General features: G+C 36.5%; 1 protein-coding gene across 1 annotated transcript; it reads left to right on the top strand.

The window, feature by feature from the left end:
- Positions 1 to 29,528: 29,528 nt before the first annotated feature.
- Positions 29,529 to 30,759, top strand: LOC141630945 (putative protein phosphatase 2C 9). The gene is made up of 3 exons (XM_074443678.1): positions 29,529 to 29,796; positions 30,300 to 30,379; positions 30,733 to 30,759. The coding sequence occupies exons 1-3, from the start codon at positions 29,529 to 29,531 to the stop codon at positions 30,757 to 30,759; spliced, it is 375 nt and encodes a 124-aa protein (XP_074299779.1).
- The last annotated feature ends 41,330 nt before the right edge of the window (positions 30,760 to 72,089 follow it).

The following is a 72,089-nucleotide window of genomic DNA, read 5'->3' as shown; positions in this document are numbered from 1 at the left end:
CAAGCAGAATCCGAGCATCCCAAGGAAAGACGCCCGTCTTCCCCTGCAATTCAAAATTTTTCGGGTTTTTTATAAACCCCATCCCTCATTCATTTCTTCATTTCTTCATTCAAAACACTACCCATAAACCCCAAAACTCAAAACCCTCATCCTCTCCATCACAAAAACAAGATTTCCTCAACCACATTCATCAAAATCAAATCAAACCATCCTTCTAACAAAAAGTAATCACTCCTCTTTCAACAAAAATCAAACCAAGCACCAAAATCTTCAACCTTTGAGTCGATTTTTGAAATTATAAAGGCAAAGCCTTTCACCTTAAAATCGATTTGGGTATACTTGGAAATTGAAGATTTTCACTCTTTTCTTGGTTAAATCATCAATGGCAAGGACAAAAGGAGCAACAAAGGCACCTAAGGCAAAGGCACTATCAACAAGACAAAAGAGTCTTCAAGCAAAGAAAGCCTCATTGGTTATGGTGGTAGCTAGCTCAAACTTGGAAGTGCAACAACAACAACCTCCCTTGGAAGCAACAACATCAACAACTCTGGAAGTTGCTCAACTTTCGAACTATCCGGAGGTAATTTTCATCTCTAACTCCCATAGGGAAACATTTACCAAGTATGCTAGAAAATCCTTTTTATCCACCAAGTTTATTTGTGAAGATACCTTGGATAAGTTGTGTGTCCTTGAGCAAACTAAAGCCTTCTTTGAAGCCATGGGGTTGGGAAAATTGTTTGCAACAAAAGAATTGACATACCCCTCCCTTACCTTAGAATTCTTGAGTTCTTTGAAAGTTACTAAGGTAGAGACAATGGAAAACATCGAGTTCCGCCTAGCTAATGTGAGTAGGCACATCACCTTTGAAGAATTGGGTAAAGCATTGGGTCTTAGCGATTCACATAGTTATTTCAAGAATCCCGGAAAGTATGACCCCGCTCCTCTTTGGGAGGCGATTTCCGGAAGGAAATTTTAGAACTATCATGCTAGTAGCACTCTATTAGTCCACCATCCGGGCATTAGAGTTTGGCATAAGGTCATAGGGAATACCATCATTGCAAGAAAAGACACCAACCACTTTACCAAGCTCGATTGTGTTCTTCTTGAGTCGGCCTTAAATATTGGAAGGGAATTCACCAAGCATTTCAATTCTCTATGGCTTTTGGTGGATATATGGCTAAATGTTGATTGTGGGAAGCAAGGCACCACCGTTATTGTAAATGGAGGTTTAGTCACTCTTTTGGCTAAGTACTTTGATCCGAATTTCAACAAGGATAGCAAGTATGTGGCGAAAAAGAGGGGTCATCTCATTGATATGGATGCTATGATTAACAAGTACAAGCGGGTTACCCATAACCCTCTTGACACCAAGTATGGGTGGCTCACCAATGAGGCTAGATCTTTTACTTTGCCTTCTAAGATTTATCGTTTGAGTGTCCATCGGACCAACTACCTCCTTCCCCTCTCAAAAGAAGCCGAATACATTATCCGACAACAAAGGGATGAAGTTGAAATGCCCTCCTCTTCCATTGTCACACCACCCTATCCTTTCAAGTATCAAGAGTTCAAACCCAAAGGTGTTGAAGCAAGCAGAGATTATATGACTCTACATATGCAAGAGATGCACAAGCAAGCTTTTACGGATCGGGAAGATGCTTACTTAGCCCAATATCCACCCCTCCTCCATTTAGCTAGGCAAGGACTACTTGATCCTTCATGTCCTTTGCCTAGTTGGGCGGATAGGGAAGTCTTCTTTCCGAGTGCATCTAGGGGTGAGATTCCGGGTGACGATGAGGTTGTCGGTGATGAGGTTGTTGATAGCATTGATGAAGAGGCTAGTGAAGAAGAAGAAAAGGATGATGAACAAAGTGAACAAGAAAGTGAAGAGGGAAGTGGTGATGAGTCCACTTCTATTGAGGAAGATGATGATAATGATGATATGGTGGAAGACTAGCAAGCTTTGGAGGCTCCTACCCTCTTGAGGTTTGCTTACTTCTTTCTTTGTTTTATTTACTTTTTCTTGATCATGGTTGGTTGAGTCCTAGCAACATAGAGGACTAACACCTCGGCCCCATTGAGGTGTTCTTATTTCATTGTTCCCACCTTTTGAAAATCCAAAATGACAAATTTAGTTTCATGCATTGCATCTTGTGTACATGAACTACTCCAACTTTAGGACATTAGAAATAATGTCTAACTCGGTTTGGGGAAGTACATGCATACGCAACGGGAGGTAATCTAAATTACGCTCTCCCTCATAAACAAAAAAACCATGCATCATGTAGTGTAGCTTAGTGTAGCTTGCATTTAGAGTAGAATTCATGCATCATGCTTGCACGATTTCCCATCATTTTGGCCATTGAGGACAATGCACATATTAGTGTGGGGATGGGGAATTCTAACTTAACTTTTATTCAAAAATCCAAAAAAATTGAAAAACCATAAAAATTGAAAAATTGAAAAACCAAAAACAAGTTCATTTCCTTTGTACCGTAGTCATGTATATATTGTGTTTGTTTTATCCTTGTTCACATTGATCGACTACGCCACATCCGAGACATGAGGATATTGAAGACCGCATGGTATGATCTTTCCAATCTCCTTTTTCCTCTTTATGTTAATGACTATGTGGCTTTATTTTGATTGATGCGGTATAACAATGTGAACTTAGGACTTGCACTTAGTTTATATGTAATATTAGTTGGTAGAATCATTTGCATTAGGATGTTTATATGGTAGTTGCATCATGGCATGTAGTTTGCATGTTAGAAAAATTTTACGAAACCGTCTACTTGGGAAGCTTGACAAGTGTATATAGGCCCTAGTAGATGCTTTTTCTTCTTAAGACTTTGCTAGTTAGAATACTTGTAAAATACCCTAGGATGTGTCATGCTAGTATCCTTTGACCCATGGATTAAGGCCTAGTCAAGAGTACCTTGTGGTGTGATAACTCCTTGGCTACCGTTTATTCCAAGGTGACCCTTGAAACCATGCATCCATCCATCATCCATGTTCTACCACATTTTTGTCATCAAAGGGAATGGGCACAAAAAGAAATCAATTTGAGTTCAATGAAATGAAAAGTGAAAGAACGTTTGCAAAAATGCATCAAATGAAAACAGGAGCAAAAATAGAACTCCTAAAGCTTCAAATATAAGCCACCCTCACTACATATGGGGTGACTTTGAAAATGTTCAAATAGAAATGCAAAGAAAAGTTGAAAGTTGTCAAGTGTTGAAATGCCAAAAATCAAAAAGAAATGGCAAAGAAAGTGTTCTCAAATGTCAAATGCCACAAGAAATTGGGGGGAAAAACAAAAACAAAAGCAAACTCCCAAAGTGAAACTCAAATATCTATTGATCCCTTTATCCATCGTATCAATTTTGTGCATGGTAGAGAGGGAACGACCCTTCTTCTTGTTTAGGCAAGAGGGGGAATTCCGCGATCCTCCAGTGTTTATAACACCATAGGGAGTCTATTCTTGACAAAAGCATTTTACGATTGAGGACAAAGGTACCCTAGCTTGACACAATTTGGAGGTGATTTATTGGTATCCTTCTAGGCTTAGTAGTTTGAAGAAATTGCATCTATGAAGGAGTGTGTACCCTTGAATTGCTTCCCTTGTAGATAATTTCCGCCACTTAGATGAGGAAAGTGGCTATTCTTTTGTAGATGCATCCATTACTTGATCTTGTGTGCTTAATGTTTGGATGTGTCGCCATTTTGGCAAGACCCACCTTGCCTTGCAAGAAGGCATCCTACCTCATGGTTGTCTTGTTGTGAGTTGAAGGGGCGGAGTGAGACCCGCTAATTGTCTCATATCGGCTATGTTATTAGGTTAGTTTAAATAATGGTCCTAGTCTTTGTCACCTCTTTACTCGGGACGAGCAAAGGTTCGGTTTTGGGATATTTGATGTGACCATAATTAGAGCACATTTAGTCTCCAAATTAGCTTTGTTCCCATGCTTTTTAGTGCATATTTGGGTCATTTATTGTCTTTAGTTCTTTGTTTTGCATATTCTTTGAGGTTTTGATCCCTTGGTAGGAAAGGAGTGCAAACCTTGCATTTTCATGGCAAAATGAGGCTAAATTGATTGAATTCAATAACCAAGCATCAAGGAGAGACACGATTAGAAGGCCTTTGTACATACTATAGTAGATGGGCAATGATGACAAAAGATCCTTGCATCCCCGAGGAAATCCCCAAGGATTCTATGAAGAAGAAGGAACAAAAGAAGAAGAAACGAGACTGCACAGCAATCCGTGCGTCTTCCCCAAAAGACGCCCGTCTCCACCACCACAATCCGTGCGTCTTCTCCCCAAGACGCCCGGGCAAAAGACCCAGAAGACGCCCGTCTTCACTCTAAGACGCCCGAGCAGAGACCGCCAAATCCGCCCGTCCCGTGCTAAAGACGCCCGGATTCTCAGGCAGACCCATTTCGTCTTCTTCAAGCTTCAAGGAAGGATGCACATCTTTTTCTAGAGACCGGAGTCTTTCCAAAAAGACCGGCGTTTCCTTAAGTAGGGACTTAATCGTCATTTAATCCCTTAGTTAACCCTAATTCATCCACCTAATTCCCACTATAAATACCCCATTAGTCTAATTAGAAGAGCATGTTCTTCTTAGCAATCTTTAGTGTAGTTAATATCAATCAAATCTCTTTAATCTTGTAATCAACAATTAATCAAGTTTTGATACAAGTTTTATTTCCTTAATCTCTCTCTTGTTCATCCTTTATTTTGGGTAATTGAAGATTATTTGGGTTATTATTGGGAGATTGACAACCTCTCAATCAAGTATCAAGTACTTCTTTTATTCTTTGCTTTATTATTGGAATCATTAGTAGGTATAATTCTCTTAATCCCTCTTTAATTATTGTTATTCACTTTTATTTATTCATCATGTTTCACTTTGTAGGTATGATTGACAACCTTGCTAGCATGTTCAACATGATAATGAGTGAGTAGTTCCTTAGCTAGGGTTAATGGGTAATTAGGGGAAACCAACATGGGGAATGATTCATGCTTAAATTAATATGCTTTCATAGTTTATTTGCTTGCTTGTTGTGATCTCAACTCATGCACATGTTATGTTTGATGAAATGTGAGCCTATGAATCCTTGCATTTTTTTACCCATCACCTATCTTTTCAATGAGACTTGTAAGAAATAAACCAACTCGAGTCTCATTAGACCATGCATGTTGTTGAGTAGGGAAGACTAAGTCGACTTATTGGTGTTGTACAATCTAATCGATTCAGCTCCGGGACCCAAACTTTCCTAGGATTGTAAGATATAAACGAACTCGATCCATCACAACAATAATTGCTTGCTTATAATTTGAGAACATGTTCGTATGATCAATTACCATGAATCCCCTATGACCCCATGACACCCTAGTGCTTTTTATCAATTGTTTACATCCCTTGTAATTCATCTTGCTTGTTTACTTTCATTGCTATTTAGTTTAGTGATCTTCTACATCAAACCTTAATTGTGACACCCCTAAGACACCACTAGTTGCAATAGAAATCTCATATCAATTCCCGTCCCTTGGGATCCGACCTTTACTTGCCTCTTTACTACTTGTAGAGTTGTTTGTGAAGACATAAATTGTGTTTTGGTCTAGGTGATCCTAACGACAAGTAACCGAAAGATTTAGTAAAAATATCCCAACCAATAATGATGTGTCTTTTGCATAAAACAAGAACAACACCCTACCCTATACTTTGATAAGATAAAAAGGGGTGTCTTGAGAAGAAAAATGTGTTCCCTATATACCCCATGAAACCGGCACACCCCTCTCCCCTAATTAGATTATGAGTTCTCTTTTTCATAATCCAAGGGTGTGCTTACCTCTCTTATTTTTCTCCCTTCCTTCTCACATAAAATTCTTTTATGTATATTTTGTTCTAGATCTAATGTACTCTCTAAAAATACTATAGTAGTAATGAACATAATATTAGATCCACATAAATATAAATTATAAGTAATTTATAAAATGATTAGATGAGTCTAATATGGGTATATGAACCTAACACTAATTTATATTGATCGTCACAGCTATATTATTAGCATGGTTTTTAGAGATTAGTTCATATAATATTTATACTTATATGATGAAGGGAGTTAAGGTGTGTTTGGATTAAGTGATTTGGAGGGAAAGGGAGGGGATGTAATACCCGTCCTTTTAGGGGCCCGTTGACCGACGTTGACCAATTTTAGGGGCAGGTAATAGCCCTTAGTGATACGTGCCAGAGTTACCTTATGCCTTGATTGCCTTTAGAAACGAGTGGTACTCGATAGATTAGAGGTTACTCGATCGAGTAGCTTGGGCACTCGATCGAGTAGGGGCCACTCGATCGAGTACGTTAGTTACTCGATCGAGTAGCGTCTTTCCAGCGAGGGTTTATAGTTATGTTTTGTTAAAACCGCAAATCATTTCCGCCTCTTTCCATAAACCTATATGTCGTCTCTTCCTCTTCTCTTCACCATAGATCATCCCATGGGAGCCTTTAAGGATGCTTGTGCCATAGGAGTGAATTGCTTGAGTCGGGTAGCGGTCTCTTTGCCAGATTTCTACGAGTAGGTATGTCGTCATCATCATCTTTGTCATTGTATTTTCAGTTAGGGTTAGAATGGTAGTGATAGAGGATTATATAGTATATTTAGGCGTTGCTTGATTGATGGATGTTGCGTGTGCGGACGTGGAATCGCTACAGTCGCGCAAAGGTAGGTTCGCCTACTTAGTTTCTGTTTGTTGTCTAGTGTGTCGGTCGTTGTTATACCTTTGCTGTGATCTTTTGGTTCAGTGTTATGGTAATCGGTTGGTGTATACTGTTTCGTTGGTTGTTGTTGTGATGCAGCTGTCTGTGATTCGTTGTCTCTGGTTCTTGAGGTGCGTCCTCGGCTGAGTGGAGTCACTTGCGGGAGTGGCTTCACGCCCTAGTTTTGCCCTCCGTCACTTGCGTCCTCGGCACATTAATGGGACAGGGTTATCGCTTGGTATGATGAGCGGGGCTTAGGTGGGAACGCCTGCGGCCCCCCACTGGAAGGGCTGGTCCAGTGGACAGTCAGTGATGGAGTTTGGTTGGAGTGGTTGTGACTGTGTGTGTATTTGGTTGTGTTTGTAATATGTTGATAGTTGATTGTTGTGTCTTGCCTCAGTTACTGACCTTGTGTGGTTTGTCTTGTTTTACTTGTTGTGTCTGCCGTGATCCCTTATGGTGAGCAGTCCGTCTTAGCAGGTGCTGTCTTGGATGCTAGATGGAGTCCTTGTTGGGATGAGTCCTCACGAGTAATGACAAGAGTAGTATATAGTTGATGAGTTGTATCTTTCATCTGGTAGTTTAGCTGTAACACTTGTAAAATAACTGTAATTGTTCTTTTATCGACTTTTGATGATTACTTACCTCGGGCAACCGAGATGGTGATGCCCTTATATGTTGAGGAAGGTCTAGTTAAGGCTCCTCGGTATATGGGGGTGTCACAAAGTGGTATCAGAGCGACGATTTTGGAACCTGTAACAAAAGAATCTAATGAACGTAGCGAGTCTAATAAAATGAACCTGGTGTATGAATATTGGGAGCCCCAGCTAATGCTAGATTTTGGGTGAGTAGGCGCCCTCATTTCAAAATCTTGGCCCCATTGTGCTTAAGCCAGTCACAGGGTATGGGAATGTGGAGTCGGCAAATATGTGCCTAATGTGTATGGTGATTATAGTAGAATTGATTGTGGTTGAGTCTCTGTTGAAGTTAGTATGTGCATAATAGTTATGTTAGAATAATATATGGTAAAGTTCCTAATGGAGCTAATAGTTGTGTGTGATACTAATGAGAAACGTGAAGGGTTTTGTGCGATAGAAGTGTGTGTGTGTAAAAAGGGTAGAAACGTGTTATAAGATATGAAATGTGGTGATGGATGTGTTTGCTTCAAGATGTTCGTAATGGTATTCCCTATGAGTATCTCTAAGTTTCATAATGATAATAATGATGATAGTTAAAGGGTTGTAGAATTGTAATGAGAATTATCAGAATAGTAATGGATGCATATAATATATGAATGGTTGAAAGCTTCCGCATGTGACGTGATTAAATTGAGTAGACTAGTTGTTTGTGCTAAAGCATAGTCACATTGCTAAGTAGACTTGGATGATACATGGATTTTCAATGCGATTTTAAGTTTGTTAGCGACGTTGTAGACAAAGGTTTAGATATGAAATAACGCGCTATGTGCATACATGAATGATTTAATAGTGTGATAAACTATGATGTGCGAAGTTCGTTATAGGATAATATGGTATGAATTTTAGATGGTGAAACCGTTGCGATACATTTGAGTAGTAATAGTATAATGTGAACGAATATGATAACCTGTGACGACTTCCGAATTTGGTTTGGAGTCGACACGTGATGTTGTTTTGCAGGAATCTTCAGTTAATCTCGTAAATTCCTACCGCGTACCCAACCTTACTTGACCGAGAATGAGTGCCTACTAGACCGAGTTTGTAGGAATTTCCTACGGTCACTCGATCAAATAGCGCCTACTCGATTGAGTATAAGGCACTCGATCGAGTACCCTACATACTCGATCAAGTAAGCTACAGTACCGGCAATTTCACGGGTTCATAAACCCCTTTTCTTTACTCTTTCTTCTTATTCTTCCTCACAACCTCGTAAACCCTAACCCCTATATCTCTCTCAAGCTCTTGAATTCTTGTGTTTGTGGTTATCTAATTGGTGATTTTCCTTGCTTTTATTTGTTCTTTCACTTCCTGTTTGATTAAGGTATGAATTTCCTTCCTATTTTAATGCTTTTCATCAATTAGGAACAATTAGGATGATAGAAAAATCAGAAAAATTGATTTATATGTGAGAAAATTTGCTTATAATTATTGTAATATGATCTAGATGCTTCCCTTTTATGATTGTTGATGTTTATAATATAAAAATCGAATAGCAATTTCATATAGTAGTGACCGAAATTCTTAGGGTTTGATAATTTGGAGTGATTTTTGATTGATTAATACATGAAAAAGGGGTAAAATTGAGTAATATATGTTGTTTATACCATGTGGGGAATTGATTTTTGTGATTTTTTACCTCAAAATTTGTCTTAAAACTCCATCTTAAAAGTGCCTCAAATTGAAATTCGTCTCATATGATTGGAAATTCGTGTTGTACATGGACGTATTTTGAAGATTTGAGTCCTAAAAATTGTAGTAGTTGAGTTAATTCATGTTAATTATGATAAAATTTTCACAGCTGTAAAGATCGTCTGAGCTATAAGAATTTGAAATCTTACTTGTAAATTGGGAAATTGTTGGTGATAGTGTGTACTTAGATGGTTCTTTCATGATTTAATATGTGTATCTTTGCATATTTTGGTGCATATGTGTTGGTGTACTTAAATGGTAGGTTGAAACAGATGCCGAGACTAAACTTAGGGACCAGACAAAGTAAGAGGGGTAGGGCTGCCCAGCTCGAAGTTGGGGAGGGTAGTGGACTGGTGGTACCAGCTGTACCAGAGTATCCGTCTGTGGTCTTTGTAGACTATGCACAACGGGAGAGGTTTGTAGCCTTACAAACCCGAAAGATGAGACTGACTCGCTGTGTGGACACCACTCAATCTTTTAGAGGACCTGGGGATTGAGACGGATGTCCGTCATATATTCGAGACTTTGGGGTTCACTGAGCTATACCGTTTACGGAAGCATTCCTATGCTTTTCTGACCTTAGAGTTCATGAGCTCGTTTAAGTACGAGCCGGCTGAGCAGACGGTGCAATTCCGTCTTATGAACACCAGTTTTGTTTTAACCATGGACCTGTTCGCTTCCCACCTTGGTTTGGCTAAGCCACCCAAGGGATCTCTCCGTGACATTCCAGCTGAGTGCGGAGGTTGCCGCCTTATGCCATGCATTACCGGGAAGTCAGCTCCCACCGCTAGTAGCATGTTGATTAATGACGTACAACATGTTACCTTGAGGATCTTTCTACGTGCCGTGTCACGCCTTCTCTATGAGAGGTCAGATATGAGTAAGTTAAACTCCCAGGAGTTGTTGCTTTTGATGGCTTACGGCAACCTCGAGAGGACCGAGAGGGTGACCTTTAATTCTCCCGCCATGGTTTGTGCCAGTCTTGCCTTGATGGCCTCTTCTAGTACTAGATTCCTGAGTTGTGGTGCTATTGCCACCCGGTTAGCTGAAAAGCTAACTTCTTTTGAGGCTTCCTCCGAGTACGTCGCCTTAGCGACCCCGGTGCCTACCATGGACAGAGATTACTTCCTCGACCTGAAATGGTTGAGAACCTTAGAGGATGGTAGTCTAACCTGGAGGGTGTGGGGTATGAGCTGGATAAAGATACCAGCTCCTGAGAACCTCCCACCGACTGAGCCTTTAGCTGCGGCAGTGGTATCTGCCGATTCTGAAAAGGGGGAGGATGAGGATGCACCTCCGGCGAGACATACGTACTTCATCGACCAGGGGATCCTTCAGGTTATGCCCGAGCCGAGGAAGGGGGAGAATGTGAGAGCTGCGGAGGACAGACCCAGGATAGGGAGAGGACCACGCCGTGTGAGGGAGAGGATGGCTGAGACCCAACCACAGCCGGCAGCACCACCATAACACCCATTTCTTGATACCCCAGAGACGCGTGCGAGCTACCTAGCAGATAGAGTGTCCTCTATCCTGATGCTCCAAAACATGCACGAGATGGCATATACTCAGGGTATTGGGACCGCAGGACCGCATCTAGTTTGGTGGAGAGGAATGGGAGACCACAGCGGGGTTTTCCACTCCTACGGGGTGGACATGTCCATATGGGGAGCACCTCAGTCTTATCCTTACGACTGTTTTATTCCATGGTACGTGAGTCCAGAGGTTGGAGCAGGGGATGATGCGGGCCTTAGGACTTCAGGTGCTGGCACCTCAGGTGGTGACGGAGCTGGGGATGAGGTCATGGATGAGTCCAGAGGTTGGAGCAGGGGATGATACTCCTTTCTTTCTCTTTTGATTATGATTGTTGGTTGTGTCGGATAGTAGTTTATTTCATTTCGTACTTGTTATATTCGGTTTGTATTGGTGGCCATAAGGCCGTACTTTCTTTTCCTAGAGTTGTAGCAGGATTTATGGTCAGGTTATCATCCCGACTCGCGGTTATGCGATAGTGTATATATTTATTTTGTGTTGTGTCAGGAAATTTTGGAGTAGCATTTGACCTGTGGCCACTAGACCGAGTGCCCCTCACTCGATCGAGTGGCTGCAGGTGTGACAATTAAAGAGTATTCTGATCTCTAGCTACTCGATCGATTAGCCAAGACCCTCGATCGAGTAGGGTCAGATCGATCGAGTACCCAGTACACTTGATCTAGTAGCGCTCCTACAGGGACCTTCCGAGAATTAAATGGTTTGAATGTTTATATCTTTGCATGTTTCGACTTTAGCATAGTTGTGACGGTTAGTAACATGTTTGGGTCGTTAATTTGGTATGTTTAGGGGTCGTGCTTGGCTTATGAATGATGATTTATGGCGAATAGTGAGAATATTAGTTGGTTCTTATTGCATTCATATACATCCTCAACGCTTACATGTACACCTAACTTATTTCGTATCGAAAACACTCGTTATTTATTTCACAGAATTCGCATATTTTCATTATATACAAATGAGTACATACATGTCTTCATGATTGTTGTTAATCATTCTCGTAAAGTAGCAGATATATCTATAAGTTGATGTTTGTGGTAATTAGCGAGTGATATCGACAAGGTAAAATATGTGTTGGGTAGGTGACAAGAAAATAATTCAGTGCTGAACTTCGGGGACGAAATTCCTTTTTAGAGGGGAAGAGTAATGTCGCAAAAGAAAAAGGCCGAAATTATAATAATTTTGTTATTTGTTTGTAATATTTCCTATTGTCTTTGTTATATTTCTAGCATGAAGTTATAACTGTTTAATCGTTTTGATGAGTAATTTATAAGTTTAAGTAAAGGTTGAGTAAATCGCTATGAAAAGATAATCATAAAGAGATAAGTATGTCAGGAACAGTAGCGAAGTGGCGCAACTTTGAATCATGCATTGTAACTAGATCGTTGCGTGACATGTTTTGTGTTGGTAGTTGTTGACTAGTGAAAGTATAGCCTCGTAGTTACGTGTCTGTAGAGCTCGGCGTAGTAGTATGGTCGTTGGTCGTGTTGGTGCATGTTATGAATTTGGTAATTAAAGTTGTGGTTCGTAGAAGTTTGTGTATATGGTGTTGGACAGTTGATGCTGATGACATAGTGGGATAGTGCTTCTAGAGAATAGCGGACCTATGTTGGGAGAACGGTTAGGTCGGCATTGGTTTCTTGTCTTGTGGTTGGGGGAGGATGAGTTGAACTTCGGGGCCAAAGTTCTTTTTAAGGGGGCAAGACTGTAATACCCGTCCTTTTAGGGGCCCGTTGACAGACGTTGACCGACTTTGGGGGCAGGTAATAGCCCTTAGTGATACGTGCCAGAGTTACCTTATGCCTTGATTGCCATTAGAAACGAGTGATACTCGATAGAGTAGAGGTTACTCGATCGAGTAGCGTCTTTCGAGCGAGGGTTTATAGTCGTGTTTTGTTAAAACCGCAAATCATTTCAGCCTCTTTTCCTAAACCTAGAAGTCGTCTCTTCCTCTTCTCTTCACCATAGATCATCCCATGGGAGCCTTTAAGGATGCTTGCGCCATAAGAGTGAATTGCTTGAGTCGGGTAGCGATCTCTTTGCCAGATTTCTACGAGTAGGTATGTCGTCATCATCATCTTTGTCATTGTGTTTTCAGTTAGGGTTAGAATGGTAGTGATAGGGGATTGTATTGTATGTTTAGGTGTTGCTTGATTGATGGGTGTTGCGTGTGTGGACGTGGAATCGCTGCAGTCGCGCAAAGGTAGGTTCGCCTACTCAGTTTCTGTTGGTTCTCTAGTGTGTCGGTCGTTGTTATACCTTTGTTGTGATCTTGTGGTTGAGTGTTATGGTAATCGGTTGGTGTATACTATTTCGTTGGTTGTTGTTGTGATGCAGCTGTCTGTGATTGTTTCTCTCTGGTTCTCGAGGTACGTCCTCGGCTGAGTAGAGTCACTTGCGGGAGTGGCTTCACGCCCTAGTTTCGCCCTCCGTGGAACCCGCCACGAGAGGAGATCTGCACATTAATGGGACAGGGTTATCGCTCGGTATGATGAGCGGGTCTTAGGTGGGAATGGCTGCGGTCCCCCACTGGCAGGGCTGGTCTAGTGGACAGTCGGTGACGGAGTTTGGTTGCATGTGATTGTGTGTGTGTGTTTGGGTGTGTTTGTAATATGTTGATAGTTGATTGTTATGTATTGCCTCAGTTACTGACCTTGTGTGGTTTGTCTTGTTTGTCGTGTTGTGTCTGCCGTGATTCCTTATGGTGAGCAGTCTGTCTTAGCAGGTGTTGTCTTGGATGCTAGATGGAGTCCTGGTTGAGATGAGTCCTCACGAGTAATGACAGAAGTAGTATATAGTTGATGAGTTGTATCTTTCATCTGGTGGTTTAGCTGTAACACTTGTAAAATAACTGTAATTGTTCTTTTATCGAGTTTTGATGATTACTTACCTCGGGCAACCGAGATGGTGATGCCCTTATATGCTGAGGAAGGTCTAGTTAAGGCTCCTCGGTATATGGGGGTGTCACAGGGGAGGGAATTGGAAGGATGAGAAATCCATTGTTTGGTTGGCAAAATGATGGTAAAGGGATTTAGAGGGGAGGGAAAATGGATGCCTTCGTTTCCCTCCTACAAAGCAAATTATTTCCTCACCAATAACATAGGCAAGATTTGGAGGAAAAATTACCTCATCCATTCTCCCTCCCATCCCCTTTTCTTCCTTCCCCTTCTCTTCCTTCCCCTTCCCTCCTTCCCCCTCCCCTCCCCTTGCCTCCAATTTTTCTATCCAAACAAGGCCTTAGTATTCTGGTGAGTTGGTTTATTTTCTAAGGAGTAGGTTCGCTTTTGGGGTGTAAGAGTGGTTGTTTCATGTAAGCCGGGGGATAGGAGTAGTGTATCCGTGGGTTGGAGGTGGGTGTTTGAAGGGATAATGAGGTTGGTTCTGTTAGTTGGGATGTGGTTAATAAAGTGGTAAGGATGAAAAGAATAAAAACAAAAGCATACGTGTGAAACGAGGGTAGAAGCATATTATATTACTAATAAGGAATGCTGCCTCATGTGTAACTAGATATATAGATTTCTTTTGTGGCATGTTTAATAATTTTTTTACGGGATACGGAAATGGGATTCGAGGGTGAGAATTAGTTTTCTATCGAGGAGGTTTATAATCTAACAGGTAAGGTCGCTTTTGGGGGTTGAGCCGGTGTTTCTTGTAAGCTATGTGTAGGAGCAGAGGTAGAGGTGGTTGTTTTAAGGGGTAATGGGGTTGATTTCGTTAATTAGGGTGGTTACTTACGTGATAAGGGTTAGTAAGGTGGAACTAAGTTGACTTTGAGAAGGGTGATTATGAGATCATCATTTTATTAATAAGCTACCACTTGCTAAAAAAAGTCAAACATCTATCAAATGTCAAGAACTTACTGAATGAGGAGTATTTTATAAAATTGAAAAACAAACACTTACCATCAATCACAAATTAATAACATCTGGAGTATCATATTAAATGCATGCATATTAGCCATTTATCATGCTTTAGATACAAACATAAAAAGATAGAAGACGTGTACATATTGTAGGTAACACATGAAATTTTAAGTGAATTAAAATAAAAATGAATTGTCATTTTTGTTATATTTTAACAATTAAACCTCTCAAAACTACTATCTAATGGAAAAAAAATGTGTCGGTGTCAATTAGTTTAGCTATTCAAATCACATGTTTAAGCAAAATGATTGTTAATCAAATTATATTGGCATTAAAATTGTCCTACAACCCCCTCTACACAATAAAGGCTAAAACATTCTTACATTATATACTTAGGCTTTGACCAATTATTTTATAGTCCATGCAACGCACGGACAACAAATTAATGTATAGTATATATGTGCACAACATTTTATATTTCATACATAATATTTTACAAGATTGAGTTTATGAGTCGGAAATTAGTTAAATAGGCGAATGGTGCGATTTGGGCCGAGATGGGACCGAGTTGCCGAGTGGGTCAATAGCTTTTATAAGCCATGATTATATATATATATATATATATATATATATAGAGGAAGGATCAACTAAGGCCATTTATATATTTGAGTCCATAAGTCTTATTGTGAGCCATTGGATGGAGGGAGATGAATGGCCAAGATCAACCTCCAAAAGTGTGTTTATGGACTAATATCACTCATTCTCTCCTCCTTCACTAATCTTTCTAATTAATCACTAATTCACTATAACTTCTTTTCCTCTCATCCACTTTTCTCACATATCACACAACTCATCTTCTCTCTAAAACCCCAAAAAATAAAAACCCAAAAAATCCAAATAAATAAAAAACCCAAAACCCAAATAAATAAATAAAACCCAAAAAATCCAATTAAATCAAAAAACCCAAAAAATCCAATTAAATAAAAAAACCCAAATAAATCATTCATTCTTCTCTTCCTCATTCACCACCACCCACCACTATCCCACCCGACACCAACTCACCACCCACCACCGCCGCCACCACACCGCCGCCACCACACCGCCGCCACCTTTTTTTTTTTTTTTTTTTTTCGCCTGGTTTTTTTTATTAATTTTTTTTTTCGTTTGGTGTTTATTTTCATGTTTTGAGTTGTTTTTTCCATTCATTTTTTGTTGTTGTCTTTTATTTTCTTTTATTTTGTTACTTCTCGTTTTTTATTCATTTTCTCAAATCTCTTCTTGTTATACTTTTTTTTAAGATTTCGGGTTTTAAATCTCGTTTTTTTTTATGAGATACTTTTTTTTCATCTAAGATCTTCTAAAATATTTTTCATAAAATTTGTTGTTTTAATCTTAGCCATATAAAAATTCTTATAATTTGTTGATTTTAATCTTATAATTGACTAAAGTTATACAAAAATGGACTAAAGTTATACAAAAAAAGTATGAAGTTATACAAAAATTGACTAAAGTTATACAAAGAATGGACTAAAGTTATACAAAAATGGACTAAAGTTATACAAAAATGAACCAAAGTTATACAAAAATGAACCAAAGTTATACAAATATGGGCTAAAGTTATACAAATAAGGACTAAAGTTATACAAAAATGGACCAAAGTTATACAAAAATGAACCAAAGTTATACAAAAATGGACTAAAGTTATACAAACATGAACCAAAGTTATACAAAAATAGACCAAAGTTATACAAAAAAAGACTAAAGTTATACAAAAATTGGACTAAAGTTATACAAAAAATTGGACTAAAGTTATACGAAAATGAACCAAAGTTATACAAAAATGAACCAAAATTATACAAAAATGAACCAAAGTTATACAAAAATGGACTAAAGTTATACAAATATGGATTAAAGTTATACAAATATGGACTAACTTTAGTCCATTTTTGTATAACTTTTGTTCATTTTTGTATAACTTTGGTTCATTTTTTTATAACTTTGGTTCATTTTTGTATAACTTTAGTCCAATTTTTTGTATAACTTTAGTCCATTTTTTGTATAACTTTGGTGCATTTTTGTATAACTTTGGTCTATTTTTGTATAACTTTGGTTCATTTTTGTATAACTTTGGTTCATTTTTGTATAACTTTAGTCCAATTTTTTGTATAACTTTAGTCAATTTTTGTATAACTTTGGTTCATTTTTGTATAACTTTGGTTCATTTTTGTATAACTTTAGTCCAATTTTTGTATAACTTTAGTCCAATTTTTTGTATAACTTTAGTCCATTTTTTGTATAACTTTGGTGCATTTTTGTATAACTCTGGTCTATTTTTGTATAACTTTGGTTCATTTTTGTATAACTTTTGTTCATTTTTGTAGAACTTTAGTTCAATTTTTTGTATAACTTTAGTCCATTTTTGTATAACTTTGGTTCATTTTTGTATAACTTTGGTTCATTTTTGTATAACTTTAGTCCATTGTTGTATGACTTTAGTCCAATTTTTGTATAACTTTAGTCCTTTTTTGTATAACTTTGGTCTATTTTTGTATAACTTCAGTCCTTTTTTGTATAATTTTAGTCCATTTTTGTATAACTTTAGTCCTTATTTGAATAACTTTGGTCCTTATTTGTATAACTTCAATCATTTTTTGTATAATTGTAGTCCAAATTTGTATAACTTTAGTCCAAAATTGTATAACTTTAGTCCTTATTTGTATAACTTTAGTCCTTATTTGTATAACTTCAGTCCAAATTTGTGTAATTTTAGTCCAAAATTGTATAACTTTATTCCATAAGAGTACAACTTCAGTCCAAAATTGTATAACTTTAGTCCAAAATTGTATAACTTTAATGCACGGAGTGTATAACTTTAATAGACAAGATGTATAACTTTAATGCACCCAGTGTATAACTTTAATGTTTTAAGTGTATAACTTTAGTCGTAAATAGTATAACTTTTATAAAAACCAAATAAATATGAAAAACCGTAATTAATCAACAAATATTAAATCTGAAAAAAAATTAAATAATAACAAAAACCAAAAAAACTCATAATAACAAAAACAAAAAACCAAATAACAATAATAAAACCAAAAAAACCAACAACCCAACCCAACCCGAAATCTGAAATAAACCAAATAACAATAAAAAAAACCAAATTTAAATATCGTGTGTATAACTCTAATGCACGCAGTGTATAACTTTAATAGACAAGATGTATAACTTTAATCCAAAAAATGAAATAACAATAACAACCAAATAAAAAAATAAAAAATAAAAACAAAAACAAAAAACAAAAACAAAACAAAAAACAAAGAACAAAAACAAAAATAAAACAAAAAACAAAGAACAAAAAAAAAACAAAATCGCAGTACAAAAACAAAAAAACAAAGAAAAAACCCAAAAAAAACACCAAAAAAAAAAATGAATGAAATGAACAAACACAGGAAACAACCACCAATTTAAATGCACAAACACCAAACACACGAAAACGACTCGACTGCCATCAACCGAAACAAACACCACACGATAACAAACAACCACCGCACACGATAACAAACCCACGAACACCACCACACGAAAACAAACAACCAAAAAAAAAGAAATAAGAAGAGGAGGCTGCCGGCGGAATTTGAGGTGGTTTTCGGTGGTGACGCGTCCAGATCCGACAATGGGCACAACCGTCACCCTCCGCCCCAGATCTAAAAAAAAAAAAAGAAAAAAGGAGAAGGAGGATGGCAGCGGGTTGTGAAGCGGGTTGTTGTTGTTGTTGGTTGTTGTTGTTGTTGGTGGGTTGTTGTTGTTGTTGGTTGTTGTTGCTGATGTGGTGCGGGTGGAGGAAGGTGGCGGGGGTAGAAGGAGGAGAGGTGTGGCGGTGGTTGTTGGGTGGTCGCAGGGTGTGGTCGTGAGGTTGTTGTGGTGGGTGATAAAGAGGAGAGGAAGGAAGTGGTGGCCGGGTTGGGTGGTGGTCAGCCGGAGGTGTGGAAGAGGAAGTGGGTATTTTTTGGGTTTTTTTTTGTTGATTTGGTTTTTTTTTTTTTGTTTTGTGAGAATGAGACGGAAATGAGAGAGAATGAGTGAATGAGAGAGAAGTGAGAGGGTGAATTATGAGGAAGTGAGAAGGGAGAATTAGAAGGATGATGGAGTTATACAAATTAGGATGGAGTTGTACATGGATTAGGAAGGGAGATTAGGGAGGGAGATTTATGGCCATCCATTGAGATATAATCTCATCCCTCCATCTCTTCCATCCAACGGCTCTCTCTCTCTCTCTCTCTCTCTCTCTCTCTCTCTCTATATATATATATATATATATATATATATATATATATATATATATATATATATATATATATATATATATATATATATATATATATATATATATATATATATATATATAGAGAGAGAGAGAGAGAGAGAGAGAGTCAAGATCCCGTGAGAACTCATAAATATTTGAGGATTGAGTAACGAATGAAATATCACTCGTTCTTCTAAACAATATCAGTCACTGATAAGTGTAAAAAAAACCACACTCAGCCTGGGTAAAAAAACATAACACGTAGCCGATTTTATTCCACTCTCAATCAACAACAGGTTTTTCCCCAACTTCTCTCTTCTTCTTTCAAACTTCAGTACTTTATTCTTCAGTTGATTTCTCTACACTTTTTTTTTGCGATTCGTTCGAACATCAATTTGAATTTGCTGATTACAATAAAGATGAAGGTTGTTTGCGCGTACTTGTTGGCTTCTTTGGGCGGAAACTCATCCCCTTCCGCTGCTGATTTGAAGAAGATCCTTCCTTCTGGTTGATTTTTGATCGATTCTTTTAATTTTTTGCGATTTTTTATATTTGATTTGATTATACTCGTTTTATGTTTAGATTAATTGTCAAATTTTGTTGATTATTTGTTTTATTTGATTTGTTAGGGTTTTGTTGTGTTGTACAACTAATTGTAAGCTAGTATGTTTAGATTAATCGTTAATTTAAATTGTTTGAACGTAATGTTTGATTTGATTACACTCAGTAAATCTTGAGATAATGATTTAATTGAAATTGTTAGGGTTTATGATTTGGACTAGCACAAACTAGTTACGGAGTATAAGTTAATGTTTGAAGTTAAACGGAAACTTGATTAATCGCTGATGTATATGATTAAAACGTGCTATTTTTGCATTTAATTTGTTATATGTAGGTATAACTCGTCAGATTTTGTTGATTTATGATTTAATTGTGTTTCTTATTTTTATGTGCTTACAAGTATAAGGTGATTATGAGCTAATATTTTCCAATTAAACGGAAATTTGATTAGTCGCTGATGTAGATGATTAAAATGTGATAAATTCACCTTTAGCTCACTATAGGTTGAGATAAATTGTCAAATTTAGTTGATTATTGATTTGATTGGATTTAGAGTTTATGTGTTGTAGATTGTAAGGTAATTGTTATTATTTGGAATTAGAAATTTGGTTAAGCGTTGAAGTTGATTATTGGTACACATTTAGCTCGTTCAATGTTAAGATAAATTATTAAATCATCAAAGCATATATGCGTATCTAATCAACATTTTGATTCATTGTCAATCTAAGCGATTAGAACTAATATTGACTCCCATACTTTGAAAATCTTATATATCGTATGGCATAGCATGAAATTGTTTGTAAGGACTTGTGGTATTTTTTTTTTTTGCTTATCAATTATCAGGAAACCTCAAGCAGATTTGTTACTTGTATTTTACATTTGTGATAATGAGAAACAATATCACACGTTATTAGAAATAGTATCACACATTATACGAAATAATATCACTATTTCACAAGTACTTTAAATGACTCTCCAATTTTGTAATACTGTGAAACAATATCAGAACCATTAAAATAAAATACCACAAGTCATTAGAAACAATATCACAGTTTTGTTATTAATGTGTTAAATTTACTACTGACATTATGTTTTTGTTCTTCGTTTTCTTTTGTTGTAGATTTCTTCACTTGGCAGATGTTGATTAAGAGCTTGTGTGTATGCTGAGAAAGTCTATATTACATCATCAACTTAGCAAAATCGTCTTTTTTTACTCATTATACTCACATATACAAATTCTTTTATGCTTAGATGTAATTCCGAATGGCAACAATTTTGTATTCTTTCTCCATTTTTGGTTAACAATATCATTAAACCACAGAATCAATAATATAGTGTTACCAAGATTTGCCTTTTGTATTTTACAATGCCAGACGTTATTGTAAACAATATCACACTTGATTTGAAACAATATCACCATTCTTCTGAAATAATATCACCACATCACGCTAAATTGTAGACAATACCCTTGTGTGATATTGTTATACAATATCACATGTACTTATAAACAATATCACTTTGTATACAAAACAATATCACGGTTAAAAGTATTTTAAAAGGAGTCTCCAATTTTGTGCTACTGTGAAACAATATCACAAACAGGTAAATAAAATACCACAAGTAATTAGAAACAATATCACACTGTATGTAAAAGAATATCACACTATACACAAAACAATATTGAAGTAAAAAGGATTTTTAAATCCCTATCCACTTTTGTTATATGACAAACAATATCGCAACCATTAAAGTAAAATATCACATGATATTTGAAACAATATCACACTTTACCAAGAATTATATCAGAGCCTAAAGAAATTGTTTAGCCATACCTACATTTGTAATCTTGAAATACAATATTCACCTATACCAGAAATAATCGAGGATTGAGTAAGTAACGAATGAAATAAGTTCTACCATCATTACATCCATGTACTTTCAATTACAATTTTTTCTACTTTTTTATGGTTACTTGATTGTTTTCGCGATATTAGACGAGGAGAAATAGGTTTCTCTACAAAGTTGAGGTTGCCAAATAGAGGAAGATCCCAAGAAAGTATTGAATAACCTACTCTATTCTATAACAGAGTCCTCTTCTTTCTTCATCATCCCTGACTCCAAATCTGCAAGCATTTGTTGAGCCCTCTCATAGGCCTTGAGGTGAGAGTCCATTCCTCTTGGCCCGTCTGCCATAGCGGGCTTCACTCGTCGGAGAGTCTCCTTCGCCTCGACGATCCTCCTTTGTTTCATTAGACAAATGCCTAAATTGCACATTTTGTTGTTGTCCGGTGCAATTGAGAGTGCCCTTCTGCTTCTATGTAGTTGCTTTGCTGCATTAGTGCTCATCCCAAATTACCCTGAAGATATATTTCAAGTATATACTTTAGAAACAATGTCGAAACCAAATAGATTTAAGAATTGAATTGGTTTTTGGTTACAAATTCATACCGGTAAGCGAGTAGCCTCTTGCTCTACTGAGACCTGAAACTTCTTCCCTTGAGATCGTTCCGTTTTCGTTCTCTTCCCATTAAAGGCTACACCTTTCTCTATCAAGTAAAGCTTGTGCCTCAAGAGTGATATTTGATCATCTAATCTTCCACATCTCTGAAAAGTTAAAAGCATAAATTAGACATTTTCCCAAATTCAGTCCAGTAAGCAAATAATTGCAGAACTGGATAAAATATGACTTGCTAGGCATTGCAAATCTCTATAACAAATCAAATGATCAATCGAAAAAGTCACCCGACTATCTGATAGGAGCCTTACTACTTGAGACTGCAATATCTTGCTTTAAAATCAGTACTACGCCTATTCACCAATGCAATCTCAACTGTCCATCAACATTCTTTGACTTGAGTAAATTCGAGCAATTACCACCTGGAACTTCAACTCGTTTTAAAGGATGCCTCCAACAATTTGCCATATCTTCCAGTTCACTCATCAAAATCTACAAACACACATAACCGATATGAGTTTAAAAAAAACATCTGCATAACCAACCTGAGATAAAAAAAAAGGATGCATAAAATAAACGTAGGTGTAACGTCAAATTATCAATTCTGGTAATTTTAGAATCATATCAATTACGAGTTATGTGATTTGTGGCTCTGTCATCTTGGTGCGGCAGTTTGAGTCTAATTTTCATCTAGGGGCAGGGAATTCGATTTTTGCCATGTCTAAATGTCTAATTGAGTGCCTTAAAAAGCTAAAAGCTTCACTAATGCTAAGTAGAATGTTTGATGGCGTACTTTGTAGCAGCAAGTAAAAATAGATACAACATTTAAATGTAACTTAAGGCAATGGTAGACACACAGCTAGCTGATGTATGTACCTAGGCTATAAGTAGGCATTAGTTCAAGTTACTTATTTCCATCTTGGACAATTACGATTTTCAGGCTCCAAATTCAGAAAATGTCCAATATTCCAAGAAGACCATGTTCAACTAAATAGCATAGAGAATTACTAACCCCTAATTCTATTAAAAATGGTAGAAAGTGAAGACATGAACATACCCGGATCATCAAATCAGGATCTTTTAAATGAAATCGAAAAGAAATAATATCTGTGTAGAGTTCTAGTGGATCCAAATTGCTTCGAATAGTGCCTTGAAACATGATTGGATCCTGAGGAATGATGCCTAGCCTCGACCTTAAATCTTGAAGTCCAATCCTTGAGATGTCGATGCTATCAATCAAGATTCGGCCTGTAGTAGGTTCAACTATTCAAAACAATGCTTGTATGAGATTCGATTTGCCAGTTCCAGTTCAAGACTGCTGAATAATTTGTCCTACACATGAATCAAATAAAGAAATGGTCATGACTCACGAGTTCGCTGCACAAATAAATCCTCAAAGACATTTCAGTGAAGAAATTAAAATTCCTCAACTCTTTTGGAAAGAATGATCAAATCTGCAGCGGAATCCGACCAGCTACCAAAAGAACAAGTAATAAGTTCAAATCAATAGCGGAAACTGAAGAAGGGTTACAGTGCATACACCATAAAGCTAAGAAAAGATCATGGAATTACGATTTACTCAATCTATGATTAACGACCAACATATTGAAGAACTAGACAAGTTTCTGTAGTGGATAAAAGAAGTGAACACATAAACCCTAGAAAATTACAAAGCACAATCAAAACAAAAATCACTTGAAAAAATGAGGGAAAATCAAAATGCAGTAAACAATCCACTAAAACGAAACATAAGAAACACAATAAAATGACTACTAATTACAAATATATGTAGGAAAAACAACAATTACATGAACATAAAGCTAAAATTAAAAATTAAAGAGAAAGTAGATGTACACGACATCGCGATTATTAATGAAAGAGTATGATTGTTGATGAGAAATAGAAGAACGACAAACCTCGAAAATGAGATTCAACGCGAAACCTAGAAATGACGAGAGAAATCGTAAGAAATTTGGGGATTTGTTGGAGAAAACGTAAAAGAAGATAGAAGGTAGAGAGAGAAAGGATTTGAGCGAGAATGAAATAATTTCGTGAGAATAAGAGTATATATTGACACGCTGAATTGACAATTATACCCTTAATGAGCCGCGCACAATAATGAACGTTTGATCTTTTGGATCTGACGGCCTACAATGATCCGCAATCCTCAAATATTTAACCTATACTCATATGATCTCATTCATATATATATATATATATATATATATATATATATATATATATATATATATATATATATATATATATATATATATATATATATATATATATATATATATATATATATATAGGGGCGGGTTCAGGTACGACCTGAGTTATCGTACGAACCGTACGAACTAGCTCAAATAGACAGTTTTTTTTTTTTTTTTTTTTTTTTTTTTTTTTTTTTTCGAGATACATTTTGTCATCTTACCAGATACACCTCTTATTCAGATACATTTTATAACATATGTAGATACACTTTTTCCACACCAAAATTTTAGATTCATTTTACACTTTTTTTTTTTGGAGTTTTAAGACTAACTCCGAGATACATTTTATACTATTTGCGGATACATTTTATATTATTAGCGGATACACTTTGTGGAAATTGTTACAAATTTTCACACTAACTCTCGAATACCTTTTATATTTTTTGCGGATACATTTTTTTTTTTTTGCGGATACACATGACATTAAAGCCAGATACACATTATAATACTTCTGGATACACAAGTTCATACTTCCAAATACACATCGTATTAATACCAGATACACATGGTTATACTGCCGGATACACATGTATCCAGTATTAATACCAAGTGTATCCCGTATCAATACCATGTGTATCTCGGGTGGTATTTTGTGTATCCACTTCCCCCGCCACCACCGCCACCACCACCAATGCCCTCACCACCGCCAACACCACCGCTGCCCACCACCACTACCGCCACCAGCATTACCAAGCTAACCCAACTAACACCACACCACCACCACCACCACCCCACAAAACAACACCGGCTACATCACCCCCACCACGAACGCCACAACCACCACCACTGCCCCCCACCACCATCCCCGCTGCCGTAACAGCCACCACAACCACCACCAGCCCTACTCAAACACTACCACGACCCCACCTACTTAATCTCAGGCGACATAAAACGACATCACCAATAATCTCAGACGAAAACCCGACGCCCGACCACAAACCCATCACTAACCTCATGCTTACCCAGATATCCCGTCGGACAACAACACCGACCACCACCAGAAGAAATGTCAGAAATCGCACTTCCTTCACACCACCACGAATCTGCTTCCTCGCCACTCAGCTCCGGCATATCATCACCGTTATCAAAACTATAACTCGATTCATAACGGCAAAGCAGGAGCTTTTCTGATTATAAATCTTTCGAATAGGCTATTAACACCATTATTTTTTCGAAATTCAATTCGGTTTTTGTTAGATCTAAAAAAACGACGATGAACACGGTGGTTCTTCGTCGATGGACTCGGCGCTGTTGGATCTAGCTGGAGGCGTCAACAGGTAAAGGGAGATGACATGTTTTAGGATTTGAGGCATCAAAGTGGCGGACGGTCGTTGGAGAGAAAGAGCTACTGGCGCCATAAGCTGCCGGCGGCGACATTCATCGACCGAAGGTGGAGTGTCGGGTTTAGTGTTGAGGGGAATGGGTTGAAGTGAGAAGATGAGAGAGTGGCAGGAGATAGGCTGTCAACACACTTGTCGGCGCACTAACCGACGTATCGCCGGAGTTAAGGTGGTTGGGGAGGGTGCCGACGTATGTTGGTGGAGGTGGAACGGTGGCTGCCACTGGACATTTTATCCTACAAATTCTGATTAAATCATCAAAGCTATTATATTTTTGAAATTATACTTAATTTTTGTTAGATCCATATATCTCGACATTTTTTTTGAAAAACTGAGTAAAATTCATAAAGGCTGCTGCTCAGAGGTCTGGCAAATTTCTGGCCTCAAATGCACCACACACAAGTTGTTCTTCGTCTTCCGCTTCTTTTTCCGACATCTACAGTCGCCGTTATAACTTCCGTCTTCTCAGATCTGTCGCCGGAAAAGGGCTACATGGGGTGCAAGTTGATCGAAAAAGTCAGCAAAATAGAAGGAATGTCGGTCACGTGCTACCAGATGGTCGGCAATCGAAGTGCGCCGTCATCGTCTACGTCGGAAGTGCGACGACGTTGAGACGTGATGGCTGGTGAAGATTGAAGGAAATTAATGGGTTGGTGGAGTTTGTTAGAATAAGATAAGGGAAGGGTGTGAGAATATGTGAGTGGTGCACGTGTAAAGTGTAGTGACCACATATATTTGATTAATCTAAATATCTATTGGTTTGTGAGTGGTGCACGTGTAAAGTGTAGTTCGTACGGTTCGCACCGTAATTTAGTTCGCACAGGATCCTGATTCTATATATATATATATATATATATATATATATATATATATATATATATATATATATATATATATATATATATATATATATAAAGAAAAATTGAATCATGTGAGGCACCCTTCTTAGGGTGAGGCAGCTGTACCAATCTTAAACCATTAGATCTAAAAATAATAGACCCACAAGATAATGCCACATATCCCCTATATAATTCTAATTAACTAACGCACACATTTTTCGTTCATTTATTCAATTCAATTATTTCGTCCACTTTACCTCTCTGCAATTCATCTTCAACTGAGCTACTCCATCTCCAGCTCCATGTTCGCCATTATCAGCGAGCTTTTCGACCGCCATTATCACTGAGCTTTCCGACCGCCATTGTCACCCTCAAATTAGGTAACTTCGATCAACTAATCTTCATTTCGATACATCCTGCTTTCATCCGTATCGATCACACTAATTTTCGATCTACTTATTTAATTTGCTAAATTAAAGCTCAAATAGTTTAATTACTCTCTCTCTTCAAATCAGCTCCAGTGATTCGAAGTTTGAAGCAAAGGAGAAATCAGGAGGCATTGTCGTTCAGGTTTTGGCGTGCGCACCATCGCCATGGACGGCTCAAGCTCAATTCTTATCCAAATTTCGACTCTCAAGGATATGCTTGACAAGGTTTACTCTAATTTTCATTTCATTCGATTCCTATGTTGTTAAGTGTCTTAAATTATTGCAAATAATCAAAGATTTAATTCGTTTTAGGTTAACGATGAAATCGAAATGAATAATCGAAGTTTCTATTTCATTATTGCTAGATGATGAAATCGAAGCGATTATTCAAAATTTTAACCTTATTTGATTGCTACGGACCTACTGGTAATGCCGAAGTTTATCATTTCGAAACATGATCAAAATTTCTCTTTTTTTAGGTTAATGATGAAATTGAAGCGAATATTCAAATTACAAGGCAAATTGAGTCGGAAATTGTTAAAGTGTGAAGAAATTGAGGCCGCGCTTGCTGCTAGAGAGTCGGAGCTAATGAAGCTAGTGTATTTCTTTTGATCGCCGTCACTGGTAATTTCTTTTGAATTTATGATATTTGATTTTATTTGTTTTTTTGTTCTATGATTATATGATACGAGTTGATCTCTGACTGTTTGCATTCATGTGCAATTCTGTTGTCTGTTACACACATTTTCACTTCTGTTTAGCCCTAGTAAATGATGTCAATTTGTGAAGTAAACGGTTATCATAATCATATTGCATCCGCTCAAGCCAATTCCATACGTTTGTTCTATGTGACTGTTGGATGTGTATTTTATCAAACGTATCAAATTCTCTTGAACGGAGAAAGTACTATATTCTCTTTGCTATTTGTTCGTAATATAGCCTACTCTCTTTGTCCTGAACAAGTCATCTCAGTTTGCTTTCATAAGAGTAACTCTTTTAGTAAATGATTTGCTTCCTAGCGAATACTAGAAAATTCAAGTCGATTTTTATTCTCCGGTGCATAAATTTAAGGGGATTAACCAGTTAAATGCTTCATTCATGGAACCAACAAGTAAGGGATAGAGTTTTGAACCTATACCTTATTTATGAACATTAACTACTTACCTTCAAGCCGAGGAACTCAAGTGCTCAACTGATAAATTTATTAACTCGTATATAAACTTGAAAAGCTAATAGGGAGCGTCGGGCCCCCGCCCACATAACTCCCCGGTCTCCTTTGATTGCTTTTTCATCTCAGTGGATCTTGTCAGCATATTAAGACACTTCATTTAAGCCAAAAGTATGCAAACCTCTTTGATAAGTCTAATGTTGGAAATCCCATAGCATTCAGCTGACAGTAGCTAATAGGAATTCCCTTAATCACATTCCTTTTGTTAATTGTGATAGTCTCAGTCATTGCATTCTGACTTTCTGTAATCCCATAGCATTCAGCTGACAGTAGCTATAGGTGTATCAGGATAATAAATTATGCAAACCTCTTTGATAAGTCTAATGTTGGAAATCAAATCATTTTATAGCATCCAAAATAACTGGCTGGCAAGGGTGGCAGGTGTGGTGGAGATGGAACCATCAAGGATAATTGGTGATTATATTTTAACAGTTTCAACGACGGAGATGGATGGTGCAGGTATGGAGACAGAGAAACTGAAACAAATGGCTGATGATTATGCTGCAAAATTGTTAGAAAAAGACCAGCAATTACTGGCTGTTTCGGTAAATCATTTCTCAGCTCTGTTCGGTATAAGATAGGTAGCAAGATATACATACATCTTCTTGTACAGACTTCCCAGAAGTTTAATGGTTAAACCTGCAGACGGAGTTGTTGAAGAAGTTTTCAGAACAGGAGAAGAAAGAGAATGAAGAGATTGTGGCAGATCTACTGAAGAAAGGGGAAGAAATTGTTGCACTGCAAAACGACAATGTGGAGCTCAAATACAAAGTAGATTCCCTGCTGAAGCACGCAAACAAGCTTAATGAATACTTAAATAAAAGACATGAGGGATTTGCAGATGATGTACAACTGGTGCAAAAACGATTGGATTCACTAGGAACAAGGCTAGGAAAGGCTGAGGAGAGCATAGATCCGGTAATTTCTTATACTTTTTTTATTAAATAAGAGTGAATTCCGCTGTGTAAAAAATTTGCGAAAACTACAGTATTCAGCAAATCAGGGTCTGCTTATTCTCCACTTGAGGAATAATTTGTATTTTGATTAAAAGTTAAGAATCAGATGAATCAAAAAGTACATGAAATATTTCTTAAAGCATTTTATGAATGACTGTTTGAATCGGATTTCAGAATTATCTCTTCGATATCACTGAACGATAGAAAGCATTTTATGAATGACTGTTTGATCAGATTTGATGATTAGGGTTACTAAAAAGGATATGGAGAGTGCATTGAAGGCCAAGTTCAGCAATACTAGGTGCATTATTTCGCAAATCTTATACCTAATATTGTTTGGTGTTGCATAATGTTTTATTTTAGACGATATTTTTTTACGTAAGTCCTGGAGGAAGTTTATGTTTGAGTCGTCATAACTTCATTGGTTTAAGTTTTCTTTGTATATATATCAGGTGGTCTTGATGATTCAAAACTCATGTTTCCTGCCATGGTTGTCCTTGGTAACATATGTTTACGACAAGAGAAATGAGAGTAAGTTTTGCGTATTGTCCTTGGTTGTCCTTGGTAACATAAAGCATTTTATGAATGACCCTAGAAATGCGATTTCAAATGCCTATGTGAAAACTGACAAAGCAATTTTGTCTACGAATTCGGACCTTTCAAGAGGTGGTTCAACTGCTGTGACTGCTATTATCTTCAATGGGCGGAAATTATGGGTCGCGAATTTAGGAGATTCTCGAGCAGTTCTATCAAAACGGGGTCAGGCTTTACAGATGAGTGTTGATCATGAACCCAGCACAGAGAGAGGAAGCATTGAGGACAAAGGAGGATTTGTTTCAAATCTGCCAGGTTTATTAACACATCCTATCTTGTCATTCGCTTTCTAATAGTCGTAGTAATTATCTATCTCGCACTCCCGCCTCTCCTCACCAGTCTGCTAAAATCATTATAAGCCAAGAGAGTTGTTTGTAGAAGTGTTATAGACATGTTTAAGTGTCAATTGACTTACGTGGCTACATAGTGGTGGATCTTAGTGTAAGAAATAAGGGAGTCAATGTTTGAACCCTTGACCTTCGTCCTTCAATTAGAATATTCATAGCTCAACTATGGATCCAAGTAGGCCAAGTATATTATATATACCGAAATGTATATGAATGTAATGAGCGAGAAGGTCACTGCGCGTACTCCGAAATAATATGAAATTTGAGTAACATAGGGCTTGATTGTGAGGTGTGATTTGTGTGACCATATATAATACGCACGCAAGACATCAATTGTTGTTCTGTTTGGCACTTAATTTTGTTATTTTCGGTGATATTTCTTTTTTTTTTTTTGTCATCTGAATGTGTAAGATGCCTTAGTGAGAGCAAATGCTAGAAATAGTCGATTTTATCATCCCTGGTACTCCTTGAATGGTGCTCTTCAGACTTCTGTAATTGTTTTATCAGTTCATTTCTTGTTTAGACCAATCTAAAAGATGAGATTGGATTGTCGTTTCCTCGAGCTAGCAATTCAACCTTTTGCTTCTTGGTCAAAAGCCTTATATCAAACGGTCTCATCCGTAAGACGTACTTATGGTTTTGGCTACACCATTTGGTTTTGCCCATATTTTAGCCGGTTTAAGCTAGATTTACCCTATAGATGTTGATCTAACTGCTCTGGGTGATCACACATTCATTGTTGACAAATAACGATAAATCTATTATTGTCAACTTTGCCAAAATCTTGCAGCCATTATTCCATACATATGCTAGTACAGTAACTCTCATTTGTTTTGATGCTCAGGTTAGTAAGATGGAAACAGAGAGCTGAGGTAAAAAGTCAAACCATCCTGCAGGCTTGTTTTTCGGACATGCTGGACACAGGTATGACTTAACGTTAAGTTTCTTATCAGCTGTTAAAATAAAGAGACTCTAGGCTTGGCAAAACAGACCGGAGTTCATATACGGAATTCACCCGACTTGTAACCATTTACTTGAAAATGGTCAAAATATTACCTTATATTGTGAAACTTGGTCATAAATGGTCAAAATTGCCTATTTTCCTCTTTTTCTTATTTTGTAAATCATATACCTTGTTTTGTGAATCTTAGAGCTTGTTTTGTGAAACTAGAAGGTAATATTGTGAAATTTGGTCATAAAATGGTCGAAATCACCTATTTTACTCTTTTTCTTATTATGTAAATCATAGACCTTGTTTCGTGAATCCTAGGCCTTATGTTGTGAAACTTGGTCATAAAAGGTCAAAATCACCTATTTTGCTCCTTTTAGTATTTTGTGAATCCTATACCTTATTTTGTTAATCTTATAACTTGTTTTGTGAAAATAGAAGGTAATATTGTGAAATTTGGTCACAAAATGGTCAAAATCACCTATTTTGCTCCTTTTATTATTTTGTGAATCCTATACCTTATTTTGTGAATCTTAGAGCTTGTTTTGTGAAACTAGAAGGTAATATTGTGAAACTTGGTCATAAATGGTCAAAATCGCCTATTTTGCTCCTTTTATTATTTTGTGAATCATATACCTTATTTTGTGAATCTAAGAGCTTGTTTTGTGAAAATAGAAGGTAATATTGTGAAATTTGGTCATAAAATGGTCGAAATCACATATTTTGCTCTTTTTCATATTTTGTGAATCATAGTCCTTGTTTCGTGAATCCTACGCCTTATATTGTGAAACTTGGTCATAAATGGTCAAAATCGCCTATTTTGCTCCTTTTATTATTGTGTGAATCATATACCTAATTTTGTAAATCTTAGACCTTGTTTTGTAAAAATAGAAGGTAATATTGTGAAATTTGGTCATAAAATGGTCGAAATCACCTATTTTGCTCTTTTTCTTATTTTGAGAATCATAGACCTTGTTTCGTGAATCCTAGACCTTATATTTGGAAACTTGGTCATAAATGGTCAAAATCACCTATTTTGCTCCTTTTATTATTTTGTGAATCCTATACCTTATTTTGTGAATCTTAAAGCTTATTTTGTGAAAATAGAAGGTAATATTGTGAAATTTGGTCACAAAATGGTCGAAATCACCTATTTTGCTCTTTTTATTATTTTGTAAATCATAGACCTTGTTTCGTGAATCCTAAACCTTATATTGTGAAACTTGGTCATAAATGGTCAAAATCGCCTATTTTCCTCTTTTTCTAATTTTGTGAATCACATACCTTATTTTGTGAATCTTAGAGCTTGTTTTGTGAAACTAGAAGGTAATATAGTGAAATTTGGTCATAAAATGGTCGAAATCACCTATTTTACTCTTTTTCTTATTTTGTGAATCATAGACCTTATTTCGTGAATCCTAGGCCTTATGTTGTGAAACTTGGTCATAAAAGGTCAAATTCACCTATTTTGCTCCTTTTAGTATTTTGTGAATCCTATACCTTATTTTGTTAATCTTATAACTTGTTTTGTGAAAATATAAGGTAATATTGTGAAATTTGGTCACAAAATGGTCAAAATCACCTATTTTGCTCCTTTTATTATTTTGTGAATCTTATACCTTATTTTGTGAATCTTAGAGCTTATTTTGTGAAACTAGAAGGTAATATTGTGAAACTTGGTCATAAATGGTCGAAATCGCCTATTTTGCTCCTTTTATTATTTTGTGAATCATATACCTTATTTTGTGAATCTTAGAGCTTGTTTTGTGAAAATAGAAGGTAATATTGTGAAATTTGGTCATAAAATGGTCGAAATCACCTATTTTGCTCTTTTTCATATTTTGTGAATCATAGTCCTTGTTTCGTGAATCCTAGGCCTTTTATTGTGAAACTTGGTCATAAATGGTCAAAATCGCCTATTTTGCTCCTTTTATTATTTTGTGAATCATATACTTAATTTTGTAAATCTTAGACCTTGTTTTGTAAAAATAGAAGGTAATATTGTGAAATTTGGTCATAAAATGGTCGAAATAACCTATTTTGCTCTTTTTCTTATTTTGAGAATCATAGACCTTGTTTCGTGAATCCTAGGCCTTATATTGTGAAACTTGGTCATAAATGGTCAAAATCACCTATTTTGCTCCTTTTATTATTTTGTGAATCCTATACCTTATTTTGTGAATCTTAGAGCTTATTTTGTGAAAATAGAAGGTAATATTGTGAAATTTGGTCACAAAATGGTCGAAATCACCTATTTTGCTCTTTTTATTATTTTGTGAATCATAGACCTTGTTTCGTGAATCCTAAACCTTATATTGTGAAACTTGGTCATAAATGGTCAAAATCGCCTATTTTCCTCTTTTTCTTATTTTGTGAATCACATACCTTATTTTGTGAATCTTAGAACTTGTTTTGTGAAACTAGAAGGTAATATTGTGAAATTTGGTCATAAAATAGTCGAAATCACCTATTTTGCTCTTTTTCTTATTTTGTGAATCATAGACCTTGTTTCGTGAATCCTAGGCCTTATATTGTAAAACTTTGTCATAAATGGTCAAAATCACCTATTTTGCTCCTTTTATTATTTTGTGAATCCTATACCTTATTTTGTAAATCTTAGAGTTTGTTTTTTGAAATTAGAAGGTAATATTGTGAAATTTGGTCACAAAATGGTCGAAATCACCTATTTTGCTCTTTTTATTATTTTGTGAATCCTAGACCTTGTTTCGTGAATCCTAGACCTTATATTGTGAAACTTGGTCATAAATGGTCAAAATCACCTATTTTGTTCCTTTTATTATTTTGTGAATCATATACCTTATTTTGTGAATCTTAGAGCTTGTTTTGTGAAAATAGAAGTTAATATTAAGAAATTTGGTCATAAAATGGTCGGAATCACCTATTTTGCTCTTTTTCTTATTTTGTGAATCACATACCTTATTTTGTGAATCATATAGCTTGTTTTGTGAAACTAGAAGGTAATATAGTGAAATTTGGTCATAAAATGGTCGAAATCAACTATTTTACTCTTTTTCTTATTTTGTGAATCATAGACCTTATTTCGTGAATCCTAAGCCTTATGTTGTGAAACTTGGTCATAAAAGGTCAAAATCACCTATTTTGCTCCTTTTAGTATTTTGTGAATCCTATACCTTATTTTGTTAATCTTATAACTTGTTTTGTGAAAATAGAAGGTAATATTGTGAAATTTGGTCACAAAATGGTCAAAATCACTTATTTTGCTCCTTTTATTATTTTGTGAATCTTATACCTTATTTTGTGAATCTTAGAACTTGTTTTGTGAAACTAGAAGGTAATATTGTGAAACTTGGTCATAAATGGTCAAAATCGCCTATTTTGCTCCTTTTATTATTTTGTGAATCATATACCTTATTTTGTGAATCTTAGAGCTTGTTTTGTGAAAATAGAAGGTAATATTGTGAAATTTGGTCATAAAATGGTCTAAATCACCTATTTTGCTCTTTTTCATATTTTGTGAATCATAGTCCTTGTTTCGTGAATCCTAGGCCTTATATTGTGAAACTTGGTCATAAATGGTCAAAATCGCCTATTTTGCTCCTTTTATTATTTTGTGAATCATATACCTAATTTTGTAAATCTTAGACCTTGTTTTGTAAAAATAGAAGGTAATATTGTGAAATTTGGTCATAAAATGGTCGAAATCACCTATTTTGCTCTTTTTCTTATTTTGAGAATCATAGACCTTGTTTCGTGAATCCTAGGCCTTATATTGTGAAACTTGGTCATAAATGGTCAAAATCACCTATTTTGCTCCTTTTATTATTTTGTGAATCTTATACCTTATTTTGTGAATCTTAGAGCTTATTTTGTGAAAATAGAAGGTAATATTGTGAAATTTGGTCACAAAATGGTCGAAATCACCTATTTTGCTCTTTTTATTATTTTGTGAATCATAGACCTTATTTCGTGAATCCTAAACCTTATATTGTGAAACTTGGTCATAAATGGTCAAAATCGCCTATTTTCCTCTTTTTCTTATTTTGTGAATCACATACCTTATTTTGTGAATCTTAGAGCTTGTTTTGTGAAACTAGAAGGTAATATTGTGAAATTTGGTCACATAATGGTCGAAATCACCTATTTTGCTCTTTTTATTATTTTGTGAGTCATAGACCTTGTTTCGTGAATCCTAGGCCTTATATTGTGAAACTTGGTCATAAATGGTCAAAATCGCCTATTTTCCTCTTTTTTTTATTTTGTGAATCATATACCTTATTTTGTGAATCTTAGAGCTTGTTTTGTGAAACTAGAAGGTAATATTGTGAAATTTGGTCATAAAATGGTCGAAATCACCTATTTTGCTCTTTTTATTATTTTGTGAGTCATAGACCTTGTTTCGTGAATCCTAGGCCTTATATTGTGAAACTTGGTCATAAATGGTCAAAATCACCTATTTTGCTCCTTTTATTATTTTGTGAATCTTATACCTTATTTTGTGAATCTTAAAGCTTGTTTTGTGAAAATAGAAGGTAATATTGTGAAATTTGGTCATAAAATGGTCGGAATCACCTATTTTGCTCTTTTTCTTATTTTGTGAATCACATACCTTATTTTGTGAATCATATAGCTTGTTTTGTGAAACTAGAAGGTAATATAGTGAAATTTGGTCATAAAATGGTCGAAATCACCTATTTTACTCTTTTTCTTATTTTGTGAATCATAGACCTTATTTCGTGAATCCTAGGCCTTATGTTGTGAAACTTGGTCATAAAAGGTCAAAATCACCTATTTTGCTCCTTTTAGTATTTTGTGAATCCTATACCTTATTTTGTTAATCTTATAACTTGTTTTGTGAAAATAGAAGGTAATATTGTGAAATTTGGTCACAAAATGGTCAAAATCACCTATTTTGCTCCTTTTATTATTTTGTGAATCTTATACCTTATTTTGTGAATCTTAGAACTTGTTTTGTGAAACTAGAAGGTAATATTGTGAAACTTGGTCATAAATGGTCAAAATCGCCTATTTTGCTCCTTTTATTATTTTGTGAATCATATACCTTATTTTGTGAATCTTAGAGCTTGTTTTGTGAAAATAGAAGGTAATATTGTGAAATTTGGTCATAAAATGGTCTAAATCACCTATTTTGCTCTTTTTCATATTTTGTGAATCATAGTCCTTGTTTCGTGAATCCTAGGCCTTATATTGTGAAACTTGGTCATAAATGGTCAAAATAGCCTATTTTGCTCCTTTTATTATTTTGTGAATCATATACCTAATTTTGTAAATCTTAGACCTTGTTTTGTAAAAATAGAAGGTAATATTGTGAAATTTGGTCATAAAATGGTCGAAATCACCTATTTTGCTCTTTTTCTTATTTTGAGAATCATAGACCTTGTTTCGTGAATCCTAGGCCTTATATTGTGAAACTTGGTCATAAATGGTCAAAATCACCTATTTTGCTCCTTTTATTATTTTGTGAATCTTATACCTTATTTTGTGAATCTTAGAGCTTATTTTGTGAAAATAGAAGGTAATATTGTGAAATTTGGTCACAAAATGGTCGAAATCACCTATTTTGCTCTTTTTATTATTTTGTGAATCATAGACTTTATTTCGTGAATCCTAAACCTTATATTGTGAAACTTGGTCATAAATGGTCAAAATCGCCTATTTTCCTCTTTTTCTTATTTTGTGAATCACATACCTTATTTTGTGAATCTTAGAGCTTGTTTTGTGAAACTAGAAGGTAATATTGTGAAATTTGGTCACATAATGGTCGAAATCACCTATTTTGCTCTTTTTATTATTTTGTGAGTCATAGACCTTGTTTCGTGAATCCTAGGCCTTATATTGTGAAACTTGGTCATAAAATGGTCGAAATCACCTATTTTGCTCTTTTTCTTATTTTGAGAATCATAGACCTTGTTTCGTGAATCCTAGGCCTTATATTGTGAAACTTGGTCATAAATGGTCAAAATCACCTATTTTGCTCCTTTTATTATTTTGTGAATCTTATACCTTATTTTGTGAATCTTAGAGCTTATTTTGTGAAAATAGAAGGTAATATTGTGAAATTTGGTCACAAAATGGTCGAAATCACCTATTTTGCTCTTTTTATTATTTTGTGAATCATAGACTTTATTTCGTGAATCCTAAACCTTATATTGTGAAACTTGGTCATAAATGGTCAAAATCGCCTATTTTCCTCTTTTTCTTATTTTGTGAATCACATACCTTATTTTGTTAATCTTATAACTTGTTTTGTGAAAATAGAAGGTAATATTGTGAAATTTGGTCACAAAATGGTCAAAATCACCTATTTTGCTCCTTTTATTATTTTGTGAATCTTATACCTTATTTTGTGAATCTTAGAACTTGTTTTGTGAAACTAGAAGGTAATATTGTGAAACTTGGTCATAAATGGTCAAAATCGCCTATTTTGCTCCTTTTATTATTTTGTGAATCATATACCTTATTTTGTGAATCTTAGAGCTTGTTTTGTGAAAATAGAAGGTAATATTGTGAAATTTGGTCATAAAATGGTCGAAATCACCTATTTTGCTCTTTTTCTTATTTTGTGAATCATCGACCTTGTTTTGTGAATCATAGGCCTTATATTGTGAAACTTGGTCATAAATGGTCAAAATCACCTATTTTGCTCCTTTTATTATTTTGTGAATCTTATACCTTATTTTGTGAATCTTAAAGCTTGTTTTGTGAAAATAGAAGGTAATATTGTGAAATTTGGTCACAAAATGGTCGAAATCACCTATTTTGCTCTTTTTATTATTTTGTGAATCATAGTCCTTGTTTCGTGAATCCTAAGCCTTATATTGTGAAACTTGGTTATAAATGGTCAAAATCACCTATTTTGCTCCTTTTATTATTTTGTGAATCATATACCTTATTTTGTTAATCTTATAACTTGTTTTGTGAAAATAGAAGGTAATATTGTGAAATTTGGTCACAAAATGGTCAAAATCACCTATTTTGCTCCTTTTATTATTTTGTGAATCCTATACCTTATTTTGTGAATCTTAGAGCTTGTTTTGTGAAACTAGAAGGTAATATTGTGAAACTTGGTCATAAATGGTCAAAATCGCCTATTTTGCTCCTTTTATTATTTTGTGAATCATATACCTTATTTTGTGAATCTAAGAGCTTGTTTTGTGAAAATAGAAGGTAATATTGTGAAATTTGGTCATAAAATGGTCGAAATCACATATTTTGCTCTTTTTCATATTTTGTGAATCATAGTCCTTGTTTCGTGAATCCTACGCCTTATATTGTGAAACTTGGTCATAAATGGTCAAAATCGCCTATTTTGCTCCTTTTATTATTGTGTGAATCATATACCTAATTTTGTAAATCTTAGACCTTGTTTTGTAAAAATAGAAGGTAATATTGTGAAATTTGGTCATAAAATGGTCGAAATCACCTATTTTGCTCTTTTTCTTATTTTGAGAATCATAGACCTTGTTTCGTGAATCCTAGACCTTATATTTGGAAACTTGGTCATAAATGGTCAAAATCACCTATTTTGCTCCTTTTATTATTTTGTGAATCCTATACCTTATTTTGTGAATCTTAAAGCTTATTTTGTGAAAATAGAAGGTAATATTGTGAAATTTGGTCACAAAATGGTCGAAATCACCTATTTTGCTCTTTTTATTATTTTGTGAATCATAGACCTTGTTTCGTGAATCCTAAACCTTATATTGTGAAACTTGGTCATAAATGGTCAAAATCGCCTATTTTCCTCTTTTTCTAATTTTGTGAATCACATACCTTATTTTGTGAATCTTAGAGCTTGTTTTGTGAAACTAGAAGGTAATATAGTGAAATTTGGTCATAAAATGGTCGAAATCACCTATTTTACTCTTTTTCTTATTTTGTGAATCATAGACCTTATTTCGTGAATCCTAGGCCTTATGTTGTGAAACTTGGTCATAAAAGGTCAAAATCACCTATTTTGCTCCTTTTAGTATTTTGTGAATCCTATACCTTATTTTGTTAATCTTATAACTTGTTTTGTGAAAATATAAGGTAATATTGTGAAATTTGGTCACAAAATGGTCAAAATCACCTATTTTGCTCCTTTTATTATTTTGTGAATCTTATACCTTATTTTGTGAATCTTAGAGCTTATTTTGTGAAACTAGAAGGTAATATTGTGAAACTTGGTCATAAATGGTCGAAATCGCCTATTTTGCTCCTTTTATTATTTTGTGAATCATATACCTTATTTTGTGAATCTTAGAGCTTGTTTTGTGAAAATAGAAGGTAATATTGTGAAATTTGGTCATAAAATGGTCGAAATCACCTATTTTGCTCTTTTTCATATTTTGTGAATCATAGTCCTTGTTTCGTGAATCCTAGGCCTTTTATTGTGAAACTTGGTCATAAATGGTCAAAATCGCCTATTTTGCTCCTTTTATTATTTTGTGAATCATATACTTAATTTTGTAAATCTTAGACCTTGTTTTGTAAAAATAGAAGGTAATATTGTGAAATTTGGTCATAAAATGGTCGAAATAACCTATTTTGCTCTTTTTCTTATTTTGAGAATCATAGACCTTGTTTCGTGAATCCTAGGCCTTATATTGTGAAACTTGGTCATAAATGGTCAAAATCACCTATTTTGCTCCTTTTATTATTTTGTGAATCCTATACCTTATTTTGTGAATCTTAGAGCTTATTTTGTGAAAATAGAAGGTAATATTGTGAAATTTGGTCACAAAATGGTCGAAATCACCTATTTTGCTCTTTTTATTATTTTGTGAATCATAGACCTTGTTTCGTGAATCCTAAACCTTATATTGTGAAACTTGGTCATAAATGGTCAAAATCGCCTATTTTCCTCTTTTTCTTATTTTGTGAATCACATACCTTATTTTGTGAATCTTAGAACTTGTTTTGTGAAACTAGAAGGTAATATTGTGAAATTTGGTCATAAAATAGTCGAAATCACCTATTTTGCTCTTTTTCTTATTTTGTGAATCATAGACCTTGTTTCGTGAATCCTAGGCCTTATATTGTAAAACTTTGTCATAAATGGTCAAAATCACCTATTTTGCTCCTTTTATTATTTTGTGAATCCTATACCTTATTTTGTAAATCTTAGAGTTTGTTTTTTGAAATTAGAAGGTAATATTGTGAAATTTGGTCACAAAATGGTCGAAATCACCTATTTTGCTCTTTTTATTATTTTGTGAATCCTAGACCTTGTTTCGTGAATCCTAGACCTTATATTGTGAAACTTGGTCATAAATGGTCAAAATCACCTATTTTGTTCCTTTTATTATTTTGTGAATCATATACCTTATTTTGTGAATCTTAGAGCTTGTTTTGTGAAAATAGAAGTTAATATTAAGAAATTTGGTCATAAAATGGTCGGAATCACCTATTTTGCTCTTTTTCTTATTTTGTGAATCACATACCTTATTTTGTGAATCATATAGCTTGTTTTGTGAAACTAGAAGGTAATATAGTGAAATTTGGTCATAAAATGGTCGAAATCACCTATTTTACTCTTTTTCTTATTTTGTGAATCATAGACCTTATTTCGTGAATCCTAAGCCTTATGTTGTGAAACTTGGTCATAAAAGGTCAAAATCACCTATTTTGCTCCTTTTAGTATTTTGTGAATCCTATACCTTATTTTGTTAATCTTATAACTTGTTTTGTGAAAATAGAAGGTAATATTGTGAAATTTGGTCACAAAATGGTCAAAATCACTTATTTTGCTCCTTTTATTATTTTGTGAATCTTATACCTTATTTTGTGAATCTTAGAACTTGTTTTGTGAAACTAGAAGGTAATATTGTGAAACTTGGTCATAAATGGTCAAAATCGCCTATTTTGCTCCTTTTATTATTTTGTGAATCATATACCTTATTTTGTGAATCTTAGAGCTTGTTTTGTGAAAATAGAAGGTAATATTGTGAAATTTGGTCATAAAATGGTCTAAATCACCTATTTTGCTCTTTTTCATATTTTGTGAATCATAGTCCTTGTTTCGTGAATCCTAGGCCTTATATTGTGAAACTTGGTCATAAATGGTCAAAATCGCCTATTTTGCTCCTTTTATTATTTTGTGAATCATATACCTAATTTTGTAAATCTTAGACCTTGTTTTGTAAAAATAGAAGGTAATATTGTGAAATTTGGTCATAAAATGGTCGAAATCACCTATTTTGCTCTTTTTCTTATTTTGAGAATCATAGACCTTGTTTCGTGAATCCTAGGCCTTATATTGTGAAACTTGGTCATAAATGGTCAAAATCACCTATTTTGCTCCTTTTATTATTTTGTGAATCTTATACCTTATTTTGTGAATCTTAGAGCTTATTTTGTGAAAATAGAAGGTAATATTGTGAAATTTGGTCACAAAATGGTCGAAATCACCTATTTTGCTCTTTTTATTATTTTGTGAATCATAGACCTTATTTCGTGAATCCTAAACCTTATATTGTGAAACTTGGTCATAAATGGTCAAAATCGCCTATTTTCCTCTTTTTCTTATTTTGTGAATCACATACCTTATTTTGTGAATCTTAGAGCTTGTTTTGTGAAACTAGAAGGTAATATTGTGAAATTTGGTCACATAATGGTCGAAATCACCTATTTTGCTCTTTTTATTATTTTGTGAGTCATAGACCTTGTTTCGTGAATCCTAGGCCTTATATTGTGAAACTTGGTCATAAATGGTCAAAATCGCCTATTTTCCTCTTTTTTTTATTTTGTGAATCATATACCTTATTTTGTGAATCTTAGAGCTTGTTTTGTGAAACTAGAAGGTAATATTGTGAAATTTGGTCATAAAATGGTCGAAATCACCTATTTTGCTCTTTTTCTTATTTTGTGAATCATCGACCTTGTTTTGTGAATCATAGGCCTTATATTGTGAAACTTGGTCATAAATGGTCAAAATCACCTATTTTGCTCCTTTTATTATTTTGTGAATCTTATACCTTATTTTGTGAATCTTAAAGCTTGTTTTGTGAAAATAGAAGGTAATATTGTGAAATTTGGTCATAAAATGGTCGGAATCACCTATTTTGCTCTTTTTCTTATTTTGTGAATCACATACCTTATTTTGTGAATCATATAGCTTGTTTTGTGAAACTAGAAGGTAATATAGTGAAATTTGGTCATAAAATGGTCGAAATCACCTATTTTACTCTTTTTCTTATTTTGTGAATCATAGACCTTATTTCGTGAATCCTAGGCCTTATGTTGTGAAACTTGGTCATAAAAGGTCAAAATCACCTATTTTGCTCCTTTTAGTATTTTGTGAATCCTATACCTTATTTTGTTAATCTTATAACTTGTTTTGTGAAAATAGAAGGTAATATTGTGAAATTTGGTCACAAAATGGTCAAAATCACCTATTTTGCTCCTTTTATTATTTTGTGAATCTTATACCTTATTTTGTGAATCTTAGAACTTGTTTTGTGAAACTAGAAGGTAATATTGTGAAACTTGGTCATAAATGGTCAAAATCGCCTATTTTGCTCCTTTTATTATTTTGTGAATCATATACCTTATTTTGTGAATCTTAGAGCTTGTTTTGTGAAAATAGAAGGTAATAATGTGAAATTTGGTCATAAAATGGTCTAAATCACCTATTTTGCTCTTTTTCATATTTTGTGAATCATAGTCCTTGTTTCGTGAATCCTAGACCTTATATTGTGAAACTTGGTCATAAATGGTCAAAATAGCCTATTTTGCTCCTTTTATTATTTTGTGAATCATATACCTAATTTTGTAAATCTTAGACCTTGTTTTGTAAAAATAGAAGGTAATATTGTGAAATTTGGTCATAAAATGGTCGAAATCACCTATTTTGCTCTTTTTCTTATTTTGAGAATCATAGACCTTGTTTCGTGAATCCTAGGCCTTATATTGTGAAACTTGGTCATAAATGGTCAAAATCACCTATTTTGCTCCTTTTATTATTTTGTGAATCTTATACCTTATTTTGTGAATCTTAGAGCTTATTTTGTGAAAATAGAAGGTAATATTGTGAAATTTGGTCACAAAATGGTCGAAATCACCTATTTTGCTCTTTTTATTATTTTGTGAATCATAGACTTTATTTCGTGAATCCTAAACCTTATATTGTGAAACTTGGTCATAAATGGTCAAAATCGCCTATTTTCCTCTTTTTCTTATTTTGTGAATCACATACCTTATTTTGTGAATCTTAGAGCTTGTTTTGTGAAACTAGAAGGTAATATTGTGAAATTTGGTCACATAATGGTCGAAATCACCTATTTTGCTCTTTTTATTATTTTGTGAGTCATAGACCTTGTTTCGTGAATCCTAGGCCTTATATTGTGAAACTTGGTCATAAATGGTCAAAATCGCCTATTTTCCTCTTTTTTTTATTTTGTGAATCATATACCTTATTTTGTGAATCTTAGAGCTTGTTTTGTGAAACTAGAAGGTAATATTGTGAAATTTGGTCATAAAATGGTCGAAATCACCTATTTTGCTCTTTTTCTTATTTTGTGAATCATCGACCTTGTTTTGTGAATCATAGGCCTTATATTGTGAAACTTGGTCATAAATGGTCAAAATCACCTATTTTGCTCCTTTTATTATTTTGTGAATCTTATACCTTATTTTGTGAATCTTAAAGCTTGTTTTGTGAAAATAGAAGGTAATATTGTGAAATTTGGTCACAAAATGGTCGAAATCACCTATTTTGCTCTTTTTATTATTTTGTGAATCATAGTCCTTGTTTCGTGAATCCTAAGCCTTATATTGTGAAACTTGGTTATAAATGGTCAAAATCACCTATTTTGCTCCTTTTATTATTTTGTGAATCATATACCTTATTTTGTGAATCTTAGAGCTTGTTTTGTGAAAATAGAAGGTAATATTGTGAAATTTGGTCATAAAATGGTCGAAATCACCTATTTTGCTCTTTTTCATATTTTGTGAATCATAGTCCTTGTTTCGTGAATCCTAGGCCTTTTATTGTGAAACTTGGTCATAAATGGTCAAAATCGCCTATTTTGCTCCTTTTATTATTTTGTGAATCATATACTTAATTTTGTAAATCTTAGACCTTGTTTTGTAAAAATAGAAGGTAATATTGTGAAATTTGGTCATAAAATGGTCGAAATAACCTATTTTGCTCTTTTTCTTATTTTGAGAATCATAGACCTTGTTTCGTGAATCCTAGGCCTTATATTGTGAAACTTGGTCATAAATGGTCAAAATCACCTATTTTGCTCCTTTTATTATTTTGTGAATCCTATACCTTATTTTGTGAATCTTAGAGCTTATTTTGTGAAAATAGAAGGTAATATTGTGAAATTTGGTCACAAAATGGTCGAAATCACCTATTTTGCTCTTTTTATTATTTTGTGAATCATAGACCTTGTTTCGTGAATCCTAAACCTTATATTGTGAAACTTGGTCATAAATGGTCAAAATCGCCTATTTTCCTCTTTTTCTTATTTTGTGAATCACATACCTTATTTTGTGAATCTTAGAACTTGTTTTGTGAAACTAGAAGGTAATATTGTGAAATTTGGTCATAAAATAGTCGAAATCACCTATTTTGCTCTTTTTCTTATTTTGTGAATCATAGACCTTGTTTCGTGAATCCTAGGCCTTATATTGTAAAACTTTGTCATAAATGGTCAAAATCACCTATTTTGCTCCTTTTATTATTTTGTGAATCCTATACCTTATTTTGTAAATCTTAGAGTTTGTTTTTTGAAATTAGAAGGTAATATTGTGAAATTTGGTCACAAAATGGTCGAAATCACCTATTTTGCTCTTTTTATTATTTTGTGAATCCTAGACCTTGTTTCGTGAATCCTAGACCTTATATTGTGAAACTTGGTCATAAATGGTCAAAATCACCTATTTTGTTCCTTTTATTATTTTGTGAATCATATACCTTATTTTGTGAATCTTAGAGCTTGTTTTGTGAAAATAGAAGTTAATATTAAGAAATTTGGTCATAAAATGGTCGGAATCACCTATTTTGCTCTTTTTCTTATTTTGTGAATCACATACCTTATTTTGTGAATCATATAGCTTGTTTTGTGAAACTAGAAGGTAATATAGTGAAATTTGGTCATAAAATGGTCGAAATCACCTATTTTACTCTTTTTCTTATTTTGTGAATCATAGACCTTATTTCGTGAATCCTAGGCCTTATGTTGTGAAACTTGGTCATAAAAGGTCAAAATCACCTATTTTGCTCCTTTTAGTATTTTGTGAATCCTATACCTTATTTTGTTAATCTTATAACTTGTTTTGTGAAAATAGAAGGTAATATTGTGAAATTTGGTCACAAAATGGTCAAAATCACCTATTTTGCTCCTTTTATTATTTTGTGAATCTTATACCTTATTTTGTGAATCTTAGAACTTGTTTTGTGAAACTAGAAGGTAATATTGTGAAACTTGGTCATAAATGGTCAAAATCGCCTATTTTGCTCCTTTTATTATTTTGTGAATCATATACCTTATTTTGTGAATCTTAGAGCTTGTTTTGTGAAAATAGAAGGTAATATTGTGAAATTTGGTCATAAAATGGTCTAAATCACCTATTTTGCTCTTTTTCATATTTTGTGAATCATAGTCCTTGTTTCGTGAATCCTAGGCCTTATATTGTGAAACTTGGTCATAAATGGTCAAAATCGCCTATTTTGCTCCTTTTATTATTTTGTGAATCATATACCTAATTTTGTAAATCATTGACCTTGTTTTGTAAAAATAGAAGGTAATATTGTGAAATTTGGTCATAAAATGGTCGAAATCACCTATTTTGCTCTTTTTCTTATTTTGAGAATCATAGACCTTGTTTCGTGAATCCTAGGCCTTATATTGTGAAACTTGGTCATAAATGGTCAAAATCACCTATTTTGCTCCTTTTATTATTTTGTGAATCTTATACCTTATTTTGTGAATCTTAGAGCTTATTTTGTGAAAATAGAAGGTAATATTGTGAAATTTGGTCACAAAATGGTCGAAATCACCTATTTTGCTCTTTTTATTATTTTGTGAATCATAGACCTTATTTCGTGAATCCTAAACCTTATATTGTGAAACTTGGTCATAAATGGTCAAAATCGCCTATTTTCCTCTTTTTCTTATTTTGTGAATCACATACCTTATTTTGTGAATCTTAGAGCTTGTTTTGTGAAACTAGAAGGTAATATTGTGAAATTTGGTCACATAATGGTCGAAATCACCTATTTTGCTCTTTTTATTATTTTGTGAGTCATAGACCTTGTTTCGTGAATCCTAGGCCTTATATTGTGAAACTTGGTCATAAATGGTCAAAATCGCCTATTTTCCTCTTTTTTTTTATTTTGTGAATCATATACCTTATTTTGTGAATCTTAGAGCTTGTTTTGTGAAACTAGAAGGTAATATTGTGAAATTTGGTCATAAAATGGTCGAAATCACCTATTTTGCTCTTTTTCTTATTTTGTGAATCATCGACCTTGTTTTGTGAATCATAGGCCTTATATTGTGAAACTTGGTCATAAATGGTCAAAATCACCTATTTTGCTCCTTTTATTATTTTGTGAATCTTATACCTTATTTTGTGAATCTTAAAGCTTGTTTTGTGAAAATAGAAGGTAATATTGTGAAATTTGGTCATAAAATGGTCGGAATCACCTATTTTGCTCTTTTTCTTATTTTGTGAATCACATACCTTATTTTGTGAATCATATAGCTTGTTTTGTGAAACTAGAAGGTAATATAGTGAAATTTGGTCATAAAATGGTCGAAATCACCTATTTTACTCTTTTTCTTATTTTGTGAATCATAGACCTTATTTCGTGAATCCTAGGCCTTATGTTGTGAAACTTGGTCATAAAAGGTCAAAATCACCTATTTTGCTCCTTTTAGTATTTTGTGAATCCTATACCTTATTTTGTTAATCTTATAACTTGTTTTGTGAAAATAGAAGGTAATATTGTGAAATTTGGTCACAAAATGGTCAAAATCACCTATTTTGCTCCTTTTATTATTTTGTGAATCTTATACCTTATTTTGTGAATCTTAGAACTTGTTTTGTGAAACTAGAAGGTAATATTGTGAAACTTGGTCATAAATGGTCAAAATCGCCTATTTTGCTCCTTTTATTATTTTGTGAATCATATACCTTATTTTGTGAATCTTAGAGCTTGTTTTGTGAAAATAGAAGGTAATATTGTGAAATTTGGTCATAAAATGGTCTAAATCACCTATTTTGCTCTTTTTCATATTTTGTGAATCATAGTCCTTGTTTCGTGAATCATAGGCCTTATATTGTGAAACTTGGTCATAAATGGTCAAAATAGCCTATTTTGCTCCTTTTATTATTTTGTGAATCATATACCTAATTTTGTAAATCTTAGACCTTGTTTTGTAAAAATAGAAGGTAATATTGTGAAATTTGGTCATAAAATGGTCGAAATCACCTATTTTGCTCTTTTTCTTATTTTGAGAATCATAGACCTTGTTTCGTGAATCCTAGGCCTTATATTGTGAAACTTGGTCATAAATGGTCAAAATCACCTATTTTGCTCCTTTTATTATTTTGTGAATCTTATACCTTATTTTGTGAATCTTAGAGCTTATTTTGTGAAAATAGAAGGTAATATTGTGAAATTTGGTCACAAAATGGTCGAAATCACCTATTTTGCTCTTTTTATTATTTTGTGAATCATAGACTTTATTTCGTGAATCCTAAACCTTATATTGTGAAACTTGGTCATAAATGGTCAAAATCGCCTATTTTCCTCTTTTTCTTATTTTGTGAATCACATACCTTATTTTGTGAATCTTAGAGCTTGTTTTGTGAAACTAGAAGGTAATATTGTGAAATTTGGTCACATAATGGTCGAAATCACCTATTTTGCTCTTTTTATTATTTTGTGAGTCATAGACCTTGTTTCGTGAATCCTAGGCCTTATATTGTGAAACTTGGTCATAAATGGTCAAAATCGCCTATTTTCCTCTTTTTTTTATTTTGTGAATCATATACCTTATTTTGTGAATCTTAGAGCTTTTTTTGTGAAACTAGAAGGTAATATTGTGAAATTTGGTCATAAAATGGTCGAAATCACCTATTTTGCTCTTTTTCTTATTTTGTGAATCATCGACCTTGTTTTGTGAATCATAGGCCTTATATTGTGAAACTTGGTCATAAATGGTCAAAATCACCTATTTTGCTCCTTTTATTATTTTGTGAATCTTATACCTTATTTTGTGAATCTTAAAGCTTGTTTTGTGAAAATAGAAGGTAATATTGTGAAATTTGGTCACAAAATGGTCGAAATCACCTATTTTGCTCTTTTTATTATTTTGTGAATCATAGTCCTTGTTTCGTGAATCCTAAGCCTTATATTGTGAAACTTGGTTATAAATGGTCAAAATCACCTATTTTGCTCCTTTTATTATTTTGTGAAACTTGTTTTTGTGAAACCTGGACCTGATTTTGTGAAGGTAGGACTTAAATTGGTTAATTTCATAGTAAGAAATACTTGTATAAGCCAATGTGTCATGTTTCACATGTACATGAAGTTACTAATGTTTTCATGTCTTTGTTACTTGTTGATGCATAATTTAATTTTGGTACAATATCATCTATTAGCTCAAAAGGTAGAGCATTGTGCTATTGCGCAAGGTGTGGATTCGAGACCCACATAGATGATCAAATATAAATATACGATTATTATATAATAATTACCATTGCCAATGTATGTCTAAAGTCAGCTATTCAAGTCTTAGATTCACAAAATAAGGTCCCAAGATTCACAAAAACATGCATAGGGTTCACAAAATCAGGTCCAAGCTTAGATAAATCAAGTAGTCTCACAAGCTGTAGCTTAAGAATTTTGTTTGTTATATTTTAGAGACATAGAGTATAGTATTTGGGCTTTTGTGTGTGACAAAATATTTGGGCCAAAAGAAAAGTTATGAATGACCCTAAGTTTTCATTGAATAAACATTGAAAATCGATCCATGAAGGAATATGGTGAGGCCGGCCGCCTCGCCATAATTAGCGGCCTCACCGGATCCGGCCTCTATATATATATATATATATATATATATATATATATATATATATATATATATATATATATATATATATATATATATATATATATATATATATATATATATATATATATATATATATATTCCTCCTAAATTCCCCCTCACATCTTTTACACAAAATCTCATTGAAGACGGCACGTATCCATCACTTTGGAATGACGGATACCATTTTCTCTCACAAATGACCCAAATAGAGGAGAGAGAGAAGCACATGGGGGTGCCCCCACCTTGTCCCTCCTATCCGTTTTGTGAGTGACATTACCCGTCACTTGTTCCGACCCGTCTTCAACAAGACTAATTGCATCTTTTATTCATCTTAAACCAAAGCATAAGTGAAACCCTGGAGGAAAAGAGAGAAATGGGGTATGATTCCTTGGTAGCATCATCTTCTTAATTCGTAGGCATAATTCTATACTATTTGGGCCTTATTTATCGCTTAATCTTGTAGTTAGTTTACGTTTTGACTTAAGTTGACCAAACCCTAGGATGAGAACTTGGGGGAAATTATCTTATATTTGTGAGACGGGTTTATACTGACGAAATAGTAATGAATTATAGAGTATTAGGTTGGTAGGGGTCACATGGGGAGGCGTGCGATGAGGCCTGACTGTGCCCTAGTGTAGCGGTAGGGGCTGTGCCTTGGTGCGTGGGACGTCAGACCTGGCCATGTGTCTAGATATGGGTCTGACCGTGCCCTACTCAAGGTAACCATTGTGTTGACCATCTGTTAAATCCGGAGGCAAATAGGGAGTAGCATAAATTACAATGATTTTAGGAGTATTGTGCCGAGAGGAGAAATGAGCTATCATATTTCATTTGGTACTTGTAAATGGTGTAGTTGTTCGAGTTTATATATCGGCAGTCATTCATTTTGGCCGAGTTCAGTATGAAATTGGATTTGATAATTTGAGTATTGAGTAAGTAGTCGATTGTTTCGGTAGTATACTAGTAATCAGTTGTGAGGCATGTGTGCCGAGTTATATTTTACGGGCCCAGTGTGACCATGGTTACTCAGTTACCAAGTTTAAAATCGCTATCGCGACGGAAATATTGATTCGCGGTCTCACCGCTAGCTCACACACCACTTGTTCTGGGTTTAGGATCAACAATAAGAATGCAGTACCTAGTTATATGAGAATGTATAAGGTTGAGATTAGTACCGGGAGTGCTTTATAATATAGGTTAGGCTTTTAGGTGTGAGGCGTAACCTTTTTCTATCAGGGGTAGAATGTCGTGCACCGTTAGTATTTAGCAGCATGAGCTTTCAATGAATTGTGAAACGTTTTCACCTAGTATTTGGGAAATATTGTGTTGCGAGTGAATTTCTGAGACGAAGTTTTTTTTAAGGGGGATGGACTGTAATACTACTCGTTAGTCACTGGTCTTTTAAGCTGTGGTACAAGACATGTGTAATTCGTTGTTTTATGAACGATGCGAACTTCGTGACGAAATTCATTTTAAGGGATGAAGACTGTAATACCCCGTAATTTTATATACTGAGTTTAAATAATATTTCGTAATTTATATTCTATATTTTATATTTCATGTTTATACTTTATATTTTATATTTTACATCTTATATTTTTAAGATATAAGCAACACTTTATATTTTATACATAATATTTTATAAGCTTGAGTTTATGAGTCGGGAATTAGTTAAGTAGGCGAGTTTACGTTTTGGGGGAGAACGGACCGAGTAGGCCGAGTGGGCCGAGTAGCTCAATAGTTTATACCTATAAATACCTTCTAACTCCTACCTTGTATTCTTTTATTCATCCTAAACTAAACAAAAGATTAAAACCTAGAGAGAAAAGAGAGAGAAAAGGGGATCGAAGGAGATGAGCGGGAGAAAGAACAAACGCGCGCGGGTTTTGCTAGAATTTTATAACGGTTTCTTGCTAATTCCTTCTTGCTAATTCGTTAGTATAATTCTATATTATCTTAGTGTATTTATAACTTAATTAGATAAAAAGTTTACGTTTTGGTTCAATGTTTGACCAAACCCTAAGATGGGAACTTGGCGGGAATACTTTGTAATTGTAAGACGGGTTTATACTGACGCAATTTTAATGAATTATAGAGTATTGGGTTGTTATTGGAATAAGGGGAGGCGCGATACGGGGCCTGACCATGCCGTTGTTGCGGCGGCAGGGGTTGTGCCGTAACCACGGGAATGGCGTGGTGGCGTGCGATGGCAACAGATCTGGTCGTGGGCCTGGCCATGTGTGTTAGGCTCGATCTAGCGTCAATAGGGGTTTATTTGTGGGGTAGAAGTTGTAATAGTTATTTTATGCGACGATATTTATTTTTATACGTTGTATGTGAATTAAGGGCAGAGTTTGTAGAAGAGCTTTTTAACTACCTTGTGCTTATTGCTACGACGGAATACTGCTAAGGTAGGATTTTCCTACTCAACTTGTATTAAATATTTATTTACCTTGCATTAACATGAGTATTATGTTGAGATGATTACTATGATAAGATATGATGTGATAGTTGAGTTTGCGACGGTCTTATGCTGAGTTTATACTGAGCCTTTAATGATTATAACATGTTACAATGATATGTATATTGAGCTTTTGAGTAATATAATATGTTGTGATAGTCTTATACTGAGCTTATCTTGTGAATTGGAGTTGTTAGAGTTAATTATGTTTGATCTTATGATGAGTTATACGTAAATCATTTATGAAATTGTGTTGGTTGCCTGCGGCGCAACATTGTGATGAGTTTGCAGGCCAGGCACAGTTGCGGTTGTGGACCTGGTAAATTGGTAGGCCAAGCACGAGGATGTGAAAGCGCCGTTGACCTAATATTGTGTGCGACACAGTGATGCCGTGTTTGTGTGGGCCGTGACTGGTGGCCACGAACGTGAATGGAGGCCTAGAGCCTCAACCGTAAAGTAATGTTGTGGGACTGTTGTATTGTATTCATTGTAGAAGTATTTGTTATATCCTGTATTGTTAACGATTGGAAATATATATTTAACATGTAGTTGACTGTGTTGTGTCTTGTGTAATTGTCACCTATTTCCGGGATTTAGTTGAAATACATTTGTGGACAAGGGAAATTCATCCATGCGATGTTTCTTTTCAAAAATCATTTTCTTTGAAAGAGAGTCGCCACTAAATTTTTAGGTGGAATTTAGAAACCATTTTTTAGAGAAAAAGGGTTCGTTATGAGAGTTCGTGTTAGGAATTTAATTATCCTTCAACACCCAACCTCGCCCATTGCCATAACAACCTCTACTAATGAAAAATGATGGCTATTTGGCTATGAGCTCATGTGCAAATGCATCCATTTGTTATTTGCACCCATTTGTTTAATCCCTAAACATGTGAACTTCATTCTAAGTTGATCTAATGCAATTAAAACATGTCAAGTTATAATTTAATATGTGGATTCATTTGAAATAGAAACAACAAAAGGGAGTAAGGAATGCTTACGGTTGGCATAAGATAGATGAGCAAACATTAGTTGTTAGCGCATATATCAAGTAAAAAAGCAACGTATGACACACGGCCTAAACACGGATCGAAGCAACAGTAATGCGGACTGTAGTCTTATAAGAAAACAAGTCGAATTTAAAAGCAACAATAACGCGGACCATGACTTGATCAGAAAAGAAAACGAGTTGAAAAACCACAGTGATACAGATTGTAGCCTGCTCGGCCAAACGACACAAAACACGGCCATAGGCCTCGAATCTCGTGCCAAGAGGAGTGGCTCACGGCCAAAATGCGGCCTCGGGTCATTCCTCATATTGTGCGCACATCGCTCAGCTTTGCAGATTTAGTCATTAAGTCGAATCTAATTAAACAAAACCAAGGTTTAGAAAAGAAAGTTGACTCGAAAATAAAACCAATTAAAACCAACTAAATCTAAGTTAGTCAAACAAGTTTATAAAACGAGTTAGACAAAAAAAGAATAACAAATTAAATACGACCTACTAACTAAATCGTATTCAAATTCTTAAGGATTAATGGCAACCACTATTTATGAAAATAGGATCGTCAAAAATTGAAGTTATAAGGCAAAAAAAAAAAAACGAGAAGAAGGGGAAGAAAACCGTGTCATCTTGCCACGATTCCCGAGGCATTACTCGATCAAATTGTTAATTTTAGTCGAGTTCGCCATCGAATGCTAACGAAAAGGTGATATTCATGCAATTCCGTACTAACGAGAAATAGGGTGAGAGATAGATGAATTCATTTTAGATTAGGAAAAATTGTAAATTTCATTTACAAGTTACTTCATTTTATGTCTTAAAATGTCTAATGAATTGGAGTTTTTACAAATTGAAATAAATAGTCAATTTAGTCATATAATTTAGCAAGTCTTGGCTCGAAAATCATGTCACGATTGTGGTTAAATAAAAAAAAAAGCAAGGGCTCGAATAAAACGCGACATACAACGGTTTAAAAAGATCGTTTCACAAACCAAATTAAACTCGTTTTGATTAATGCCTTCTTTTAACACGAAGATATTTAAACGAGGGAGGACTATCGATCACTTCAGACAGATTAAATCCCCAAACTCGAGTCAACACGGGTGCTAGAATGGTACTTTAACTTATACTCATACTGTTCTCGTTTTGTTTAGTTAGTGTCAGACGATATAATATACAAAGCGATAAAAAAGCGTAAAAAAAAAACAACATAAAAAAAAGCATAAACAAACGAAATAAAAAGAGAGAAGAGAAGGATTATTTTGCACCCTTAACCTACATGTATCGCTGACAAAGTGTTATGTCGTAATCGATAGTGGACCTTGTCTCGAGGGGCCGTCGTTGACGAAAACAAACTGATTTGCAAACACCTTTTTCTTCGAATAAATAAGACGTTTTTCAAACTTGATTTGTGACTTCGTTTATCAACGAAAATTTGATTGGAAAGATGTTTTAGATTCACGGAAAAGTGTAGATTTGAGATATATAAACAAACAGGGGTAATTTTGGGTGTAAAGGCACATAAAATGAGGCAAATTAGGGGTTGGTCATGCTAGAGATAGCACGAAAACAGGGCAGTTTTTAGCTTGTGGACATGGGCCACCTGCACGCCAAGCCAATCTATGGACATACAGCGGTCCGAAAGCCACGTTCGGTGGCGTAAAAATTCTTTCGATCGGACTGTTTTAGATCGGTCGGTTTCGTCTCGGTAAAGGTCTCGAAACGATGCAGAGATATTCAGAGGCGCCACCAAGCAATTATGGTATGCTTGAAAACCGTTTGAAATCCACTTTATACCTCGGTCAATCAAGGCAAAAAGCGGTGCTTGACATAGGTACTAAAGATAAGGACTCGTCACCCTTTAGCATCCTATTCCTAGAATGACTGTCGTACGCCCTGGATAAGGCCATCCACTATCCAAAGGTTCTGAGTAAGGGGTGAGGGCACGTATTGGGAGGATCTTTAATAGAACACCCAATCCCGCCCGCGTTATCTGCCTCTAATGATCGATCGTGGTTGTTTAAGTGCAAGAGTTGATAAAACGGTTTAAATGCATGAATGTGCATCCAAAAGTTTAACCTAACATGTGAAAGTTTGCTAAGTCGGTTTGTTTATGCACATATCATGAAATTGATGTCGAAGTTGGATTTAAGAGTTGATTTGCATATAAAACGGAAATTAAAAATCCATTTACCAAATTCAGGTTATGGTCCTTAACACAATCCAATTGTTTGGAAAAGAAGTGTGTTTAAATGATAAAGTATAAAATGCAAACTCGTCAATCTGATCCGTCACGTATTCGGGTTAACCATAACCGAGATCGTCCTAGAGAAGTACCAAAACAAAACAGAAAAGTGTCAGGCGGCCCCATAGGGGCGCGAGCCATTAGGCGAGGGAACAGAGCCTCTCCAGGTTTTGGAATATGAAAACAGACGGCCTCTTGGGGCGCGAGTCAGACGAGGGCCCAAAGGGTGTCTCCTGGTTGTTAAAAAAAGGTGGTTTAAAACCGTATTTGTGATGAATGATTTGCAAGTATGATTGCATGACTCGGAATAATTACTATTATGTTAGTAATATTCGTTGTCCGATTTGCAAGTTTGAAAATTATAGTTTACAAATAGAAATGTAAAATGTGTATGCTTAACCATCTTATCACCGTACTCGAATTAAATCGACATGGTATTTTTGTTAACCAACGGTGATATCCATTATGGTTAAGATAAGGATGAAAATAAAATGAAATAAAAGTAAAAGGAAAATGTTTGATATGAACTAATATGTTAAGTTTATTTCTTTGTAATTAGTCAATATTTATCATCGTACTCGGATTAAACCGACATGGTATAAAAAACCAAGGATGATTATGAATTATGACTAATATGTTTGCAAGTGTAAATAAATGAGAAAAAGTGATGAATAAAAGAAAAGGGGGTTAAAATACTCATTAATTTGTAATTAACCAATAATATCAACGAGTCACAGAATAAACCGTCATGGTACAAAGAACCAAGGATGATTTCGGTAATGGTTAAAATATTTGTCATAAAAATGAATTAAAATGGTAAAAGCCGTAAAAGAAAATAAAAGGAAAATGTTGTGGAAAGATGAACACAAACACGGCTGGATAAAGGCCCGAGAGGGCATAGAGGCGTGAGCTCCACTGCTATGCAAGTAGCCCTTGTCTCAGGCCAAAATCCGGTTTTCGCTCCTTTCTCATATTTTTGGATCGTGTTATGCATTACTCACGTTGTTATATCATGAAAACAGTAAAGACATGAAATAAGTGAGTTGTTTACACCCTCAAACTTACGTGTGATGATGCTTGCGAGGTACACGACTTTAGGGACGATTTTCTCGTTATGCGACTACTTACGATCAAAGAAGTTTAAAAGAGTACCTTAAAAAAGGATTTTGTTTTGAAAATGTGTTGAAAATATGTGGTTGAAAAACATGTTGATTAATGTTTTGAGTTTGCCGAATGGGTCGGTCGAATACACGGCGACAGTACCAAACAAATGTGTAAGGCTTGTGTTTTCGATCGGTAGGTCGAAAACACGTGTCGATTTGTGACTTAGGAAGTCGAGTCTAGAAGTTTAAGGGAGATGTGAGGGGGCGGACACTCGCATGAAAATTATGGTGTGTGAAGGTGGGTTTATATAGAGGATTGTTGACATGGCTGTCCTATACTTGTTAAAAATAACTAACTAAACTAACTGTATAGCTAGGGAAGTCAGGTCGATCTCCTCAGGGAGGCAAGATATCTGTAAAGGTCCGTCTATTTGGTCACAAATGGGGGGGGGGGGGGAGGTTTGTAATTGGATCCCTAAACTAAAGGAGTATAAGGAAGAGAAGCAAGGAAAGAGCAATAAAGGCAGAAGATGAGATTAAACTATCAATAGGGAGGAGACATGTCAGGATTTCGGTTCACTACGGTAGTCCAGTGACTCAACTGTAAACAACTTAGATATATTACTGCGAGACAGATATGGAAAGGTCCTTCCGATCCACTTTCTATAATAAATTACCACTAACTTAACTTCCGTCCTCGTCAAGGTAGTCTACTGTTCATAGCAAGTCTATTTAGTCCAATCTTCCGATCCAGGATTAAATTTAACCAGATTAAAAGGGTGACTAAGAAGCGTGCACTCAACTAAATCGGTAGATACAGTTATATTGCTATGGGGACAGAGTCTCACAATTAATTCATCTAACCCATTTACTACATCGTCACATTTGTACTGTAGATCCCCTAATCCCGACATGAAATGATTTAGCTACTCATATCGCTAATGTTGTCAATAATAACAATATAAGATAAATGTAAAGCATGATGAAATAGTAATTAAAATGCATAAACAAAGATTAGGGCAGAAATTAAGGAAAAGCAAAACAAGTAATTAAGATGAATAAATGGAAGATTAATATTAAAAAGGGAGAAAGAGATTACAATCGCAAGAATCCGGCGTAAAGAATAAACAAATCCGAGCTAAATAACCCCGAAAACAAAGTTACAGTGAAAGGAAAAGAGAAGCGCAGTCTTTTCTGTGAAAGATGAAAAGTGATAAAACTTAATAGAATCGATGCCAATGACCTAGTTATTATGCATTTATATAGAAAAACTACTAAGTCCATAAGCTAAAACACGTTCACGGACTAATTAAAGCCCATGAAAGCCAAAACCATTCGATCGAGTAGTCTGAAACAACTCGATCGAGCAACTCTCTAAGTAATCTAATCGATCGACCAAAATTGTTACTCGATCGAGTAACTCCTAATTCCAGCACCTCTTGATCGAGTACAATTCTACTCGATCGACCAACCTCGGCCATAGAAACCACTCGATCGAGTGATAAAACAGCTCTATCGAGTATTCTTTTTCCAAAACAGCTCAAACTCGTGACCGACTGCCTCGTAGACCATTCCTTCACGCATCCCAATGCAATATCTCAATCTGAAAAATCCCGTCTCCTTAAAATGCATGCAAAAAGGACGAAAATGGTACGATTCCACTACTTTTACGTTCATTCCTACAAAACGGACAAAACGAACCAAAGTAGCCGAGGACTTACAAATGATATGGGAATAGTGAGGCTCAGGTGAGAGAAGGCAAAACAAGTTATGGTAATGTGGAGGTAAAAGCGCCAAGCTATCTCCTAAACAGGACCATATAAGACCGTCCGAATCTCAACTGACTGAAAATTAAAGTACAAGTGCCCTTCATTTGGCACACAGCTCACTAATCATATATACTATCTCCTCAAAAATATGGAATAAAACGGAGGAGTGAGACCGTCACAATATAAAAGTAAACACAGACGGACTCAAAATCAAACCAGCTCAAAATTTCCAACTTTCATACTTCCTGGTTTTCAATAAACAACGTGATTTCTACTTTTTTTTTTCATTTTTTTTCTTTTCTTTTTCCTTTTTCTTTCTTTTCACGTTTTTCTTTTTTTTTTCTTTTCAATTTCAATTTTTTTTTCAATTTTTTTCATTCTCATTCTCCCTTCCTTTAATTACACCAACTCCAATCAAAATGATACGGGCCAAACTGCAGACGGAAAATCATACCACAAAAGACATGCTAAACTAGCTTGACTAGGCATGCTCAGTTTAGGATGTAGCTAATGGGTCAAAAAGGCAAGTTTTGGCTTAAGTGGAGCTAAATTGGTGAAGAATATAAGAAAAGGCGAATTTGCAAGCACCTCCCTGCATGTGACACCGACCACAAACCCGAATGTGTGCATTTGACGAGAAACCGAATGTCATAAATGTGCAAAAATGATGAACATGCTATGCAAGGAGTACTACTCTCAATTCCTAATGAACTGGTCATGAATGTCACCAGTTATGGGCTTTAAAACTCAGAAATTGTAAAGTAGGTTGCCAATTTATCAGGTCAAGTCTAAACAGTCAGCTATATTTGAACAAAAACTCGTAGATTATGTGTATGACAAAGCTAATAACCATCAACGAAAGTGCAAGGCTCAAGTAAAATGACAAGTTATAGTGCAGTTTCATCACGGAAATCAACCGTTCCGACTCAAGCTATATGCAAAAATAAACGTGAATATTTTTTTGAATTTTTGAAATTTTTCTAATTTTTTTTAGTTTTTTGATTTTTAATGAAATAAATAAACAATGCAAGCTGAAATAAATAAACGTGAATGCAAAACAAATGCAAATGCAGACTCAAAAGGACGCAATACCCTCCCCAAACCAAAACGGACAACGGCCTCGTTGTCCTCCAGCATACACCAGTAGATATATACAGGGGAACGGGAATATACAACCAATAAAGAATGAAAAACAATAAAATAAAAAGGCGACAAAATAAATAAAAGAACGAGAATAAACATACAAAACACGAACTTCCCCAAACCAGCCAGAAAATTGGGGAAGTGAGTAGACCAGCAGCTATTCGTCAGCCTTCTCGTCACTGTCACGCACGTCCTCCACCGTCACCATGAAGTCCAGATCTACCTCATGCTCTCTCCTCCACCTCTGCTCAGCTCGAGCTCTCTCCGCCGCCGCCGCCGGGTCCTCGTCAGCCTCCTCCTCCTCACTAGCAGACTCCGGGTACCCATCAGCTGGGTACCGGTAAAAGGAAGGGTGTGGCCAACCCTCTGGGATCGGATGGTGTCGCCTCATGTAATACTCGTATAGTGGGAACAAAGTTAAAGCTATATCCCGCTCCATACGAGTCTGTCTCTCTGCGATCTCAACTAACAAACCGTCACGGTGCCCTTGGTCCATGACCGAGGACGCCTCAAAGGCTGGTGGAGGTACAAAATTAGCCGGTAGAACCGGGTGCGTCTGTGTCTTGTCAGCACGCGCGGGAGTAGGAGTAGGAGTAGGGATCGGGGTAGGTGTGGCCATGGAAGTCTGGCCACCCATGGAAGGTGGGGATCCCTCTTCGGTCTCAAGTCTACGCCGCTTCTTAGCGACGGGTAAGGTAGTAGGTGGGCGGACCTGGAGGTGGTACTCAGGTAGAGGTGTTGGTCGGGCGCCCCGTGCAACAGTGGGCAAAGGGGCTAGACGAGGCAAGGTGTCACAAGGAAGGTCGACGGATAGGGAACCGTCTATCTTCCATGTCCGGTAGTCTGTGGTCAGCCAAGTCTGAGAGTGCATGGCAGCTAGGCTCAGATACCTATCACCGTCTATGTAAGGTAAGTCACGAGGCAAGACGGTGAGGAGAAAACGGGCAAGAAAGGTGGCTATGCCACCGCAGACGATAGTTCCCATGAGCTTCTCTCCCTGAGCCTGGAAGTACCTGACGGTCAAAAAAGCGATGTTGAGGATAAAGGGACCCTCGCCGTCGATGTACAGGTAACCGCCTAAGATAGAGAGCTTGTTGTTGTTGATGTTGTTTGGCTCCTTTCGGCCAAAAATAGTGCTCCCCATCAGTCTAAGAAAGTAACGGGCGGGGGGTAGGTGGACCTGAGCGAGCTTTCGCTCGTGAAAAGGGGTCTGTGCCAAAGCCTGCCAAAGAAGACTAATGACCTTCCTAGGGGCAACAGTGGTGCCCGTAAGGGAAAGGCCGAGTCGGGTACCAAACTCCTCAAGTGTCATGGAGAAGGTCCGGTTATACAACCGGAAGGACACAGAAAGACTAGTAAGGACAACGTCGTGTGCCCCTGAGGAGAAGGTAAAGGAGCTGAAGAACTCAAGGCTCAGCTCCCTGAAAGTGTGGCCACTCATAGTGATGAGTCCGGCCATCCCCGTGCCCCCTAAAAGCTCACAAACTGGCTCGTAGAATCCGAGCCTCTGAAGTGATGTACGGCAAAGAAAGCGCGTAGGGAGAAATTCACAGTCAACTAAGTCATAAAACCTCTTACGATGAACACCATTAATAAAAATTACCTGGGGGAACGCAGGGTGGGAATCAACAGTGTCGTCCACTCGGATCGTAACATAACCAGCAGCAGGTGTAGCACGACCACGACCGCGACCGCGACCCCGGCCTCCAGAACCTGAAGTAGAAGACCGTCCACTGAAGGTACGAGGAACTAGAGCCGCACGTAAAGCAGCTGCGACTGCGGGTGAGTCCGCCACAGGTGTGCTCACCGTGGCTGAAGTAGAGGCTGTGACCGCCACTGAGGAAGAAAGGCTAGCAGCAGTGCTAGCAGTAGTAGTGGCTGTGACTGAGGTGGTAGCTGAAATAGGGCTAGCAGCAGTGCTAGCAGGCGTAAAAACAGTACCAGCAGCAGAGACTAAGAACACGGGAACTGCGGTACTAACAGAAGTGGAGGCGGTGGTGACAGCAGAGACCACCGTCTCAGACAAGGACGGACTAGAAGTCGATCTAGTGGAGGGCATAAAGCTAGAATCCATCCTAAACAAATAGGGCAGGGGAATTTGATAAGAAAGCAGCAGTTAAACAGCATGAAAACAGCGTGAAAACAGCATGACAATTTCCCCAAATAGTCGAAAAAATTCGACTAACAGCCCTAATTCCCATAATTTTCCTCAAAATCTCGAATGATAGCAGGTAAACAGCGATAGGGGAAGGGTAGAAGATTAAACAACAATGGAAACCAATTAAGCAAATGGCAGCAGCAAAAAAACCAGTATACAGCCGAAAATTTCGACTGTAATTAGCCCTAATCGCAAATTTTCCCATAAAATTCGAATTAATCATTTAAAAATCAATGAGGTGAGGGAATTAAGCATCAAGTAAGACAAATTAGCCATTGAATCAAAATTATAGTCGAAAAATTCGACCTAATATGAACATCGAAACCCTAATTCCTAATTCACTTCATAAAAAGCAAAATTAATGAAATTAAAATGCAAAGAAATGTAGGAATTACTTACTTGATGATGAAGAACCTAAAAATAGCAATTAATCGACAATCAACAAGCAACAATGGCGATTTTTTTGACCGAAAAACCGCGAAACCCTAAAATCCTCAATTGACCGTGTAAAGCAACAATAATGAAGGGGAAAATAGAGGGCAAATGACGAATAATTTGCAATAAACAAGATGTAGGTGGTGGATTTTGTAAATGGGCAAGAAAAATGCAGGATTTGGGGTTTCTTTGGTCGCAAATAAGGAGGATAGTCGAGAAAAAATGAGGAAGATAATGAAGAAATAAGAAAAATAAGGAAGTTAAAGGGACTCCTTGCACGTAATTTCCAAAATTACTCGATCGAGTGGTTTAAAACTACTCGATCGAGGACTTCTTGTATTCATCTACTCGATCGAGTAAAATGTTACTCGATCGAGAACTCCCCTTTTCAGCTTTTGTCGATCGAGTAACTTGGGATCATTCGATTGAATAGAATTCACTCGATCCAGTACAAAAAGTACTCGATCGAGCTCTTTTCCTCGTGTAAGCTCTTGAATTTGCGTATAATTCCCCAAACCTGCATATAAACACTTGCAAAAATATCCCAAAATACCAAATACGAGTAGTGACAGTCTATAGTCTTCTAATCTATGCTAAAAATGTCTAAATGCTAATTGTCCTAATTAAAAGCAATAAACAAGTCCGACGAAAATTAAAAATTGTTTATACAAATTGTTACACGGGGCATTTCCCCGCTCACTTCTCAAAGCAATTCAGTAGCCCCTCGGAGGGCTTCTGACTGGAGGACGTCACCTCAGCAACATTAATCGTCCTCTTCAATTTCCATGAGCTCGAACTCGAATCGCTAGGAGGAGAATAGTTGACGTCCATATACGCACGAACTTTTCTCGTCCTTACTCCTTTCTCACCAGCTTTAACATCATCGCTCCCACATTGACTCACATTAATTGCGCAAAAACCATTGACAGCTCCTTCATTATCTTCATCTGTACCTACAGTAAGGAAAACAGACGAACTTTCCTCCCTTTTGCTCTCAACCTGAGGCGGAGGGGTCACAGTAGCAGCACAATATTCCAAATTTTCATTTAGAGTGTCAATATGAGGGTCAATAGAAGAGAGGGCATTGCAAGGCTAAGCTTGCATGGGAGCCCTTCGAAACTTAGACTGATGGAATATCAATTCCTCGTCCCCAACCTGGAAAGTCAATGTCTTACCCCCGGCGTCTATCACTGCACGGGCAGTAAATAAAAATGGTCTCCCTAAAATAATAGGGGTATAGGCATCTTCGAGGATGTCAAGTACAACGATGTCAACGGGAATAAAGAACCTCCCGATCTTAACAGGTATGTCTTGTATGACACCTAGTGGCCGTGATATGCTACGGTCGGCCATCTGAACAGTCATATTTGTGCAATTAAACTTTGTCAAACCAAGTCTCTTAGCTAGAGACAGTGGTAAGACACTCACGCTAGCGCCAGTATCGCATAACGCGTTATCAATCAAATGGGTAACAATATGACACGGAAACGAAAAACTACCCGGGTCTGACTGTTTGGGAGGTAACTTATTCTGAACCAAGGCTGTCCCTACCTCGGTCAAAGCTTCCGTCTCATGGTCATTAATGATGCGTGTCTTTTATATGATGCTTTACATCCCATTTTACACGCATTTCAGAGCTCATTTATATAGTTTATGCTACATTTCTCCCTATTTCCGTCTACTTCCGTATTTTTGTACATTATTGCAGAAATGTGAAGAATCAAGTGGAAATCGAGCTAAATCCGTCCCCGAGTATCCTGCATTGCATATGACGTGAAGTATTCCCCCAAGGAACGAGCTTGGTGCGCAATTCAAGGCCCAAAAGACAAATCCACAAGATTATAGAAGTCAAGTAGCAAACTCAGCGCCGATCGACTATCGCTATCGGTCGATCGACCAACCAAATGTTCGAAGCTATCAGATATCGAAGATCGTCGATCGACCGCCATGCTCGGTCGATCGACCAATCTGCTATCCCCATTTGAGAATTAAAAGACCGAGGTAGCGCAAGCCCATTGAGTTTAGGTTTTAGAAATAAAAGTTACGTATGTTTGCTATATAACGTAACTTAGAACACCAGTTTTGAGGATCCGGATTTTATCAAGTTTTTACATTAAGTTTTAGACAGTAACATTGAGTTTTGTTAGGGTTTGAAATATTGTTAGCATTGAAATTTTCGCTCTTGTTCTTAATCATTCTTCTGCTATTCTCGGTATTCTTCTGCCCTATTTCAATTCACTTCTATTTCGTTATTAGTATAGAATTGCTAGTTAGATTCCCGAAACCATTTTATTGTTGCATGTTAATTGTTTGTCCTACCGCTTTAATTATGAATTCAGTACTTTTATGCCCTAGTATTATTGTTGTTATCACCTTCAAAGATGAGTAGCTAAATAGTTTGTGCTAGGATGTAGGGGAATTATGGCGTAGGCGGCGTAGTATTAAATTGGACTGAATCGCGTGTCAGTCGATCGACTGCCTTACCCGGTCGATCGACTGACCACATGAGGTTACCTTTCGTTTTAATTGATTTTAATGATGTATTTAACGAATCGAATGCATGCGACCAGTTAGATGCTTAATTTATGACTGACCCATTAGATCGAGAGATAGGGAAAGTTGTTAGATCACCAATTAAGATGACTAAACTGTCTTTGAGATCGAAAGATAGGTAGAGTTTAGACCGTTAGTCACTTTTCGGGACGAGAGTCGAGTATTAGTGATATTAGGGACCTATAGCGAGATCGAAAGATGCTATTTGTTAAGAGTGGACCGAGAGGACCTCTTGTTTCCCGCCTCACTTGTGTTCGATTTAGACCTGTTTAGTATGCTGCCGCCGAAGCTATAATGAACCGACCATCCTAATACCTCCTTTTATATTTGATTTCATCTATTTGCTTAGTTTACTTTATTTTATCGCTCATTAGCTATAGACCAATCCAATCAAACCCCCCACCTTATTGTTACCTTAGACTGTATTTAAACAACTAGAATTTACATCTGCCTCTCTGTGGTTCGACCCGACTGCCGCTAGCTATTGTTGTAGTTGGAAATTATAAATTTATTTTTGACACCTCACGACGGGTATCAAATTTTGGAAAACTTGATACCCGTCGTGAGGTGTCAAAAATAAGATTTATAATTTCCAACTACAACTATAGCTAGCGATGGTCGGGTCAACTCAGAGAGGCAACGAAATTCTAGTTGTTTAAATTCAGTCTAAGGTAACAATAAGGTGGGGGGGGTTTGATTGGATTGGTCTATATCTAATGAGCGATAAAATAAAGTAAACTAAGCAAATAGATGAGATCAAATATAAAAGGAGGTACTAGATGGTCGGTTCGTTATAGCCGGCGTACTAAACATGTATAAATCGAACACAAGTGAGGCGGAAACAAGAAGGTCCTCTCGATCCCACTCTTAACAAATAGCATCTTTCGATCTAGCTATAGGTCCCTAATATCACTAATACTCTGTCTGAAAAGTGACTAAGGTCTAAACTCTACTTATCTTTCGATCTCGGCCATTGCTTTAGTCATCTTAATTGGTGATCTAACAAGTTTCCCTATCTCTCGATCTAATGGGTCAGACATAAATTAATCATCTAACTGGTCGCATGCATTCGATTCGTTAAATACATCGTTAAAATCAATTAAAATGAAAGGTAACCTCACGTGGTCAGTCGATCGACCGGGCAGTCGATCGACTGACACGTGAGGTTACCTTTCATTTTAATTGATTTTAATGATGTATTTAACGAATCGAATGCATGCGACCAGTTAGATGCTTAATTTATGACTGACCCATTAGATCGAGAGATAGGGAAAGTTGTTAGATCACCAATTAAGATGACTAAACTATGCTGAGATCGAAAGATAAGAAGAGTTTAGACCTTAGTCACTTTTCAGGACGAGAGTCAGTATTAGTGATATTAGGGACCTATAACTAGATCGAAAGATGCTATTTGTTAAGAGTGGACCAAGAGGACCTCTTGTTTCCCGCCTCACTTGTGTTCGATTAGACCTGTTTAGTATGCTGCCGCCGAAGCTATAATGAACCGACCATCCTAGTACCTCCTTTTATATTTGATCTCATCTATTTGCTTAGTTTACTTTATTTTATCGCTCATTAGCTATAGACCAATCCAATCAAACCCCCCCACCTTATTGTTACCTTAGACTGAATTTAAACAACTAGAATTTACGTCTGCCTCTCTGTGGTTCGACCCGACTGCCGCTAGCTATAGTTGTAGTTGGAAATTGTAAATCTTATTTTTGACACCTCACGACGGGTATCAAATTTTGGCGCCGTTGCCGGGGAGGCAATAGTTCTAATTTTAGTTGTTTTATTTCTAGTCTTTCTTAGTTTAAGGGACTTCTGTTCCTTAAACTTTTCTTATATTATTTTTGTAGTTTCTTCTTATGCGCAGGTCACAGGGTGGTGAACTAGTACCATTCAATCCTGAGATAGAGAAATCTTTGCGCGAGTTGAGACGATCACAAAGGGTATTACCGACAGAGGAAGAGTTGAGTACTCTGTCAAGCTATCACATGAACGAGCTGTTCGAGGAAAATCCACATTCTTCACCCGTTTCCACTTCTTCAGCCGAGACAGTCACTTCTCCAGAAATTCCAGTCATGGCTGAGGAAGCGAGTATAGCTAGTCATTCTGAGCCGACAGCTGCAAATTTATATAAGGGGTTCGAACTACCAGAGATGACAGAAGTTCGAACCAAAGCCTTCATACATTAATATGGTTGAGAGAAACCGATTCGGGAGCTGCAAATGAAGATGCACTAAGCATATGGAGACATTTATTGACTCATCTTGTTCCATACCCCCACCAACCGGCGTGACCCAAGACTAGATCAAGGAGACTATGTTTATCTTCTCCCTTCGTGATGCTGCAAGGGAGTCGTATAGAGATCTGGACCGAGCCGTTCATGGGATCACCGATTGGAATTCATTGGCTTTGGCATTCTACAAGAAATATTTTTCTGCCTCAAAGACCAATGCAATTAGAGCTCAAATCACGAGCTTTAAACAAGGGCCGGACGAGAACTTCCCCGAAGCATGGGTCCGTTTTAAGAAGTTGGTGCGAACCATACCGCACCATGGGTTCGAAAAATGGAGCTTGTGCAATCGTTCTATAATGGGTCGTATGACGATCGAGGGCTATTTTGGATGCTGCAACAAGGGCCGATTTGTGAGAATTTGGGAGAAACCAAAGGGTGGAAGATCATTGATGATCTAGCCACCCACAAGGTGAGTATGGGAATTCCGGAGGAATCAAAGGAGGAGCGCCGAATCTCCTTCATAGTGCGCTTGAAGCTCTCACTGCGAGATTTGACAAGTATGAACTAGGAGGAGCTTCAAAAGGGGGTATTTACCAAGTAAATGCTATGTCAGACGATCCTTTCGTCTGTGAAAGGTGCGGAACCGAGGGACACGTTTGAAGAATTGTCCTAGTCCCTTTGAGTCTTGTCTTTGCCTTTCAACATTATAGGCGGACAAACACCTACTATGAGCCTAATGTTCATCCCAACCTGAGGTGGAGTAGCCGAATGTCCTAAATCCAACTCCACCTCCGCAAAGAAGAACCCTATGTGCCCCCTCATCAAAAGCAACAACAATATCAAAAACCTCCTTATGTGCCGCAGCAAAGAAACAACAATCCCATGGTTCTCGATTTTGCTGAGTTCAAGAACTTGTTGCTGAAGGAGTCCCAAGCAAGAGAGGCCGGGATGAAGCTACTAGAGAGCCAAATTGCTCAATTGGCTAGTAAGAGTACCACTCGAGCGCCGGGACACTTACCGACCCAAACCGACCAAAAGGAGACCCTAAACGCCATCACGTTGAGGAGTGGGTCCACCCTGGAGGGGCCTGCCATGGTCGAGGACGCTATTGAAAAGAATGAGGCGGATCCGAGTCAAAAGAAAACTGTAACGAATAATTCAAAGAAAAAGGCGTCTACTGGGTATATCGATCGATCGATCGATACGATACACCGGCCGATCGATCGATACGCGGGTTACAAAGAGCTTAAGGAATCGTACACCTCGGTCGATCGACTAAGGATAGTGGTCGATCGACCAATATCACTGCTGATAGCGAGATTTTTCGTCCTCCGATGCCCGATAACTTGAGGTACCATTTGTTTCGGGGCACGACAACTCCGAAAGTGTTAGGGCCAGACCCGAGTGCTGATGGGTCCGTCCCGATTCCGAAGTTCGATCCGATGACGGTTAATGGCTCACATTTGAGACGGTCTGAGGAGGGTTCGAGCTTTAACAAGGAGAAAGCAGTGGACTTCCAGCCTAAGTCCACGGATGCCGGCATGCGCAACTTAGAGGAGAGGGCTAAGGTACTTCTTACAGCCCCATATCCGGAGAGACTAGTGCCGACAAAGGAACATGTATCTTTCAGTAAGTTTGAAAAAGTTATTCGTAGCTTGAATGTACAAGTACCCTTCAATGAGTTAGTTAATCAAGTGCCAGCCTACACTAAATTCATGAAACAACTCTTGTCTAAGAAAAAGTCACTTGAACATGTTCACACTGTCGCATTAACTAAAGAGTGATGCTCTTATTTGTCTCACACTGCACCCCATAAGCTAGAGGACCCGGGTAGCTTTTCTGTTCCTTGCAATATAGGTACCTTCTCTATTGAGAAGGCATTATGTGACTTAGGAGCTAGTATAAGAGTCATGCCTTTGAGTCTAGCGAGGAAGCTCAAATTGACTAGGTTCGCAGTGATGATATGATGACGATGATGGTGACCAATCTGCGGTCCAGCCAATAGGAGTCTTAGAGGACATCCCTGTCCAAATAGGGATGTTCTTCTTCCCCGTCGACTTCGTGGTACTTGACATGCCTGAGGATGCCCATATTCCCATTATTTTGGGTAGGCCATTTCTGCACACTGTTGGTGCAGTCATAGATGTCGGTCTAGGAACCTTGACTTTAAAAGTGGGAAAGCATTCTATTGTCTTTGCCCAACGTGCTAAGAAAAAGGACCCCATGTGGCCTGTGACTTGTAACACGGTTTCTGACAAGAAATCGTACTTTGTGCTTCCTGATTTACCTATTTCTATTCCTATTGTAACCCCTCCGCCCCAGACTGGGAGAAAATTGGAGGAAGATTTGTCTATTTATGATAATGCAGGAGCTGGTTTGGGGAAGGAAGAACAGCAAGTTACTCTAGCTGTAAAGAGGTCGATCATTCAAAGAGGAGGTCTTGGTTGCTTTAGCTATGGCATTGACGAGGAAGTTGATGACGAACCGGTCAAGGCACGGATGTCCGACTTGGACTTTAATAAGCCCGAAGAGATCATTGACTGGGGAGATGATGAGAATGTTGACCCGTTGAGTTCAGCAGACGTAGAAGCTAAGGAGGGTGCAGCTGATCAAATAAGCACCGTTGAGGCTACCTCTAGTAGACAGAAGCCGATGAAGTGGGCCATACCGTGGCCATTCTTGATCAATTATTAGTTGATCAAACTCTTTATAAACTTCATTTTATTTGCTTCTGTGTAATACTACGGATTTTATTAAGCTAAGTACTCGACCGAGTAGAGCCTACTCGGCCGAGTAGTGCTAAGTGCATGTTATGTTTGGCTTCTGCCGAGGAATACTCGGCCGAGTATGATGAATACTCGACCGAGTAGAGGATACTCGGCCGAGTATGCTCTATACTCGACCGAGTATCCGGTTCGTCGAGTGTTATTTCAGCGGTTTGATGCGGGAGTAGTTAGGGGTTATTTATTCGATAAACAGTTTCTAAAACATCATTTTACAAAATCTAATCAAACGTACGACGCTCTAATCACTCCCAATCTCTCCTTTGTGTATGTATGGACAATCTTAGCAATCGCATTCAATCATTCATCCTTTCGTTGGTAAGTCTTTATTCCCATGATTGTTGGTGTTTAATTCTAGGGTTTGCCTTTAATCATGAATTGGGGGAAATGGGGTTTTGCAGTTAGTGATTGGAACTATGTGATTGTTGTTGTAGGTGACGATGTGGTATTTGTTATGCATTTGTATGGTTGATTGCAGCGTAAGCGGATTGCGAAAAGGTAGGGTTTCCTACTCGGTTCTTGTTCTTTGTAAGACATGTTTGTTGTGATTATTGTTATCTGTTGATCATCGGAGTATGGAGATTGTTGTGACGATGTTGGTGTGAGGGGATTGAGATGGCTGTGATGTCATGTGATTGTGATTGTGGTGGAGTCACTTGCGGGAGTGGCTTCACACCCTAGTTCGCCCTCCGTGGAACCCGTCACGGGAGGGGATGTGCACATTAAGGGACAGGGATTGTTAGTCGCTCGTTGATGAGCCGGACTAGGTGGGGATGGGTGCGGTCACCCATCGCGGCGAGATTACCCGTTGCGATGGGTAATCTGGCGGGCTACACACTTCGGTGTGTAGTCGGTTCTTGTGTGAGATCGATGGTCACCGGTTGTCTTGTTGTTGTCTTATATTGATTGAGTAGAACCGACCCCGTGTTGTTGTTCTCGTAAAACTGCGGTGATCCATTCGGGGATGGTGAGCAGATTGTGACAGGTAATGCAGATGTTTAGCTATGGGACAGTCATGGGGAGTCATCACGTCAAGTCTAGCTTCCGTTGTTATGAGTTTAGATGTCTTGGATTTCATTTGTATTGAGACATTGTACGTTTATTTTGAGTTGGTCTGAGATAATGTAATCTTTAACTTTTATACTTTAATAAATGTTGTTTGGAATTTGTAACTTTGATATACTAACCTCGGGAAACCGAGATGGTAACAGCCTTTCATGCTAGGGTAGTCCTTGGCAAGGTACCTTGGTATGAGGGGGTGTTACAAAGTGGTATCAGAGCCGACGATTCCGGCACCTAAAACTAATGAACTCAATGAACTTAGAGAGTCAAAATAAAATGAACCCGGGGAGAGTTGTTTGGAGCTACCGCAAAGACTTGGGAGACGTCCCGAAGTCGCACTATGGCCCTCACAATCTCAAGCCGGTCACCAGGGGGAATTTGTTGTGAGTCTTTTCGTTGCGTGTGTGTGGCATGTGGAACTTGAATGGTTGAATCATGTGAATGGAAGTGAGATGTGTGGAAACATGTGTAAGACGTGGTGAAACTTGTTGAAACGGATTTGGTATGAAATATGTTGGCATGTTAAATGTTTATTATGTGGCTTTCAAAAGGGTAGTGATACATGCGTATATAATCATGATGATGTTAATGTTGGTTGTTGGTAGTAGCATGTGATTAAGGTCTTCCGTCTATGCATATGAATATTGTGTTTAATTTTGATGTGGGTATGGTAAACGTTCACATATGTACTGGTTTTTAGAAGTATTGGGTCGTTATTATTTGTTTTATGCATGTTTAAGTTGTTTTGTTAAGGAATTTTGAGTTGTATACAAACCGATGTTTGGAAGGGTTGTCTTAAAACTGTCATAAGTCGAGTTCTAGAAATGATATTGCTGTGATTCCAAGTTGAGGTGATAGCTTGTCCACTTACGATTCTAACGATAGGTCACACGCCCAGATTGACCAAGTAACGAGTGAGATATGACTGTTTTACGAAAACTGGACGGTCTTGAATCTTGAATCTGCTGATACTCGACCGAGTAGTCCCTACTCGGCCGAGTATCTTTTATACTCGACCGAGTGTTCCATATTCGGCCGAGTAATCTCTCTGTGATAATACTGTTTAGCGTCTGAGTCGTGAACTCGGCCGAGTAGTCTCATACTCGACCGAGTAAGGTCTACTCGGCCGAGTATTCCCAATACTCGACCGAGTAATCCTTCTGCGACAATTGAGTTTGCTTCTGGAGTCGAAACTCGACCGAGTAATATAGTTACTCGACCGAGTACCTTGTACTCGACCGAGTACCTCATTGGGCGGCCACTTTGCGTCGGTGGCTATGTTCTTACTTTTGTTTTGAGTCGGTGGCTATGTTCTTACTTTTGTTTTGAGCCGGTGGCTATGTTTTTACAGTGTTTTGAGTCGTAGGGTATATACACATGTATGTTTTGAGTCTTAATGCATTCTTTTATATGTGAGACGGTCTTGATACGTAAGTTACCTAAGTTATGACATGGAGAATGATGGCTTATGAGGGACATGTGTTGGGTAAGGAAGACATGTGTTAATGTGGTTGTGAAGGATAGTGGAAAAACAAAAGGGAAGAATGATGAGCTAATCGAGGTAAAGAGCATGTTTTGTGAGATAGGATGAGTGATATAGTTGTGTGTTGAGTAGTATAAAAGTAAGTGTATATGGGCAAGGGTGATGTAAGTGTAAAGAAGCATGGGAATGAAAGATTGAGATAAGGGATACGAATAGTGGCATATTTGGATGTGTAAGGATTTATTGAGGAAAACAAATATGATAGAGTTGCTTAAGGATGTATGTAATGGAAGGTTGTTGTAAGAAGATAGGAAAGAGAGGTATATAGTGAACTTAAAGGAAGTTATGTCGCGATGTGGATTTGTAGATAGTGGCTAAGTTTGGGAAGTTGGAATATCAAGAGGTGAGCCTAGTGTGTAATTCTTTGGACAAACGGTATGAAGTGAATTTTGGTTTCTAGGGATGCGAAAGGGAGATAAGACTAATTGAAGAGTAACCGTTAGTGTGGGGACTTGTTGGTGACAAGGGTGTGTGAGAAGTAAGATGAGAGATGATAAATGATAAGAAGAATGATAAGATATTGATATGAATTAATGGAATTAGAATTGTGGAGCTATGGGAAAATAAATGATTACTAAAGAGTTAGGTAGAGAGAGGAAGGCGATGAATTATTAATTGGTATTATTGAGTAAAAAGGGGGAATAAGGATGGAAGTAAGTTGAGAGAATGTTGACCGGAGTTAAGGAGCATGAAGGTA

Source organism: Silene latifolia, chromosome Y (genome assembly GCF_048544455.1).
Source record: "Silene latifolia isolate original U9 population chromosome Y, ASM4854445v1, whole genome shotgun sequence".
Lineage (NCBI taxonomy): Eukaryota > Viridiplantae > Streptophyta > Magnoliopsida > Caryophyllales > Caryophyllaceae > Silene > Silene latifolia.
Note: the sequence above shows the minus strand (reverse complement) of the source record. Positions and strands in the feature narration are given on the sequence as shown.

Excerpts from the sequence above, each read along its gene's own strand:
- LOC141630945 (XM_074443678.1), top strand. The coding sequence starts at position 29,529 with ATGAATGACCCTAGAAATGCGATTTCAAATGCCTATGTGAAAACTGAC. Across the intron at positions 29,797-30,299 it reads ATTTGTTTCAAATCTGCCAG|ATGCCTTAGTGAGAGCAAAT; the intron begins GTTTATTAACAC and ends TGAATGTGTAAG. Across the intron at positions 30,380-30,732 it reads ATGGTGCTCTTCAGACTTCT|GTTAGTAAGATGGAAACAGA; the intron begins GTAATTGTTTTA and ends TTTGATGCTCAG.